Below are 72,089 nucleotides of genomic sequence, written 5' to 3'. Positions count from 1 at the left end.
AACTTTTCCTTGGTATTAGCTTTATCAGCTACATCGAGCAATAATCGTAAAAAAAAGAGTAGAAATTTGAAGAATAGCTTTTGAAAAATAGATTTTAGTTATTTATTTTTTTATACCTTCGGATTTCACTGTACACATTTTGCATTTTCATTTTTTTTATTGGAAGCAGATTTATTTGTTAATATTAACTCAATAAGTTCTAGTATGTGTTCTGGCTTATTTCTTCGTGTAAATATTTTTGCCTTTTAGTAGGTATCAGATTCACAATTGATTTAGGTACTTACTTCTGAGAAACCTAGCAGATATAATCCGGCTTTAAAATTTAATGAACTCCCGTCCACCGTGTTTCCCGCGCGAAATGACCTGTCCTTCTTCAAACGGGCTTTGTGGAGCAAAAAGCTAGCGATCCACTTGCAGTCCCTCGGGGATTTCGTAAGCTGGTAGCTTCGACAGAAGTGCTCTGTGCGAGACCCTGTCGAAAGCAAGAACCTCGCCCTTGCTCTCCAAGGCTTCAGCCCACCTGTGAGTAAGTTTTACAAGAAGATCGGCAGCTGAGCGACCATGACGGAAAACGTACTGTCGGTCACTGATCAGCTGGTGATGTTCAAGATACTTCAGGAGATGTGTATTTATTATTCGCTCCATCACCTTGGAAAGCAAGGAAGTTATAGCGATAGGCCTTGTCACCCTTCTTGGGGATAGGGTGGACATAGGCAGTCTTCCATGAAGACGGAACCCAGTTAGTACTATACGAGAGGCGATACAAACTCGTTAGCGTAGGTATCCACTCAGGGGCGCACGTTTTCAAAACCACGGCAGGAATGCCATCTGGCCCACTCGACTTAGAAGGGCAACAAATAAATAAATATATGAATTTATAAACACTATAAAATACGACACAAAGATACTAGAAGCCAAGAGACTGTTAAATAAATAAATACTAAATCTACTTCCGTCACATCCATAGATGTTACACTTGATATCATAAAAGACTAGGGTAGGGCACGAACGTAATGACTCGTTAACATAAACCCACCGGTGTTAAAAGGCCGGAATCGATCTCGCCGAATCATTTCGTATTACCCTATTTCCTCCTAAAAGTAAAGTCTATCGACTGTAGATGATCAGGCATTTATTTATTTATTTTTTGCTTAGGTGGTTGCACGATCTCATCTTGAGGTGTATGTAAGTTCTAAGGTTTCAGTAGTCACAACGGCTGCCCCACCCTTTAAACCGAAACGCATTACTGCTTCACGGTCGAAATAGACAGGGTGATGGTACCTAAGTACCTACCTACCCGTGCGTACTCACAAGACGTCCTACCACCGGTAATTACGTAATTTATAATTTTGCGGGTTTGACTTCTACACGATGTTATTTCTTCACCTTCCGACATGAGATTTTAACTCAATCATATTTCACAATTACTACTGTCACATTTTTCCCTACCGATTCCCTGGTAGCCAAGAGGGCTATTCCAGTTACGACCGGAGAGGTGAGCTCGCGTGTTCAACATAGGAAATTTTGCGAACAATTTACCACTGAATCGGAAACGCGACCCACTGAGAAGATCCGGCGAGAAGCTCAGTGGGCTGTGTCTATGGGTTAGTTCGCTCGTCGAACTACTCTCACAACCAACCGGAAGCCATATGGGCTTCGCAGCAGAAATATCTAGGTGGGATGGTGGAAACTACCAGACTTGAAGTACCTATGTTCTACCTTTACGCATTAGTAATTACGAAAATCCGCTTTTTATTATCAATGCAACAGACTCTCCATATGAACCATCTGATGGTGGACTGGTTATCGTCGCTCATGGATGCCAGCAAGATGCACAGCCAAGCTACTGACTACCGATGATCATAAATTTAGCTGGTTTGATTTTTTTACACGATGTAATTCCATTGCCGTTGAAATTATTCTTGAATGCGTTTTAATAGTACTTATGTACTCCCAGTACTGTAGGCAATCTCAAAGAAAATGTTGTCTAGTAGTAGCAGCATCAGAATGACTTTTAATTATTATTTTTTATTGCTTAGATGGGTGGACGAGCTCACAGCCGGACGCGCGGACTCACAAGAGGTCCTACCACCAGTAATTACGCAGATTATCATTTTGCGGGTTTCATTTTTATTACACGATGTTATTCCTTCACCGTGGAAATCAATCGTGAAGATTTGTTGGGTACGTATTTCATTAGAAAAATTGGTACCCGCCTGCGGGATTCGAACACCGGTGCATAGCTCAACACGAATGCACCGGACGTCTTATCCGTTAGGCCGCGACGACTTCAAATTACTGTGGTATTATGATTTGAATAGCACAAACCAGCCACTTACATTGAAATTAGTTTGCATAGTTATAACAAAATAAGGGCAAATTTTCAACCTATCTAATTTAAGTTCGTATACCGCTAACCCGCTAATAAAACTTTTAGACGAGCTCGCGTTACGCTAGAACCACACAATCATCGCTTGTTTTGTTTATTTAGTTAGGAAAAAGCTTGACTTTGATTGAAAACACTTTTACACTTGGCTGTCGCTGATGTCACATTCTACTCAATGTAACTAGCTGCAACGTGAAGTTTGAAAAAAAGTACTCACTGGAAACATTTTTCACTGGTGGTAGGACCTCTTGTGAGTCCGCACGGGTAGGAACCACCACTCCGCCTATTTCCGCCGCGAAGCAGTAATGCGTTTCGGTTCGAAGGGTGGGGTAGTCGTTGTAACTATACTAAGACCTCAGAACTTATATCTCAAGGTGGGTGGCGCGTTTACGTTGTAGATGGCTATGGGCTCCAGTAACCACTTAACATTATGTGGGCTGTGAGCTCGTCCATCGACCTAAGCAATAAAAAAAAAAATGAATGCAAGTATAAAAAAGGCTGTGAGTATATTTAAAAAAAAAAAAACAGGATGTGCTGTGGTTGCTTTTGACAAAAGATTTGAAACATAATTTTGACGAGATGAGATTGAGACAGAGATGTGATTAATTAATTTAACAGCTTACAATATCTCTTGAATCTTTATGAAATTAATTTAACCCGTTAATTTGTAAATTTGCATTTCTACAAGTCGGGCTTGATTACAGTATAGCGATGCTGTCACTTTGTTGACTAATATTTGTTTTCTCTTACAGCTCTATTTTATCTCATTGTATACGAATACTTTCGTTTAAATGAATATTGTTTTTGAAAAAAAAAAACATCCTTTCACAATCAACAAAAAAGTAAGTGTAATTTTCAACATTAAATAACAGGCATTTTTACACATTTTTAGCGTAATTATAAAATAAGCATGAAGCTGAATGGCGTTTTTGAAAAATCAAATTTAATATTTCAAACTTTTTTTACAGCTTTGCTAACAGAACTTATGAACAAAGAAATGTCTTCGTAGACGTAGTCGTAAAATAAACATTCGTTCACTATATAGTATTTTTAAAATTTCCGCCAAAAAGTATATTTTGTCTCGAGAGAAAATCTAGAGGTAACTCTGAAAGTATTGTTCAGAACATGTTTGATTCAAGTTGCAAAAAATTTAAGGTATTTATTTATACATTAACAGAATAGACAGGTCCATTATGTAGTTAGAGTTAGGGTTATTTAGAGTAAAATATTTTCTGTTTCAAAGAATAGGAAAGATTTTTGCTAGCAGCAACACAGCCACAAACTGTCAAGTTCCGTGCACAGTGTAATGATTTTAGCGTCTCAGCATTTCATAATTTTCTTGTTTCCACTGAAATAACTGAATAAGATACACTAGTATTTAGATAACCTGTATTTACTGATATGCCTGAACTAAAAGTATGCCGGGTATGCCTCAACAAAGATGTTACAATGTATAAATACGATCGATTCCAGTTAAAGTGTTTTTATGAAGAAATTATGGCTGAAAAGGTACACAAATTCTGTGCTTGTGAAAAAAGAAAACATTAGCTTTGTTTTAACGAAATTGATACTGTTACGATCAAAACCCATATTTTTATCTTTACGATTGTAGCCAGTGTTTTTATTTTTTATTTTTAATACATATGTAAATAATATTAAAAATGTAAAAAAATGTAAATTAATATTAAGTCATAGTAAAACAACAACAACAATCAATCATTTTCTAATCAAGATTATTGTGTAAACACAAATATGTACATAAACACGAATATGTAATGGTTAGATTAACTGAGATATAACTCTATCTAGACATCATACAAGACATGGTCCAACAAAAAAAGCAGTTAAACTGTAAATTTATAGTTCATATCCAACTGCAAAAATTTCATGTCGTTATTTAAAAGAGTGTGGTCAAGAATTCGAAAGCTGCCCAAAATAAAATAAAAAAACCTAATAAAATAATAAAAGTAAAATAATAAAAATAAAAACAGTGTTTTGTTTCTGCCTATTTAAATATAAACTCACTAAAAAAGTTAGTGCACCTCTATACTTAAAGTTTTTCTTAAAGTTAAAAGTATAGTTATTTCTTTACCCAATCTACAGATTGACCATCGGGACGGACTACCTCAGTGCTTCTGTTATGAATGTGCCACAATGCTGTACAAATTCCACAAATTTAAGGAGAAATGCAAAATTGGACAGAAAGCCCTCAAAGAGATCCTTATCAAAGGAAATGTTAGTAAATAAACTGAAATTCAATCAATAATGTCATTTTTTCGTACAAAATAGAAATAAGTGACAAAGCCTGAAACTGTTGTATACTCAGATACAATAAATCAATTCTAAAACATACAGTGTACAGACTGTGTGATACAAATAAGACACAAAGTAACAAAATTAAATCCATAAGGTAGTTACTAAGCACATAAACATGTAGCTATCACACATTTACACATTACCTCAAATATTTGTAAAAATCAAACCCAAGATAGGTATGTCCAATTTGTATAGTTCCCAGTGTAAGCTTCAGAAACATAACACTCTCGGTGATGAAGCATTTGTGCATAGATACACCACAATTGAGATTTAAGGTGGTGTGTAAGCTCAACTCTCTGTTGAGAGCAATAAAAATTACTGATTATTAGTAACTATATTTATTTACGAATGATATTATATCAAAAGAACTCTTAAACAGAATATAATAGAATAATTGAAGTAGTCAATAATTCAGTTAGCTCTTGTGCATATATTGAATTTATGTTGTATCCTGATTAGATAATCCTATTTGCTTCCACCACCTGGTAACCATGATTCTATAAAAGTGGCTTAGTATCAAATCAAATGAAATCAAAAAAAATTTATTCAACTTTAATGAAAGTACATACTTATTGAACGTCAAAAGAACTACTAACATTAATTACAAATTCATTTTCAATATAATTTTTTATTTTCAACAGCTTACTTACACAGCTGTAAATAGAATAGACAGAGAGAAAAAGAATCTAAAATCTAATCTAGGTATAGTCATCGCTAATGAAAGGGTAAAAACACAGATAATAAGACACCGAAGTTCAAATTATGAAACAAGGGTTCCGGAAATCGAAAAAATTGAAATTGATTCTCAGAGTGACTATTCAGATGTCCAAGAACGTAACAACTCCGATTATGATATAGATGAAACTGCTGTAGAAGAAGTAGTTGTTGAGGACAAAAAGAATTTAGAGCTTGTGTTCACAGATAATGTAATACCATTACTGAATGAGCAGGAAGACAAGGTTTTCACTGAACCTTTACTAGTTGATGAGAAGCTAGATGATGAACCTATTCAACCTATTGAAGACCCGTCCCTTAAGATAGAAGAAGATAAATTCTCATCTGACGATGAAGTATTAATTAAAATAAAAAAACCTGTCATAGAAAAGAGAGTTACTAGAAAAAAGAAATCAGATTGCATAAAAAATGGGAAAGAAATTAAAAAGAAATTATTTAAGAAGCCAAAGAAGGTAGAAGATATGGAAACGGAGAAATTTAAAGCTGAAACAAAGAGAGCTAATTATTTGAACCCTAAAAACTGGTTAACTGTTTACCTTTCAGAAGAAGAGGCTGAGAAGAGTTTTAAGGCCAAAGCAGAAGATCCCAAGTTCTTGAAGTCTCCTTTTAGATGTTATCAGTGTTATAAAGGGTTTTCGAAACAGGATATGCTGGACAGACACACTAAATTACGTCATTCTGAGGTGAGATTTAGTAATGATAATTAGGTCGTCTGGCCTAACGGATAAGACGTCCAGCGCATTCGTGTTGAACGATGCACCGGTGTTGGAATCTCAGGCGGGTACCAATTTATCTAATGAAATAAATACTCGACATGTTCACGATTGACTTCCACGGTGAAGGAATAACATCGTGTAATAAAAATTAAACCCGCAAAATTTGGTGGTAGGACCTCTTGTGAGTCCGCGTGGGTGGGTACCACCACCCTGCCATTTCTACCGTGAAGCAGTAATGCGTTACTGTTTGAAGGGTGTGGAACCGTTGTAACTATACTTAAGACCTTAGAACTTATATCTCAAGGTGAGTGGCGTATTTACGCTGTGGATGTCTATGGGTAGTAACCACTTAACACCAGGTGGGTTGTTAGCTCGTCCACCTATCTAAGCAATAAAAAAAATTGGTAATTTTTACCATTTAACTAATAGAGCTACACAAAATATAGTCTTACTGTAATGGGAAAGTAGTAAAGTGTAATATTTTTTCAGACTCTCGGACCAATCGAATGTAAGTTCTGTCACATGCGTTTCAAATGGAAGTGCTTTCTGAACAGACACATGCCCCGACACTACACTATATACAAATGTTTGAGATGTAATTTAACTTGTACGATTGAGTAAGTATCTAAATCAGTATTATAAGTGTGGAAGTATGTACATATTTATGTTTGTCACTTAATAATGAAAAAATAGTTATATAAATAAATATTTACCAACAATCACGCCACGTTAACTGGTCCCGTGGTAAGTTCGTAAAGAACTTGTGTTAAAGGTACCAGATAACGGATATAAATGTAAGATTTTTATTATACACATACATATATTTAATATACATCCATAACCCTGGAAAAGACATTTTTATATTTATCATACAAATTCTTCCCTTGACGGGATACGAACCCGCGACCCCCTTGTGTAGTGACCATGTCACTTACCACTACATCAGACGGCCGTTTATGAAGCTGAATGGACTTAGGTGAAATTTTGCACTAATATAGCTTTTAAACACGTCTGCTTATCATGTTAAATGACGTGGTTGGGGCAACGCCAGTACATCATATAAAAATAAATTAGGTGACTGTGTTTGCTGATTCTTGTCCATGACAAAGGATCCACAGATTGTCTAGTTTACAAATTAAAGACTAAGACTTTATGCTGGGATGCAGCAATTACTGGTGGTAGGACCTCTTGTGAGACAAACTTTACTGGTGGTAGAACCTCTTGTGAGTCCGCACGGGTAGGTACCACCACCCGCCCGTTTGTGCCGTCGTTTGTGCCGTGTAGCGGTAATGAGTTTCAAGGGTAGGTCAGCCGTTGTAACTATACTGAGACCTTAGAACTTATATCTCAAGGTAGGTGGCGGTATTTACGTTGTAGATGTCTATGGTCTCCGGTAACCACTTAACACCAGTTGGGCCGTGAGCTCGTCCACCCACCTAGGCGATAAAAAATGCAGGGCAGTAGAGAGGACATCCTTATGAGACTTGGATGTACTGTGTGACAGATAATGTGAGAAAAGGTTGTCAGTGCAGAGCTGGCGTATGATATGCTTGAATGGAAAAAGAAGACATGCTGCGCCAACCCCACTTAGATGCATAAGAGCAAGAAGAAGCTACAGGACATGCTTAGTACTTACAGTAAAGATTTAAAACCTTACCAGTATCTGAGAGAAACGGGCAGGCCAGTTGTACTCAAACATTATCTCAAGATGCCTTACTACTGCAACTACTATTCAACAAGGAACCAGGAGGAGTAGGAAGTTGAGAGTTTCTCAGATTTTGTACTATACCAAAATTTAAACCACAGCCATGGTAGAAAAGATTACATGGCAATACTCCAGAAGCATTATTAGAAAAAATATAAAACTGGTTTACAACATGTCATACTTCTAATTCTGTATACAGTTTTGACAAAGGATAAAATTTCAGATCATCTGCAGTATTCCACGAAGATTATCACAATGGTGTAATAAGGAAATGTAAACATTGTGGGGAAGAATTTAGGTGGGTTTAATTCTAAATTGGATACTAATGATATTCAACTATTTTTAATCAGCTTGTGCTCCCTGAATCATAAATGAATATTATCTATGCTTTTTTTAATGTGCACCAATAACTAACATTACCATAAAAGCTTTGATCTAAAAATAGCCATAAAATAGTTTAGGCTTAATGTTTTCAATTTCATAATAATATATTATTGTAGCTAGTAGACCACACCACGACTTATCTTCACCCCGAAGTGTGTCTCCGATGCATTGGTGTGCTTAGTGCGAGTTTTCTAACGTTCTCGATAGCGTAAAAGTTAACTCATATTTGTATGGAATGGGATCGTTAGCCTACGTTTTCCGCTAGGGGCGCTGTTCCACCTGCATACGGGCAACTTTTACGCTAACGAGAACGTTAAAAAACTCGCACTAAGCACACAGAACAACAGTTACTTAACACCAAAGTTAATATTAAATAAAATTTTCAGTTCACTTACAAGGTCACAGATCCTCCTCTATAATTTGAAAGCAATTTATGTCAGTCCTAGACCTTTCCAAATAACGATAACGTATCGAGAGGTGAAAGGCTGTTTGGCTTAAGCGACATTTTTACAACTACACAGGAGAACTAATTAAAGTTTAAAATTTGGAAAAAATATCATAACAAAAAAATTCTTAAGTTATTAATGGGATAAACTTAATTGAAGTTCAATTAAAAACATAGAATTGTTGATACTAATACCAAATAAAACAATCTTTAATTACAAAGATAAATAGCTAAACCTAATAGCTTTTCACCTGTCGATGTACAGTTTTATTTTATTAAATTCATTTATTTAAATAAAATATTAATTATAATATAAAATATTAAAATATTATAATATAAATTATAATATATAATATAAATATATAAAATATTAAAAAAAAACTAACAAAATACGCTTTTATAGAAAAGCGTAGGTTGCTTTTTAGGATATTATCAAAATAACCCTTCTACTCATATCTGTTCATAAAATATTTATAACTACTTATAACATGCATCCCACGGTTTTTTACAATAAAATCATTTTTTCTTACATTATTTTCAATTCAAATTTATTGAAATTTATTTTCTATTTTTTAGTTGGGTTTTCTATAAAAGCGTATTTTCTTAGTTTTTTAAAACTATTATTTAATTGTAGTAAAATTTTAAAATGTATCTAATTTCTTCATTAGATTCACTAATGTCTTGACAGTATGAAAAATAAATAAAAATCACACATTTTCCTAATTTGAATTTGGAATTATCTTCTTTAAAATTTAAACTTTCAATGATAGACACAAATAGTATAGCCAAAGAGATTTTATTACAAGTTCGTACATACCATAATGCGAAAATACTTTTTCCCCAACCTATTATATAATATGATGCACATATCCCGTTCCAGGCACTCGTCGACGTACTACACGCACCTGCGCACGCACCGCAGCCAGTACCTGTGCACGCTGTGCGGCGTCTCGTTCGTAAGCGAGGCCGGCCTGCATCTGCACAAGCTGGCCAAGCACATCGACGACAAGCCGGTGCGTAACCTAAAGCTTTTTTTTCCTACCTAAGCTGATGGCCTTGCGAGGCCATTTCTGCGTAAAAAATAGGTGAGCTCAAGGGGTTCAAACCTAACGACGTTGCTATCGCTAGCCCTAGCAAGAGCAGTGCTTCGCAGAATCTACCACAAGATCGGAAACGCGACCCACTGAGAAGGTCCGACGAGAAATTCAGTGGGCTGTGTCTGTGGGTTAATTTACTCGTCGAGCCCTTCGTCCCAAAGCGACGGGTTCCACGAGAACGATGACCTAACGCTGTATCTGCGGTCTCCTATTAAGTAATCAGGGAGTGATTAACAAAAATGGGGGATGTGGGGGGGGGGGGGTGTTTAAACTGTAGAAATGTGCAGCAAGTATTTGTGATCGTCTCATGACATAGATGTTGTAACTAGTTGAAATTGATTTATTGAAGTGAATTTTGTAGCGTTTGCGGCCAAATGTTCTGCTACTATTGTATATATACTTACGAACGATTACCACGATGAAAGAATAACATTTATGTTTTTATTTAAGATGGTTATTATGATCGCTCTTTCTACGTTTGCCGTAATACAGTGATGTGTTTTGAAATATAAGTATATTTTTTTAATATTTTTTTGTGTTTTCCATCAGTCAGTCACATTTTATGTTTCCCAACAGACAGACATTTAATGTTCCATATAGATTAAGTTTGAAAACAATTTAAAACTGAACCCCATGTCTCAAGCTGATCTATGACACTTGCTGTTATCTAATGCCTGAATGCCACCAGACGGGTCTTGCACTCGTCTTGCGAAGGCATCGCGTCACCGCCAAGTGCTGTCCACAGTCCGCAGGAGGCGCGAAGCAGCAGGGCGAGGTGAACACGTACTGCGAGCGCTGCGACATCAAGTTCGAGACGAAGGAAGCTTTTGAGGAGCATCTCTTTCACTCAGACATGCACTCAGTGGAGCCAGAGTGGGTACTTGTCCAAAGCACCCACCCACCACACGACGACAACGTCTTTTTTATTATTTTATTGCTTAGATGAGTGGACGAGCTCACAGCCCACCTGGTGTTAAGTGGTTACTGGAGCCCATAGACATCTACAACGTAAATGCGCCATCGATAAAGTCTCAAGTATAGTTACAACGGCTGCCCCGCCCTCCAAACCGAAACGCGTTACTGCTTCACGGCAGAAATAGGCAGGGTGTTGGTACCTACAAGTGCGGACTCATAAGAGGTCTTAACACCAGTAAAAAATGTAGTCTTACACGGACTAATCAATAACGTCGCGTATTTAAATAAACAAGAGGGTAGATTGTTTTTGTTTATTGCCCGATGGTAAATGGTTACCGGAGACCAGCTTGAGACGCGGGGTTGAGGTCTTGTGACAGATTCGTGACGCCAGCGACGACCTGAACAACGCAGGGATCCCGATTGTAGGGGTGGGGAGGGATTAACGCGATTTGTAATTGCTTTTTAATGAGTTTCATTATCTGTCTGTAATAAAATCTTTTAGTGCGATTCTCATAAACTTCAAGGACCGAATGCTATAAAAAATTATCGTTTTGGCCTCATATCCTGTCTAGGGGCATGAGGATATAAGAAATCTCTTAGTATTGGAACGTTCGGGAATAATAAAATTTTTTTTATACAATTCGCGAAAACCGAGAAAAGCGGCGATTACAATTCGTTCATGTATCAGATATACAGCGGGGCATTCGGCCTCATCTAGGATTGTGTGCAATAATGGCGCGCAGTAATGTTGTCGTGTTGTCCTCCAGAGCGATGGCTGAAGACGTACCGGCGCCGGCCTGTCCCAAGGTGCTGAGGCGGAAAGGGACGAGGACGCCCCGGAAGCCGACCACTTGCAGCTACGTGAGTGTCAACAGTCGCCATCTTGGATTAGTCGCGCGCCATCTGTGTCTTGCTGATGGTACTAACATAATGAACTAGCCTGGAAGTATCGCTGTTGTACTGTTTAACACATGCCTCTGAATACACATTATAAATAAAAATGCAGACTAAAGCAGTTTCGGACGCGTAGTCTTTATCTATATATTAATACGTGAAGCAAACATTTTCTATCCTCTTTTACGAAAATTGCGCGGACGGAGAAGTATGAAATTTCCCACACTTATAGAGAATATAGAGAAGGAGTGCAGAATACTATAATCATATTTTTTTTTAATTATGCTTTAATAATACATTAAATCCATAAAAAAACATTACACACACTACCATGTATTTGACACACACGCATATATTTATACTCTTTTTATTGTCAAACTTTTATTATTACTTAAAGTCTGTGGTAAAATTGAGAATAAGTTAATCTTTAATATTTGTCTATGGTGTGGTTTTGTCGAAATCTATAATTAGAACCATAATAATGTTCAAATTTCAATTAATTATAGTCGAACTTCGACTACCCCGGGACCACTAGTACAAAGAAATTACTAATATAATATTACTAGAAACGCGGCAGATGTCCCAGGACAGAAACAGACTTGAGGATGAGCTCGCGACTAAGTTGCGAACTTTCTGACTTCTGGGAGGGGGGACTGTAGGACGCGTCCGACCACCGTACAATGGCCGCCCTTTACCGTACCTGTCGCCGGCTCACCCACAAGCTAACCCCCCTTTGTCCCTTGGTGGACGAGGGGGGAAGTCGGTGTTTTACGTCGTTGGCTTGCGCCGAAGTCCTGGCAAACCCGCAGGAGCGGCAGTTCACTTCGAATGACTGTACCCTTGATGGCTGCATTCCATCCAGAGGTGTCAGAGGGCGTAATCCAATTCCTTAAACCGTAATCGCCGGGAGTCGAGTTGGGAGCTGACGGTTATTCACTCCCAGCGTGTTGCGCCTCCTCATGAAAACGAATGAGCAAAGCTCCCGGGGAGGACGGTATTCCTCCCGCACCCTTCAAAACCTCCCTTCTTCAGTCGTGTCAGTAATGACGACGACCCGACAGTGAAATGCGGCAGAACAGATTTGGCTTTAATAGTGTAAACTCATATAATTTGTACCAGTTCTTTTAGATTTCTGTTACAAATCTACCCAGTGTCAATCACTTTTTTTAAAATAACTTTTGGACTCACCAAGTGCAGTCCCTTATGTCACTGCTGCACTAACCCTAAGGTACAATTTCCAGTGCGGCAAGGTGTTCCCGACGCAGGCGGCCTGCATGAAGCACCACCACTCCGAGCATCCCCGGACGCCGTTCTTCCCGAACGAGCCGCGCCACATCTGCGAGATATGCGGCGTCTCGCTGGCTGTAAGTGGAGCGCCCTTGACCGGTGTACGCACCCCCGCCCCCAACGCCCCGCGTCCCCAACGACTTCACTACATAGTATAAAACAAAGTCGCTTTCTCTGTCCCTATATCCCTATGTATGCTTAAATCTTTAAAACTGCGCAACGGATTTTGATGCGGTTTTTTTTAATAGATAGAGTGATTGAAGAGGAAGGTTTATATGTACAATAACATCCATTAAATAGTGGAGAATCCAATAATAAATTACAGTTTCCGAAGCAAAGCGAGGGCGGGTCGCTAGTATTCACTGTAATGATGTGACGTTCCTCTGGTTGCCGATACCTGGGGATGTTGGAACGTGAACGCCGCCACCCACATAGAGACATTAGGTCCTAGTTTCATTGTCTTGGTAACCCTCCCATAATACGGTACTTCTACAACACGTTAACGAGTTTTTTGTTTAAAGTTATTTAGAAAATTACATTTTGCACTATGAACCCATTTGAACCCCCCATTTTGCACTGCTTCTAGTTTCATATAACACGGTTTCGTTGTAGGAATGTATCTAGCGTCTTATAGGAGGATTAATTGTATAAAAATCATCTCACTCTTCATATCCACTCGAGTTTCTCGCCGGACCCTCACATTCAGTCGCGATTCGAATCCGGTGGTAGATTTTGCGAAGCACTGCTCTTGCTAGGGCTAGTGTTAGCTAATTCTCTCAGGTTGAGCGCGTGAGCTTACCTACCCGTCGACGTAGCTGGAATAGCCTCTTAGGCTACTAATGAATAGGTAGAAAAAAAAAACTCGGTCTTCAAACAAGAAGACAAGATGACGGCAGCTGCCACTCCCCCTGTATATACTTTTGTTTTTTTTGCTTAGATGGGTGGACGAGCTCACAGCCCACCTGGTGTTAAAAGGTTACTGGAGCCCATACACATCTACACATCTGGAGCTACTGCGGTCATCCACAGTGCGTTTCCAGAGATCTTTTTTGCCACGTACCATCCGGCTATGGAATGAGCTCCCCTCCACGGTGCTTCCCGAGCGCTATGACATGTCCTTCTTCAAACGAGGCTTGTGGAGAGTATTAAGCGGTAGGCAGCGGCTTGGCTCTGCCCCTGGCATTGCTGAAGTCCATGGGCAACGGTAACCACTCACCATCAGGTGGGCCGTATGCTCGTCTGCTTACAAGGGCAATAAAAAAAAAAAAAATGTGTAGAATATTCTCGATAATTCTAGAGATGAGGTATCGGCTACAAAAGCGTTGTAGAGATGGCACGCAGTCAGTCAGTAATCGGAACCACTCGAAGCGAAACAGCGAACGGATCACCTGAAGCGAATCGTTGGGTGTTTAAGTGTCTAATACAGTTTTTAAGTTGTACTTTGGTGAAATTTTTATTTATCCCGAACCCCAGCGCGTAACACTAGTATAGCCACGTGTTCTGTGTGTGTCAGCCGGTGAGCATCCAGTCGCACCTGAACACGCACACGCGCGAGCGCCTGTACACGTGCACCACGTGCGGCGTCGTCTTCAACTCCAAGAGCAGCTGGACGAGGCACCAGCTGGTGAGTGCCTGTACTGTAACTACATAGTTACACAGATAACCCTAATGTCGATGTATAAAACCTTTTGTGAGTCCGCGCGGGTGGGTTCCACCACTCCGCCTATTTCTGCCGTGAAGCAGTAATGCGTTTCGGTTTGAAGGGTGGGGCAGCCGTTGTAACTATACTTGAGACCTTAGAACTTATATTTCAAGGTGGGTGGCGCATTTACGTTGTACATGTCTATGGGCTCCAGTAAACACTTAACACCAGGTCTGCTGTGAGCTCGTCGACCCATCAAGGCAATAAAAAAAAACAGTCGACGCTTACGTTTTTTTTTTCTTACTCTACAAATGATAATAACCTGAATGCATTGTGTCGATATTGTTACCGCAGACGCACACTGGCGAGAAGCCGTTCGCGTGCTCCCTGTGCGACAAACGCTTCACGCAAAGCAACAGCGTCAAGCTCCACTACAAGACTTTCCACCTCAAGGAACCGTATCCCAAGAGGTAGGTCCTGGGGCGGGGGACCCACGCACCCGCGCTTCTAACGATATCCGTGCGTAATTTTATAACCGTCTACTTGAACCCTAAATACACAGCCCTCAGTCATACATTTCGATATCTATGCTTTGTCAGCAGTTTCATGAGCCTTCTTTTTCTCCACCTTATCCCACTAGGTGGGGTCGGCACAGCTATTTTTTTCTTCCATCCTCTTCTATCAGCCGTCATCTCAATACTCACTCCTCTCTCTCTCTCTCTCATATCGTCATTCACACACTCCATCCATGTCTTCTTCGGTCGACCTCTTCCCCTTCTACCTTGCACTACCATTTCCATACATCTCCTAGTCACATGCATCTTTTCTCTGCGCATCACATGTCCATACCACGCTAACCGTCCGCTCTTTAATTTGTTAATTACCGGGGCTACTTTGATATACTCATTCCTTATCTTGTCTATTCTTGTCACTCCACACATCCACCTCAACATTCGCATCTCTGCCGCATGCACTCCTCTTTCATGCTTCACTCTCGTCGCCCAACACTCAGGTCCATACAGTACGACAGGTCTGAGTAAAATCTCAAATAGCTCGCTTTTCGGGCAGTCTCTATTCTGAGCTCTCGCGTCAATTGCTAGCTTAAGGTTTCACTCCCCTTTGTAATACATAATATAAATCAATAAATTTTATTAAAATTAAATGTAATTTCTTTTTTAAAACGATCTCGGAGAGGTACTGTATAACAGTACGTGGAACCCGAGGGACTTATAGGTGGGTCTGCCCCACCCATTAATACGGTCGCAGTCAAATGCTTATGTGGACTTTTTGGCGGGAACGCGAGGAGTGAAGTTGTTTGATTTGTTTTGTCTATTTAGTGTTTCTTCGGGCTTAAATGTGTAATAACGGTGGTTTATTAAATGCTTAGTATCTGTGAAAGTGCACAAATGTGGGAAAATAAAACAAAGCCTCTGAACGTAACTTCTCGGGATCCTCCAAAAAGTCCACTGAAACGTCTCAGTAAATTACCATCTCATCTCATTTCGTTTCCATTTCATTTCATTTAATTTAATAAAATAATTTTTCATACAAAAAAGTTTTCATTAAAATTAAAATAAGACTTGACCCAAAGGTCTTAGTTACCAGGTCATAAAATCCCTTTAAAAGAATGCTTATGTTAACTAGTTTTGTTTACTGAAATGGTTAAACGAGACGACATTGTGAAGTTATCCAACCCCGTGAGGCCACCCCCGCTTTGAAACATGGATCTGATTGTTGATTGTGTAATATCAAGCATGTCCCACGACCATGCCGGCATGCATGGTCACTTCGTGACCGTAACGGGCATTATTTTACGGGCATTAGGGGATGGTGTCTTTGCGTCTTCTCATTAGTTACTAACAGTTTAGATTTGAAATCTCATCAACCATAAAACTTGTCCTGCATTTAAAATCTGGCACCTCGTAATATGGTAATGTTACGTGGTAATACGTACTTAACAAATGTTCACGATTGACTTCCACGGTGAATGAATAAGATCGTGTAATAAAAATCAAACCAATTGCAAAATTATAATTTGCGTAATTACTGGTGACAGGACATTTTGTGAGTCCGCACGGTAGGTATGTACCACCACTCTGCCTATTTCGTTCGTTTCGGTTTGAAGAGTGGGGCAGCCGTTGTAACTATACTGAGACCTTAGAACTTATATCTCAAGGTGGGTGGCGGCATTTACGTTGTATATCTCTATGGGCTCCGGTAACAAATTAACACCAGACAGGCTGTGAGCTTTTCCGCCCACCTAAGCAATAAAAAAAAACCTCATTGCATTTAAAATAAAATAAAAAGCGCAATTTCGAAGTAACTAAATTTGATTCGTTGACAGAAACCGTAGGAAGAAAGGGGAAGATGGCGCCCTCCAGGACGACTTCAGAGCGGAGGCCGAATCGGAATCACTAACGCTCGACAGATGGCGCTGACGAAAACCTGGGCCCCGGGACCGCGGCGTCTGTACCCTTGCCGTCTGAAGAGCGCACTGCTATCCCACATACACGAGCACTCGTTTACATGCCACTTAACGAGATCAACGCGTATCTATGGCAACACTGGCGAGAAAGAGACAGAGTATGCTCTCTGTCTTGCTCCATATAAAATAAACTCATCGATCTGAGAACATTATTCTATATTAACAGATTTAATTATTGTATATTCCTTATGAAGATATACTTTTTATGAACATCAAACAAAAGTTTTGTATAAAAATTCATAAGTATTATAAAAAACTTTTGCATTAAAGATTTTTAGACTTCATTGTAATCACTTATACGATCTAAGTAATTTCGCATTTATTATTTTTCTTGTACTAATTTAGCAGAGGCAACCAAATTTCCTGTTTCGTTTTTCCACGGACAACTAAGATGTTCGTCAAAAATATTAATAGGTACGTTTCTTTTCACACAGATCTTATTAACAGTGTCTTAATTTGTGGCTCTTTGATTTGAGCCTCTATCTTTAAGATAAAATAAACTAATTGCTCGTTTTAAACAATTGAGAATGTCAGTAAATAATAATTTACAATGTTAAAGCTGTTTGTCTGAACTCACAGATAAAACGCTAGGATAGTGGTTCTTGTAAAAGTCAAGGTAAACAAGTGCTTAATACATTTTATGGGTAAAGATATCTTCAAAATGCAATATTTCCAGATAAAACCTCAAAAATCCAGATGTAATTCTCAAGAAAGGCTCGAGACGTCACAACTAAACGCGAACAATCGATATTAACAAGAAAAGTCTACCTCTTAGACAAGGTTTATACTGTAGATAGCCATAGATTATAGACTAATATACAACATAGATGTTAACTGCATAGATAATACAATTTATACTAAACAGATTACAGTACATAGATATACTATACTAGACTATTTTAAATACTAACATAGAATCTATTTTGAAGTGCATAGGGTTGCTAGATACGTATAGTTATAGCTTAAAATGTAGATTATAGCTTAAGATGTACAAAAGTTGCAGTACTGAGAAAAGTTGACGATCTGTTTGTTTGTAGCGTTTTAACGATTTGTTGATGGTTTGTTAATAATTGTGATAGTACTTACGTAGAACTTACTATGTGTTGCAAGTAAATAAATAGTTCTGGAAATTACAGGAAATCGGAAAAAATGTGGGATTCCCCACAAATCTTCAATTTGTAGATCACACATAATGAAAAAATGTCCTAAAGTATTTCAGTACTGAGAAAGTTGACGATCTGTTTGTTTGTAGCGTTAACGATTTGTTGATGGTTTGTTAATAATGGTGATAGTACTTACGGAGAACTTACTATGTGTTGCAAGTTAATAAATAGTTCTGGAAATTACAGGAAATCAGAAAAAGATGTGGGATTCCCCACAAATCTTCAATTTGTAGATCACACATAATGAAAAATGCATTAAAGTATTAACACTTAAATAATGTTTATGTGACGACCAAATTATTATCGTTTAGATAAATTAATGTTATTGAAGTTAATTTAGCATTCATAGTACTCGTTGTTTGTATCAAATTATCGTTTCAGTGTGACAGCTTAGATACATAACTCGTATGTATTAGATCATTGATTTAAATATATTAGATGAGTAGTTACCGCGTCAACGCGTAACCACTCAATGTAAGCCCACAGGCGTATGCCCGGCTTATTTCATTCGGTTACTTGCGTGCCGTTGTCCGAGTAATAAGTCCTGAAAAATGGGTAAATTTGTGGCGAAATAGTGCCTTTCGAGGTCGGAAATACACAAAAAGGCAAGCGGAATTACATTTCACACATAATTTTATCAATTCTGTATTCATTTTCATTGTCAATAAAACAAAAACTGATTTTAAAGATCATCCAGAAAAGGCTATGAAATTAAGGTTCAGTATTGCAAGTAAAACATCTTTTGGTTTTAGAATGATTATAGGAAATTTTTATATTAATGAAATCCAGAAATTCTCGAAGCAGATCATCAAGTTGATTCTGGCTACCACAATGGTTTCTGAATATGCGTCTGAATAAAAAAAACCACACAAATACAATTATTACACAATTATGAATAATTTGTATTAGTATTATTGAGCTCGTCCACCCATCTAAGCAATAAAAAAAACTTCATTTAAGTTTATTCAAAATTATTTTAGTTAAATTATTTTATTTATTAATTTTCGCTTAAATAATAAATATTCTGGCGAAATATTTTTTATAGCAGGCAACATAAATCGTTCTGCTTCAAGTAATATTACCATCTTTATCCAACTAACGATACGCCGCGTAACTAGTGAACTAGAGTAAGAGAGATAGATATATGTTTAATTTAAAATGTTTATTAGGTTCAAAGCTACATCGTCGTCGCATAAAGCGGCTACACTTTTGTGTACGCAACGTACTGAGGTTTGCTCCTCTAGTTATATTTCAACTCTCTGTATTAGATATGTACAAGTTGTTTTGTAACAATATTCAGCAATAAATGTTAAGTAATATTACTTAAATCACATTAGCTTACGTATATATCTTAGCATTTCACCTTTTGTAAGATCTCGGCTGTGAAAAAGTCTGGTTTTATTACTGTACCAACTCACCCTCTTTACATTAATGCTTCAGATAAGATACAGATTTTTCCGGGTACAAGAGTTGCTTGTGTCACTGTTTCTTAAACTACCAGTCGCATAGCAACCGTTGCCATAGTAACGCGCTATGCGTATGCTTCCCTATTATGAATGCGATAGTCGATGTAATATCCATTTTAGATAGGTTTTACGTAATATCGAAAAATTAGTATTTATTATTTATGCAAAATTTAAAACATGTCGGAGATCTCAGAGTGGATGAGGGAATGACAACTGACTTTCAAGCTAATCTAATAATTTTGTGATGCAACGAACAAACACGCATACACTGGTATGTATGAGGTTACTACAAATCGTAAAAGGGTTATTGTGCTGTTTTTTTTTTAAACTGCATGTCCTACTGAAAGCACAGAAGTAAACATCCGGATTGAGTGTTGCAAAGTTTCGAATGGTGTTTCTTTATGGAATAAAGTTTAATAGATGCATTTATAATTCAAACTGTTTTATTTCGCCAAATATTCGACGGTGTAACGTGAAACTTATTTTTGTTTATATTTAGTACGCTGTCATTTTCAACTTACCGTCACTTCAATTATCTCTAACTTTCCCCAAATAATAGCCTGGCCACGGGACATAAACGCATAGCAATGTACTTATCAAGCCACGCGCAGTGGCGACCGGCGAAATTTACCGAGCGAATCGCGCGGGCGACTTGCGACATGGCGGGCGAGCAAAACAAATGCATGAATACGGACGGTACTAGCTACGGAGTCGAGCGGTAGTCGCGGCGAATAGTGCACTGATTAACAGCCTGGCCACGGGACATTCGCCGATACGAATATTCGCGCGGTGCGAACGGCGAAGCGTCTAGCGACTAAAATAAGCGCATAGAAATGTACCTAACAAGCCACGCGCACCGGCGACCGGCGGAATGTACCGAGCGAATCGCGCGGGCGACTTACGATGCGGCGGGCGAGCAAAACAAATGCATGAATAAGGACGGCGCAAGCCACGGAGTCGAGCGGTAGTCGCGGCGAATAGTGCAGTGATTAAATGAGTTTAGTTGTTTTCGCCGCGAAAAATGAACGCCGAAATTTTTATATTTTATATTTTTTATTAATTTTTTTTTTTATATTTTTAAACTCGTCGTGGCCGAACGGATAAGACGTCCGGTGTTGAGCGATGCACCGGTAGTCGAATATCAGGCGGGTACCAATTTTTGTAATGAAATACGTACTCAACAAATTTTAATGTTCACGATTGATTTCCACGGTGAAGGAATAACATCGTGTAATAAAAATGAAACCCTCAAAATTATAATTTGCGTAATTACTGGGGGTATGACCTCTTGTGAGTCCGCGCGGGTGGGTACCACCACCCTGCCTGTTTCTGCCGTGAAGTAGTAATGCGTTTCGGTTTGAAGGGTGAGGCAGCCATTATAACTATACTTGAGACCTTAGAACTTATATCTCAAGGTGGGTGGCGCATTTACGTTGTGGATGTCTATGAGCTCCAGTAACCACTTAACACAAGGTGGGCTGTGAGCTCGTCCACCCATCTAAGCAATAAAAAAAATATAGTTGAAATACTAGCTAGACCAGCTATTTGGAAGTCTAGCCACCCAAAGTATTTCTCGTACTTCTTGTGGAATAATAATTCTCCATCTATAGGTATATTCCGATTCTTATTCAAATCATGTACTTCACAATCTTTTCCAAATAATAGGTCCTGAACCAAAAAACTATTAATTTGTAAGCAATATCGAGATAATTTCGATATAGACATTTCGCTGTCGGACTTCCTTACTAGTCGCGGCGGCGAACGTGAGTACCCGTGGCCTGCAAACGGTGCTGCGCGAATGGTCGCCTCGCCCACCGCTTCGCTGTTCGCACCGCCGATCCCCGTGGCCAGGCCGTAAATGAGTTTAGTTGTTTTCGCCGCGAAAAATGAACACTGAATTTTTTATTGCTGAAAAACTAACTAGACCAGCTATTTGGAAGTCTAGCCACCCAAATCCAGCCAAAAAATTTCTGGATAAATTCTGTATTTCTCGTGCTTCTTGTGGAATTCTCCATCTATACTCCGATTCTTATTCAAATCGTGCACTCCACAATCTCTTCCAAGTAATAGGTCTTGAACCAAAAAATTATTACTTTCTAAGCAATATCGAGATAATTTCGATATAGACATTTCGCTGTCGGACCTCCTTGCTAGTCGCGGCCGCGAACGTAACTACCCGTGGCCTGCAAACGGTGCCGCGCGAATGGTCGCCTCATCTACCGCTTCGTCGTTCGCACCACCGATCCCCGTGGCCAGGCTGTAAGTTAAGCCAAAGTTAACTCAAACCGCTTATCGCGCGCAGTGGTGGCGCAACTTTTACTCTACAATCACTTTGTTTTGCTTTGTTTATTTAAGTCTGTGCCTTTATAATATTATGTCACTGTCAAACCAAACTGAATTGTCGATTTGATGTTGTAGCTACCTAAGGGTACCTAGTAGTACCGTAAAATGGGGCGATTAGGGACAAATTCCAACTTTATGAGCAATTTTAAGGTAGTTGTTGATGTATATAATGCTATATCAGGATCAAAATGTCTTGGGGGTATCTTTGTTGTCTAATTTAAAATTATGCAACTAGAATTCCAGTTTAAGCAAATAATGCAAAAATAGGTGTAATCCCTATTTACCCGAATATTGCGGTTAATTGGGACGAAATGAGAAATTTCCTAGGGTTGGCACTACTTTTATTTTTATATATAGTTTTAATTTATTTATTTATTTAGTTGCACCAACAAAGTGATCATCAATAAAAATAATTGAAAAACTGACAAAAGTACATGGCAGACATCACCTCAATTATAGGTGCAATCGACAGTGCTGATATTTCTATCTGGGTTAAGAGATTAGGTGTGTCGGTTATTCCATGGATTAATCAGATGAATACCCCCACTCTGAACAAATATTAAATATTTTATTATGTATTACTTAGACATTTTTGTCCACCTTGAGATTTCATTGATCTTGTTACATGTCTCTGCAAAATTGACTTACTTATATTAAATTGCTTATCTATTTCAAATAAAGACTTTTTCCCAATTTCGCTTCGAATAAACCAGATTTTTACCAACAAATTTAAAAAATATTGTTATAACTACATAGACAACCCTACAAACCTGTACCTATTTATACTTAGGTCGTTTCCATTTCACGTATTCTCATCCCAATTGACCCCTTTTTCGTTGTTATTTGTACCCAATTTGTTAATTGTTATTTGTACCCAAAGACCCAAGACGTCCCCAATATCCCCAAAAACAACAGATTTTTAGATGTATTTTTATTTAATCAAATACATTAAAACCAATAACAACTGAGACTTACCTTTAATATATATGCTGGTTCAAACACTAAATAACGTTTATAAATCATAGTCGTCTTCTATTATTATCAAATAAATAAAAGAGAGCAAAGTTTCTAGCACTAAAATAATAACCACCACAGGAAGTTAATTTGAAACGCGATTTTTTATAAGTTAGCAGCTATTATCATGCATATTCAGAGTTGTTTTGTGAACTTTCAACATTCTACTATTAAACTACAAAAAATGGAAGATTTTGCAACGAATATAAAAATTATATTGAGCGTCGAAAGATTTTCCCGGTTTTTTCCCGATTCGTCTGTCAATCCCTAATCGCCCCATTTTACCGGTACCTATACCTACTACTACCTACTTATAGCACTATAGGTCTATGACTTGAAGGCTGCTTTCCGATTTAAAAAAAATATTTATTAGTAAATATTATTAGGTGTATGTAATGTAAATTCTATAAATACATATACCGGCTTTAATAAATAAAAACATACAATACGTTTATTAAGATTTAAATTCAAAATGCATATACAACATAATATAAATATCTTGCATCGAAATTTGATTTACAATTTACAAAGATAAATTCAGATCACAAAAGTTTATTAATTTAGCATGCTAAAGAAAGAAACAATAAAATGTCTGATTTAAAAGTGTGCAGGATATGTCTTAATATAGACGTAAAAATGTACGAATGGGAAAAACATCAGTTAAAAGACTATTACGAACAGATAATGTCAACAAAGGTATGTTAATAACAAAATATTCACTTCACTTTAACTTAACACGCACTGTTTAATCAGCCTACCCGGATTAATAGACACTACAAAATCCAATAGAACATAGAAGGTGTACTAAGGTACACAAATGTTAAAAATGTTACCATAAAATTTATCTGAAACCAAATCATTATTTTATTCTTTATTGCTATTTATTTTATTATGTTACTTATCAGCTTGAATGTATCACTGGCTTGACTTAGTCAGAGAACTGCTGGCTAAATTTGCAATTGAGCTATGTTTTTGATAATTGATAATAAATAATAATATGCATAACTTCATGATGGTTAAATTAACAAAAAAAAATTCATTTGCAGCTGAAGAAAAATGATACTTTGCCTAGATTCTTCTGTTATGAATGTGCTACTTTCCTACATAAATTTTACAAATTTAAAAATAAATGTGAAAATGGTCTTAATGAACTCAAACGGCTGTTGGGAAGTGGTGGAGTAAGTAAATTAATTATTATTAATAAATTATTCATAAATAATGATTATTAATTAATTAACAACAGAGAATCAAGAAGATTTTGCATTTAAAAGTTTTGCTATTAAAATTGATCTCATATAACCTAATTGCATTTGCTTTGTATCATTTTTTATATTATATTAAAGAACCAAATGGAGCAGGAGGATCTGATAGGACATTGTTAAAGCAATAGTGGATTTGTGTTGTCCTGTCGCCTGGGTCTGAGACATAATTCAAGTAGGCCATGATAAAAAAGTTACCATACTGCTTCACTTTGCCGAATCATACTGGTTCCATTCCCTCATTACATTCTTAGATAGCTTCATTTGGACCCTAATTTCTATTGAGAGACAACATTTCTAGGTAACTCTACAGAAAGTGGCTAAAATTGATAGAGCAACTCAAAATCTAGACACAACAATAGGTGTAACAATGATAACAAACAGAGTCAAAACATACTTTGAAAGGCATCGCAGAATTCTAAAACGTAAATCAAGAGAAAATCCCTCAATCACTAGTATCAGTTTAGAAATGGTAAACATTCCTGATGACGATCAAGCAGAGTCAATTAAAAATGATGATGATCACAATGAAATTAATGAACAAAGTGATATAGTCACCTGTGAACAAGAATCTGCTCATAAAATGAACATTTTAATTGATGATGATGATAAACTGGAAAATATCACAGAAGACTGTACAGCCTCTGATAATAATGTAGAAATCAATACAACCGATATGCAATTTGAGGAAGTAATAAAAGAAATGAAGTTACCGAAATTATATAAGAAAAGTAAAAGTAAAAAGAAACGGAAAAAAATAGAGTTGAAAGCTATAGAAAGAAAGAAAAGAGAACTGAATGAAAAAAACTGGCAGAGATTTTATTTGACTGAAGAAGACGCTGTAAATGAATTTCAGTCACGAGCCCAAGACCCAAAGTACATCAGCGCTGTTTACAAGTGTACATTTTGTCTGAAAGGGTTCTCTAAAGAGGACATGATGAAGAGGCACAATAAATTAAGGCACAGTGAGGTCAGTTTCATACTATCAATATTAACTAAGTATATAACTTCCAAGTCGAAGTTTGAAGTCGTAGTGGCCTAAAGGATAAGATGTCCGGTGTATTCGTATCTAGCGATGCACCGGTGTTCGAATCCCGCAGTGGGGTACCAATTTTTCTAATGAAATACGTACTTAACAAATGTTCACGATTGACTTTCACTGTGAAGGAATAACATCGTGTAATAAAAACCGAACCCGCAAAATTATATTTGCGTAATTACCGGTGGTAGGATCTTTTGTAAATCCGCACTGGTAGGTACCACCACCCTGCATATTTCTGCCGTAAAGCAGTAATGCGTTTCGGTTTGAAGCGTGGGGCAGCCGTTGTAACTATACTGAGACCTTAGAACTCATATCTCAAGATGGGTGGCGCATTTACGTTGTAGATGTCTACGGGCCCCAGTAACCACTTCACACCTGGTGGGCTGTGAGCTCGTCCACCCATCTAAGCAATAAAACAAAAAAAGATATCAACTGCAAAAATAAACCATCCAGGGCGCCACCCAAACTCATACAAAAAATTAATTCAAATCGGTCCAGCCGTTTAGGAGGAGTTCGGTGACATACACACGTACAGTAGAATTATATATCTATATATATAGATAAACTACCTTTTTAGTCAAACGGCTCGATCGAGTGTCGCTTCTGTCGGATCCGCTTCAAGTGGAAGTCGCTCCTGAGAAGACACATTCGTGAACATTACAATAAGTACAAGTGCTTGCGATGCGACCTCATATTTTCCAGAGAGTAAGTGCCGACACGATTGTTAAACCGTTTTTACAGTTTACGATACGATTTAGCTTATGTTATAATTTCCGATCTTTACGTTTTTAATGTGTTATTCTGAAAATGAAAAGAACATTAAAATATAATAATGTTTAAGTAAAATAAACTATATCTAGCAAAAACTTCTCACTTATAAATGAATATGTAATTCGTGATATTAAGTCCTTACAGATTATACTGGGTGTTAGGAGACCGCTTCCGAAAACTAAGACGGACGATAATACTAATGACACCTTTGACGATGGAGTTATTTAGACAAATGTTATATATAAGTATGTGTGCGATCGCGCGAGTCTGCGCCGCGCCGTGCCCGGGAGTTCGTTGACCCGAGCATCAGCTGTTTTTCATTTTGTTTTTCATTGCTGGTTTTTTTAAGTAATGTATTTGTGAAACTATCGTTTCATTTAGCTGTACTAACACGATGGATAAATAATGCTGATAAAACATTTTAAAAATATGGTTTTTTTTCCGTCCCATCATCTAAGGTGTCATTATCGTCTGTATGCGTTTTTGGAAGCGGTCTCCTAACACCCAGTATATGCATATTTCTTTGATGTATAAATATACAGGGTGTTCCACAATGGGTATATCAAAACGAAACGTATCACCAACGTAAATTATCTTAAAAATGAAAAAAAAAATCTTAATTTGTAGTTTCATACAAAAAATAATTTATAAATTGTTTCAAACGGTCTATGAGAATCCTGGATAAATAGATCTGTTACGTTACATTCCAGGACGTCAGCGCAGCATCACGATCAGTTCCACAACGGTGTGACGAGAACGTGTGAATATTGTAACGAGACATTTAAGTGAGTGAAGTTGAATTTTATAATCTGTAGGTAGTCAATAATTTGTTTATTAGATCACCTGTTATGACTTAAAAAAAACATAGTTTAAAAAAAACTAACAAAATACGCTTTTATAGAAAATCCAACTAAAAAATAGAAAATGTATTTTAATAAATTTGAATTAAAAATGGTCTAAGAAAAAATGATTTTATTGTAAAAAAGCGTGGGGTGCTTGTCAGGATATTATCAAAATAACCCTTCTACTCATATCTGTTCATAAAATATTTATAACTACTGATACCATGCACCCCACGCTTTTTTTTTACAATAAAATCATTTTTAGACTATTATTTACTTTTCATTTTTTAGTTGAATTTCAATTTTACATATATTTTTTTTAATATCGAATTGTCATTGGTCTTAATAAGTATATCAAATTCCGAGTTAATCCGACGTTTTGAAGGGAGTCAAAATCATGTTGACATATTCCGTTACATACTAACATACATACGTCTGAAGCTAATAAAAGCGTATTAAAAACGTGTGCGTCTTGGGACGCCGGACAGAAGTGATAACTTAAACTAATCTAAGTTGAACTATTTAATATTGTAATTGTTTAACTTGAGAAAAGCTTAGGTTATTACTTAAATTTTATGTATGATGATGATGTAAGGAAAGTCGTAACATAAATTGAAAAATATCTATAAATAGTTAGGAGTTACATACGCTTTTAATACTGCCGTACCCGTGAGAGAAAGAGAAGCAAGACTGGCGCCGTCACGCGTTACGTAACGTAAAAATAATCATAGTGAACTTTTTATTTTTATTGCATTGATGGGTGGACGTACTCACAGCTTACGTGATGTTAAGTGGTTACCGGAACCTATAGACATCTACAACGTAAATACGCCACCCTCCTTGAGATATAAGTTCTAAGGTCTCAAGTATAGTTACAACAGCTGCCCCACCCTTCAAATCGAAACGCATTACTGCTTCACGGCAGAAATAGGCAGGGCGGTGGTACCTACCCGTGCGGACTCACAAGAAGTCCTATCACCAGTATACTCGGAAATGAACGCCGAATTCTATCGGCAGACATCTGTCGACGTACTACACGCACCTCCGGAAGCACAGGAGCAAACATCTGTGCGCTCTGTGCGGAGAGTCCTTCGTCAGCGAATTTGGACTCTACATGCACAGGAGAGTGAAGCACGTCATGGACGCCGTGAGTAGCGCCACTGCGCATTTACGCGATACTTTATCTAAACTTGGTAGAGAATAGGCCTCGTGACGTAATAAGACCCTGGACGCTTCCAGAGATAATCTAAGATTATCTTCTTTTTCTCCACCTTATCCCACTAGGTGGGGTCGGTACAGCTAATTTTTTTCTTCCATTCTCTTCTATCAGCCGTCATCTCAACATTTACTCCTCTCTCTCTCTCTCTCTCATATCGTCATTCACATACTCCATCCATGTCTTCTTCGGTCGACCTCTTCCCCCTCTACCTTGCACTACCATTTCCATACATCTCCTATTCACAAGCATCTTCTCTCTACGCATCACATGTCCATACCACGCTAACCGTCTAGATAATCTAAGATCATGAAAAAATAATATTAAAAATATATACATATACATGTCAGAGAGGGTTATTAGTTTGGTAGCTAAGCGAAACGCAGCACGATTCCCGAGAGATGGCAGGACGATTGCGATATCGTCGGAACTCGGCTAACTTCGTGCTACGACAGAGCCTAGCCGATGGAGGCGCGTAGACGCCATCACACTTACCAACCAGCCTTCTTGAAGAGCGGCGCCTCCGTCCTATGAACTGTCATTCGTTTTCGTTTGCTAACGCCAAGAGAAGATTCCAAAATTGTTCTCAGACAGCAAACGTGTTTTGTGTACTCAATATTTCTCTTAGCTCGATCACCCTATTCGCACCTACGATGTCTGACGATGGTGTTAATAATTATGGCTTCTCCGACATATATACCGATAAAGAGTATTTCAGAATGAATAAACAATCATCATTCATCATTCTCCTGCCCTTCTCCCAGTCACCCGGGCTCTACGCAACACCTTTTCTCCTTCCATACTCTTCAATCATATACCATTTCTTCGCTCACTCCCCTCTTACACATATTATTATCGTCTTTCACCCAATCCATCCAATTCTTCTTAGGTCCACCTCTTCCTCTATATCCTTCCACGTTCATAGTTAACACTCTCTTAATATCCTCATTTTCATTTAGTCTCATCACGTCATATCCGTACCATCCCAAAAATGACTGAATGAGTAAACGAAATGAAAAGTAAAGAATGAATAAACAATAAAATACTTAATTGTGTTTTCTGTGATAAAATAAGAGAACGACATTTAAAGCCCTTACATCTCTTTTAAAATTAATATTTTAAACAGTATTAATAATATATTATACAAAATTCATTTTTTTTTTACTGGTAGACACTGAATGATACTGAAGAAAAATCATTTTTAGAAACTAAAGAGTTTTAAATAATAAAGGTTTTTCATTACATATTATTATATAAAAAATATATATAAAAAATATTAATCGTTAGGTGTAAAGTACATTCGACTTTAATTAACTCACCCCATTAGCTTCGTAACGCTAACAGAATAGTTTGATTATAATAATGTAATATTAATTAAAATAAAGCTTATAGCTTAATCTGAAGATTCTTTTTGTTAATTCAACAATTCGATGCTCTAGATTTGTGCGAAAAAAAGCACACACACACACAAAATATGCTTTATAAATTTAATTGTTAATTTTATTCAAAGGAAAGACAAGAAGATGATTCGATTGAGGAAACCACGTACTGTGAGAGGTGCGATATCAAATTTGAATCGAGGCGAGCTTACGAGGAGCATCTGATACATTCCGCCATGCATTCTATGTACGTACGTATGTTAGCTATGCTAGCTAGGTAGGAACGAAATGGATAGATCAATGAAAGATATGGAGCATGACTGAGTGAGAGAGATAGGAGATGTCGTGTTTGGAGGTAAGAGAGACGGCGAATGAATGCTGGACATATGTGTGAAATATAAAACTATGGTTTTATTTATATATTTTTTATATATAAGATGCGAAGAAATGGTGTAGCGAGTAATTATATATGACATTGAACACTAGCTTCGGTGTAAAGCCAACAACTGTTAGACACGTTAAAATAACACAATACTTATTTTGTTCTCTTTGCTTCAGTGAGGTGAGATTGTGGAAAGTCTAAAAAAAAATATTGTATGTTTATTTATTCGTGCTTCATACCTATTAAGTCACTGCTATAATTTGTCGTTTGTACAGCTCGGGAGAATCACCCGCGCCTATGAACTTAAAGGGAGGGACCGTTGTAAGAAGAGCTCCAAGAAAACAAACACCCTGTACCATTGTAAGTGTGTATTGTAACAGACCTTGTGACAACTCTTTATGCCACGATTATTTTTTTTTGTTGTTCTGTTGCGTGAACGAGCTCACGGCCCACCTGATGTTAAGTGGTTACTGGAGCCCATAGACATCTGCAGCGTAAATGCCGTAAAGGTCTCGGTTTGTACAGTATTACGGCTGCCCCATCCTTCAAACCGAAACGCATTACTACTTCACGGCAGAAATAGGTAGGGTGGTGGTACCTACCCGCGCGGACTTTCAAGAGGCCCTACCACCAGTAATTACGCAAATTATAATTTTGCGGGTTTAATTTTTATTACATAACTAGTTGTGCCTGTCCACTTCGCTGGGCATTTAAAATTAACATTATTATTTCTGAGCCCCACAAAGATTATCATCATTAACGCCCCCACAACTGGTGTAGGTAGTCCAACACTCATATAAATATTAACCTATCCATTAAGTACATGTATTTTTTACTTGAATACCAAGCTTCAAGTCAATCGAATGCATGGTTCAGTAGTTATAACGGAACATCCGTAAAAACCACTGTAGATTTATATATTAGTATAGATGCTATTCCTTCACCGTGGAAGTCAATCGTGAACATCTGTTAAGTACGTATTTCATTAGCAAAAATTAGTACCCGCCTGCGGGATTCGAACACCGTTGCATCGCTACATACGAACGCACCAGACGTCTTATCGTTTAGGCCACGACGACTTCAATTCACCTGTGAGCTGCAATTGTTCGTTCACATCTGACGTGTGTATACTTATATGTTATAGCATAGCATAGTATTAGCATAGCATTTAGTATATAACATAATTGATAGATAGATAAGATGATAACTAAACACCTTTAACACCTCCCAAAGTACAACATTACATATCTAAGACTGTGAACACGACATTGATATATTTTTAATTTCCCAAAAATCACTTACAGAGAAACAGTTTATAATAAAACAAATATAGCTTTGAAATAATATTCCTAACCTAAAAGTACATGTTATTATCCACAACATGCTTCATCAGATTACAGAAATAGAGTTATCAGCAACATGCTTCGTCAAAAAGTACCTACAATACTTAAGCTACAAGCTCAGTCGTCATAAGTACCATATAACATGTATTGTGAACATGTCTGACAGTGCAACAAGAACTTCTCGACCCTGGTGGCGTACATGAAGCACCACCAGGCGGAGCACCCCGGGCAGCCGGCCCCGGCCGCCGCGCGAGCCCCGCCCTCCGCCGACCCGCACCAGCGCCACATCTGCGAGATCTGCGGGGCTCTGCTGGCGGTCAGAGCATCCTACCCACTAACCTACATATCTAATATCTGAGGAATTGTTTAAGATGATACCACCATCTCGCACCACTCGCCACCGGAGTACAGTTCATCTATACTACCTGGAGCCACTGCGGTCATCCACAGTGCGTTTCCAGAGATCTTTTTTGCCACGCACCATCCGGCTATGGAATGAGCTCTCCCCCACGGTGTTTCCCGAGCGCTATGACATGTCTTTCTTCAAACGAGGCTTGTGGAGAGTACTGAAGGGTAGGCAGTGGCTTGGCTCTGCCCATGTCACAGCGAGAGAGAGAGAGAAAGATAACGCGTCAAAAATGTATTCTAGTAACCTCGAGGGGTTATTCTAGATTCACCGAATTAGTAGGTGAGCTCGCGAGGTTCAAACCTGACGTTGTTGCTAACACGTACCCTAACGCGAACCATGCGACCCACTGAGAAGATCCGGCGATAAACTCAGTGGGCTGTGTCTATGGGTTAATTTACTCGTCGAGCCCTTCGTCACGGGTTCGACGAGAACGATGACCGGTGAATTTGTCTGTTCGTCATTATGTTAAAGCGTGTTCGTTTCCATTAACAGCCGAACAGCATGTACAGTCACGTGAACACGCATACGCGCGAGAAGCAGTACACGTGCGCGACGTGCGGCATGCAGTTCAACGCCAAGGGAACCCTCCAGCGGCACTACCTGGTAACGCAACGCGAAAGCAACCTTAACGCCTTCAACTTAAAGTCCAATCTAGACGCGCTTCAGTCTGCGCTCTACGCAACCTTAACGCCTTCAACTTAAAGTCCAATCTAGACACGCTTCAGTCTGCGCTCTACGCAACCTTAACGCCATCAACTTAAAGTCCAACTTCCGATAAACACGCTTCAGTCTGCGTTCTGTTTTCTAGACGCACACGGGCGAGAAGCCTGTGGAATGTTCGCTGTGCGATAAGCGGTTCACGCAGGTGGCCAGCATGAAGCTTCACTACAGGACCATACACTTGAAACAGCCCTATCCGAAAAGGTAAGATGAGAAAAAAAAGGACGAATAAGTAGCGACATCTGTCGGGCGTAATCTGAACTACTCAGTCGCGCTGATAACAGTTTCGAGTTATCTTCTATACGACTGTTAACACGCGTTGTTATTGTTTCTACGTATCTTAAAAATGGGCTTTCAATTTATTATTGCATCGCTTTAAGCAAAAACAAATAGTGTGCTATAAATCAAATTTAATTCCACAAGCCTTATTTTATAGATAATTTTATTAAATCAAAGTTGATATGTAAGAAAAAATTACAATAATACGAAAATCTAAAATAGATAGATACATATTCAATACTGAGCAGACAATTTCACTGTCCGATGACTTATATCAAGAATGATCTAATACTGTCGGAGTCTACTGGGGCGCGTGGCCATGAGGCGATCACCTGCCGGCCTTCCTTGGTATGCGGTTATTTCTCAGGATTAAAGAAATGGAGACTTGTTGGAGAAGCGCCCCTACATCGAAACACGGAGCAATCCATAATTTCCTATATTATGGGACTTCTTTCATCTTTTTTCTCTGTCTTTTTCCCCCTACCTATTGCTAGTTACCTCAAGGTGTTATACCAGCTTAATCAAACTAAAAAACTATCTTATTTTTTCTTACTTCGTCGACCGTCGCTACCCGTCTATACAACATGTAACATAATTAACGCACACCCTGAAAGTAATTTGTTCAGAATCGGAATCTGGATCGATTTTGATTGTTTTTTATGTACCAAATTTTTTTTCTAAAATTTAGTTAAAACTAAGTAAATTACAGTCACCCTACACAGCTAGCTAAACAGTTCATAGAAACGAAAATGGAACGTAAGTCAGGGTATTAAGACTTTTTAAAATGAAATATCTAATTAGTAAAAAAAAATATTATTTAATTAAAGAAATATGATACTTATTTCAAGGCTAATAGTCTATTACAAAATAAAATACCTACGCACACAATACCAACAGCGACCGCCGGCACACAGCAACACTACAATACATAAAAGAAAACCACGTACCTAATACAAAAATAATTACTATCCCTTTCTTTCGTCGGCTTAATATTCTTACAATAAACGGCAGGCTAATCCCGATGTTGGCGGCGACGCGGCGGTTGCGTCGGCGGTGATCAAAGAAAAATCTAAACAACGAAGTCAACAAAATATTTTTGACAAGTCAGTCACGCCGCGTCCACCTTATCGATAAGAGGTCAAGTGATAGTGTAAATAAAATATCTCCCGTATTTCGCTATGTCTTTTCGGTCAGTGGCCTCCTAGATCAGCTGATTTGACGCCTCTCGACTTTTTTTTGTGGGGGCGAATTAAATCGCTAGTTTATAACACACAGACAATAAGTGCCGAAGAACTAAAGAATAAGATAATAACCGCCTTTGATAAAGTGAAAAGTGACATTGCAGTATTATCTAAAATAAAACAACAAATACGAAAACGGTCATTAAAGTGCATTGAACAAGGGGCGCGGCGCGGCGGCGAGTGTGTACATGTGTCTGTGTGTGCGTGCGCAGCGGAGTGTGAATCGGTGACCATTTTATTTCCACGAAATGGGAATAACTAATTTCACAAATAATCAATGTTAAAGCACATATAAATAATATTTGGTGTATGCATAGCGTTTATACTATTAAAGTCTAATTGGGGTGTTTGAGGGTGTGCGTTAAATATGTTACATGTTGTATATATTTTTTAAACAATCTAATCTACTTACACTGCATCTACTCCAACTGACTACCGTCCTAATTTAAAACAGCACGATGGGTGTATCTTACCCCTGGTGGGTTGCCCAGAGCTTGCACCAGTTTACCTACCCATACCTACTCGACTGATTGGCTTGTGTTCGTAATTGTGGGTAGGAGCCGCTTAATTTTCATTGGTCGTTAATTCGGTCGTTATACAGCAGGCGGGGAGTCCCCCAATACGGGCTATCGACTAATGAGAACTGCTATCGCATGCTGGCCCTATGAACATATGGCATGCTTGAACAGAAATCTCTTGTACCCCGCATGCGGGCTCTAACGACCAGTGAAAATGACCCTAACGCAATAAATACAACTATCCGCGAGTTCGTCATTATCGCGGGTGCATCGTTTCTTTGTTCCAGGAATCGAAAGAAGAAATCCGAAGACTCCGATGAAACGGCTCTCATAGCGGAGTATTATCAGAACAAGGAAGCAGCTGACGACTTGCCTTTAGAGAGATGGAGGACCATGCGCTTGTGAACGCCACTCCGTGGTTTGGCACTTAAGCCTCTGTGGTCTAGTAAGTAAGACGTCCGTGCTCCAAGTCTTGGTGGATAAGTACACGTGCTCGCGGTCTCGGAGCCCTTGACAGGGTTGCCACTGCGCAAGACGGCAAGACCGATTAATGCCAATAAAGAATACAATACGCGTCCTCTTTGAGCAATTAAATTCTTATATTTTATATTAAATATGCAAGAATAACGTCTCGTGGACCTATTTGAGAATCTCGGTCAGTGTTGCCACATTCTCTAGAACTTGATTTGGGTGCATAATATATTGAGCAACTTGTATTTTCTTGTGTTGCGGTTACTGTGAACACACGGGACCAGAACGAGCCAATCCAGACACCTATTTTTTTTTTTTAATACCTTATATTGGCTTACGGCCCACTGATGATAAATAGTCGCCGTCGGTCACGAACGTCAGCGAAGCCGCTGACCTGCCTCCAATAAAAATACTCATTATGACTGAATATCGAACCCGGAACATACTATGGATTCCTAAACTATAATCCTAAACAACAAATTACCTATATATAAATAGAACGTACTTATAGTTTTAATGCATATTTCACGAACCCGCAATGTATAACGTGCTCCGAATTCAATGGTCATTGACCGCGAATCATCTTAATTTGACGTGCATGAAAAAACAGTACAATGTAATTTTTCAATTACTATTCATAATGTTATTATCCTCTCTAGCTACTCGTCTATAAACGAGAACAATGCATTGTAATTCCTAGTATAAATACAGATAGACACAAACACACACACACCACACAAAAAAGGAAGAAAATGTCAATGGAACGAAGCCATACAGCCAAATCTTAAGTTTTACATTTTCATATCTTAGTTTTATATTTCAAACGTTACATACAGTCAAACAAAAGAGATATAATGTCGTCTCAGTTGCAACAACGAAGTAGGTTCGGCAAATGAGAATAGTTCTAAGTGCCTAGTATAATTGTGACGGAATATTTGTAAGTATTCAATCCGGAAGTATTTTTAATCTGTGTTATTTTGTCGATAATGTCTAGATAGTGAAGGGCGAATTGATCGCGTACTAGTCACAATTTTGGGTCACTGAAAAGCAATACTGTTATGGTTGACTTGAGATAACAGTAATGATCGTCTCAGGATCCCGGTGCCCATAAATTATCTATTTTAATTTTTTTTAGGTGCTGGGTAAACAATTGACTGATTTTTACGGCTATTTGGTTTAAACGAACTTTGCACAGCTCTCGTATTTGTGAAAAACGCGTGTGTAAAATTTGAAAATATTTATTAAAGATTAAAATTAAAAAAAACATCATAGCAAAAAAATCTTAGGCCATGGAGTAAACTTAATTGAAGTTCAATTATAAACATCAAACTGTTGATGTTAATACTGAATAAAACGGACCTTGGATTGCAAAGATTAATGTCGCGTAGCGAAATCAACCCCTAAGCCCTAGGGGATTCCCTGATGTTGTATGTTTAAAAGTAAATAAAACGTAACAGAAAAGATAGCTGTAGTTGTTTCTAAATGATGGCAGTATGAATAAAAGTCTGATTTTTTCCAGACAAAGAAAAACAGACAGAAAATGATTAGAAGTTTTTTAAGAAAAACTAAAATAATAAAAATTCGATATCAGCGTTTGTCATTTTTGTACATTATACATTTTACCTTATATTAAGCTGTGTGTATGTTTTTATTTATTATTTCTAGTATTTTCCTGAATAGATATTAATAAATGTTTAGACTGAATTACTTGGTACTTTTTATTTATTTGCATGTAATATGATGTTTCTCCTTTTTTACATTCTATGGACGACAGTGATAAGCTGTTACCATGCGAGATGAGGACACTGCTACTTATTTTGCCCTTGTAGCAGACGATCATACGGCCCACCTGATGCTGAGTGGGTACCTCCTCTCATGGACTTCAGCAATGTCAGGGGCAGACTCAACCAGCTGCTTACCGCAGTTTTGTAACGAAACTATACTATGTTACAATTGTAACAAAAACAACTAAACATTTTGGCTTGTTCGAGATGATACTGGCATCTCGTTTTTACCATCGCACCGCCCGCCACCGGAGTAGAGTTCATTCATACTACCTGGAGCCACTGCGGTCATCGACAGTGCGTTTCCAGAGGTCATTTTTGCCACGTACCATCCGGCTATGGAATGAGCTCCCCTCCATGGTGTTTCCGGAGCGCTATGACATGTCCTTCTTTAAAAGAGGCTTGTGGAGAGTATTAAGCGGTAGGCAGCGGCTTGGCTCTGCCCCTGGTATTGCTGAAGTCCATGGGCGACGGTAACCACTCACCATCAGGTGGGCCGTATGCTCGTCTGCCTACAAGGGCAATAAAAAAAAAAGAAAAAGCACTTACGGGCAAATCTCTTGATGAACTTATGTAATCATAATATCAATACCTACTTTAATTCTTTGTCCTTGATCATTCCATTCGATTAACTGAACAAATACCTGACCTCTGTCTCAGCTGTATAGTGGAAATCGCAGTGTGATAACAATACATGAGTGAAAAACCTGCCTACCAAACGCAGATGGCATTGTTTCGATTTGTGTTTATTATTTTAGTATTAAACGAGCAATAATGTAGGCTTATAAGTAATTTAGCATCTGTAAAAGTTACTAGCGTGGCAAAACAAAACTATTTAAATTTATGTAGCACATCCGTTTCCTAAGATTCAATGGAACTCTCAGTAAATTCCCACTATTTTACTGAAAGCCTATTTCATCTGATGCAAGATACGCGGTGTTGTTGCATTTCGCTTTTCATAAAATACCGTTTTGTACTATAAACGTATGGACTACGTTCCCTTTGCTAAAAAAAAATACCATAAAAGACGAATGACAATAACGGAATTGTCGTTATTTGACGAACTGCTTGTATTGTTTTACCATAGCTATGTATTGATCCACCAAAAAGGAAATTAATATTTATGAATGAAAATCTTCATATCTTTTTAAAAAAATATGTCTGATCTTAAGATATGTAGAATATGTTTACGCACCGAAGCGAAAATGTACGATTACGATCTATATCAGTTAAAATATTATTATGAAGAAGTCATGGCTATAAAGGTATGTAAACAAATCATTTTTTTGCGATTTTAGTATGGAATTTAAATGAAACATTCGCGAAAACATAATGCTAATTATTAGCTTACGAAAATGAATGATTGTGATGGCTTTAAAATCTAGAATCAAGACCTACCTTCCTTTGTTTTATCGTTTGTGACATGTCGAATTTTAATACTTTCAAGTAAACTAGAGGCCCGCAGTAGTCGAAATTCGACTATAATTAATTGGAATTGTAAGTTTGTACATCATTTTGATTGTATTTTATACTTCCATAATCACAAATTTCGCCAAGGCTACAACTATAAAAAAATTTTAATAAAGACAAACAATATTTAATCTATTCTCAATATGACCACAGATGTCAAGAACAAAAGTTTGACAATAAATAGTATGCATGGGTGTGTGCGTCAAATACATGGTATATAGCGTGTGTAATGTTTTTTTTATTGATTTAATGTATCTTTTACGCATTATTTAAAAAAAAAATTACCATTGTGCACTTCTTCTCTATATTCTCTATAAGTGTGGATAATTTCATACTCCTCCGTCCGCGCAATTTTCGTAAAAAGGGATACAAAGTTTTTGCTTCACGTATTAATATATAGATTCACCATATTAACCCTAGATAGTTAAACTTGAGTATTTAAACGTTAAAAAAAGAATAACATTATGATATTGACTAAAGTGAGTACTTACATTTTGAAAACACACCACACACACACACCATAACAACTTAAAAAATACAATAAGTATGTAAGGAAATAATTTACGATCTATGAGTACAGAAAAAAAAAAACTTTAAAATGGCATAGAAAATGTTGGTAGCAAAAAGTTAAATTGAATTTCAATTGTAACAATATTAAAGTCAATTCTGAAAATACTAATGGACATTTTAATTTATTTAATCAACTTTGAATCAATTTTCCTATTAATATTTTAAAGGAAATTTTACAGGTAAATGTCAACGATGGCCTACCACATTACTTCTGCTATGAATGTGTGATGATTTTATATAAATTCCATAAATTTAAAGAAAAATGTTACAACGGACAAAAAGTATTAAGAGAGCTTCTTTGGAAAGGCGGGGTAAGTTCTTAATTATGGTACCTAGAGAATAGAACTTACTTCTCACTATAAAATGAACTGCTTATAATTTATACTCCTAATCCCCCAAACTTACACACACACACACACACACGCACGCACGCACACATACCCAGAAATAAAATAAACTATTTTATTATACTGGATTAATGTGTCTGACAGATTTTGTACAGGCAATTCAAACTTTGAACCCATGTCTTATTGAAATGGAATTTATATTGTCCAATTCATAGACTCGGACCGCTTACAGATGTATAGTGTATTTTTGTGTACTATTTCATATTCACATCATTTTCAGATAACTTATGAGTCGGTATACAAGATCGATAGGCAAAGCAAATATCTAAATTCCAATTTAAGTGTATCATCTAATGAGAGTAACAATAAAACATTTATAATTAGAATACATGAAGATTCACATAAAGAAATTAAAAAACAAAATGGAGGCTCACCTATATTATTTTTAAGACAACAAGAAATAATCAGTCATGAAGACTTTAATTCAGAAATATTGGAACATTATGGAAACCCTGAACCAAATAGTCATAAAGCTTCATTTGTCAGTATAAAAGAAGAAAAAGTAAACTCGAATAGTGACGAAATTGATGTAAAAGATGATAATAACCAAAAAATCAAGAATAGAACAGTAGTTGATCTGGTTAATTGGAGAAAATATGATTTAACAGAAGCAGAAGCTTTGAAAGAATTCAGGAAGAGAGCTGATGATATGAAATATTTGCAAGCAGAGTTCAAATGTACGGATTGTTTTAGAGGATTCTCTAAGAAGAGTATGTTGGAAGGCCATAGAACAAGAAGACACCAAGAGGTATAAGTAGTTTTTTTAAGGCTTATATAGGTGCACGAGCTCACAGTCCACCTGGTGTTAAGTGGTTACTGGAGCCCATAGACATCTAGGACGTAAACGCGCAACCCATCTTAGATAGATAAGCTCTAAGGTCTCAAGTATAGTTACAATGGCTGCCCCGCCCTTCAAACCGAAACCCATTACTGCTTCACGGCAGTAATTACGCAAGTTATAATTTTGCGGCCTTATTGTTGTCATTGATTCTTAATGTTATCCAAAATGTAGAATTCAAAACAGAATTATTTGATTACTTGATTGAAAGTGTGATAACATAATAGCTTATGGCACAGAGCAATGCGCTATTTCGAACTCAAACCTATGCATATACTTTATATCATCATAACACCTATCAAGAATGGACTGTCACATGATAAAGAATTATTTATGACCGACTAAGTGGTGCAGTTAATTTCATATCATCTCATCTCATTTCATTTCATCCCATTCCATATTATCATTTTACATAAAGATAAGAATATAAATTAAAATAAGATATGACATAAAGGTCTTAGTTACCAGGTCATAAAATCCCTTTAATAAAAACGTATATCAGTATGTTTGTCAGTCCCTGGTACCCATACACAGAGAATCCTAATTTGAGTCCGGACGACCGTGCATGATTCGTTCCCAGTCATTGTTATTATTATAATGAATTTATAATGAATTTTCAGGCACCAGGTTTATTAGAATGCCGTTTCTGTCGGATCCGTTACAAGTGGAAATGTGACTTGAGGAAGCATATGAGGCAGCACTACACCAAATACGAGTGTCTGAGATGTGACCTCGTGTGCGTGCAAGAGTAAGGGATAAATAAAACTTTCACCGAACTAAAATATGAAACTATTAAACACTCAACGAACACTTTACAAATCCCAATTCACTTTTTCCGCTTCGCTTCAGATGATTCGTTCGCCGTTTCGCTTCGAGTAGATCCGATTACTAACTGTTTTCGTGTCATCTCTGCAACTATAGTCGATGCAACAACTCTACAATTGTCTAGAACATTCGTGATAGGTCGAGTAGTTTCGATATGTGTTTCCGCTATTTGATAATAGATTGCGTTACACTTATCCCACGCTCTCAATATTACTAGTTCTTTTGACATTCGTTTCTGCTATTCGATGACAGATGGCACTATTCTTACCGGCGTAGCATTATGAACCGTTTCGCTACTATCGGTGACTATAGCCGATGTCACCTCCCACTTAACGCCGCCCGTTTGCGATGGAGGATGTGCGTACTTTCATCACAGAGACCCCTTTCCCGTTTCTATTTGTCATCGATAACTTAACTACTTTTCATTTTTTCTACCTACCTAAGCGGATGGTCTAGAGAGACCTCATCAGCGCCACCTTAACTAGTAGGTGAGCTTACGGGGCTCAAACCTGACGATTAACTACTCGTAAGGCATTCCGCCTATTTCTACCGAAAAGCAGGTAAGTACCTGCCTGTTTTACATATAAATTGTTTAATTGAGGGTAGGCTGTGATTTCGCTTGCTTATGTACAACAATAAAACTTGAATAAAATCTGTTTGTTTCAGGAGTACGATGCTGTACCACGAAGAATACCATAGTGGCGTGACAAGGAAATGCGTACGCTGCGACTTGGAGTTCAGGTCCGTTGTCAGTTACACTGTTATTGACAACAGGTTTTCTTACTTGACATGCTAGTGCAAATAAGAGTGACACTCATCGAAAAAAAAAAACCGTTTGATTGTACACAATAAGAAAATTAAAACACGTTATTGGAAATGCCGCTCCATAGTTTTTTTTTTTATTGCTTAGATGGGTGGACGATCTCACAGCTCACCTGGTGTTAAGTGGTTGCTGGAGCCCATAGACATCTATAACGTAAATACGCCATCCGCCTTGAGATATAAGTTCTAAGGTCTCAGTACAACGGCTGCCCCACCCTTCAAACCGAAACGCATTACTGCTTCACGGCAAAAATAGGCGGGATGGTGGTACCTACCCGTGCGGACTCACAAGAGGTCCTACCACCAGTAACTGAAGTTCAATTAAAAACATCGAACTCTTGAATTTCAAAGTATGTTTTCATTAGGTATTCCTTTTATTTTTATTATTGTATTCCACCTTTGGGCCGATGAATTGCCAATGCTATGTACGCCATTATTGTCACATGCATCAGGCCATAAATTAAATAGTTTAAGTTATTTTCAAGGTTGAATGTTTGTGGTGTGGCAGTACTTTTTTAAATAAATAAACTCTTGATTCTAATACATAACCAAACCGCCTTTCATTCCTCGATATCTTACATGATATTGGTGATCGATTAATCGCAGACACGCGTCTACGTACTACTCGCACATGCGCACGCACCGCAGCGCGCACGTGTGCGTGTCGTGCGGCGCCTCGTACGTGAGCCGCGCCGGCCTGCAGCAGCACAGGAAGCTCAAGCACGTGCACGACGACGCGGTGAGCTTGTGTAGACCATAAAACCATACCGAGTTACGAGAATTACAGGACAATTTATAGGTTAACGTCGGATTAGCCATGGCTTAAAGGCTATGACGCCAGTGCGTATCGAGCGATGAGACCGTGCCAGTATTCCAACGAACGACTTCCAACTCCTACTAGCTCTTGGTGTTTTTAGGCTCTGCAAGCACCGGTCACTGAACTCGTCGATTACGACGAAGAGTTCTACGTGCGAACTGGCCCACAGACACAGCCCACTGAGTTTCTCGCCGAACCTTCTGAATAGGTCACGATTCCGATCCGGTGATAAGTTCGACGAAGCACTGGTCTTGCTAGAGCTAGTTTTGACAACAGTGCGTTGCCAGAGATCTTTTTGCCACGTACCATCAGGCTTTGGAATGAGCTCCCCTCCACGGTGTTGTCCTTCAAACGAGGCCTGTGGAGAGTACTTAACGGTAGGCAGCGGCTTGGCTCTATCCCTGGCATTGCTGAAGGCCATGGGCGACGGTGATCATTCACCATCACCTACGCTCGGCTGCCTACAGGTTAGCACCCTATGAGCTCACCTACTCGCCCGGTTCTGCTGGTATAACTCTAGGCTACCAGCTTAAGTAAGAAGAAAAAGTCATGATAATTGATTTAAAGCATCCTTGCCTCAGGACAGCCTCGCCGACGAGGACCGGGTCGCTTCGTACTGCGAAACGTGCGATGTCACGTTCGAATCCCGGCGGGCCTACGACGAACATCTATTTCACTCAGCCAAGCATTGTGACGACCAGTTGTAAGTGTTAGCTTAATATTCCTATTAAAATCTAAGTTTTCTTTTCAAACCAATCCCGCAAACACTTCATTAGTTAGGCCGTGAGCACATTCAATCTTCACGGCATATTATGAGCTCAAAAGTGCCTGTGAGCATAAATTTCCGTGAATTTGCAATACAAGTCCTTAATATTCGTAGCCCATAGCTCTTATAGTTAGAAGAAATCCGACAAAAACCTTCACTGTGCTAATGGCGTTTTTAATCAATAACCACTTTGTAAATTACGCTGCTACTTGGTCTTCCTAGTCTGATACTTTTGGCAGAGTAGTGGTCATCGCCGCTGGCCTCCAAGCTAGCCGCATGTCGACCGATGCTCCTCCATTGGAGGCGGCTGATGGTATCGCGAGCACATTGTACTGCGGTGGCTTTCGTAGTGCTGATGATGAGGTCAATCCGGCGCGTGGAGGATCGACCTTGAGTTCTTCTGCCTTCGGCCCTGTACGACAAGTCTCTCCTTGGATTCTTCCTTTCTGGAGATGTGCCCAAAGAACCACTACTTGATGTATATCTAACTATCATATATAAGTTATTATATCTGTCGGCGCAACATCACTATATAAACTTAAGGTTAACTGTTTCCTTTTCATTCCCGATCCTGCGGAAAGAATGGAATGCAGTCGACGTCGCCCAAAACACGTAATTTCGGATCCTCCCGATCCACTAACGGTGCTTCTAGGTACTTCAAGCACCGGTCACCGTTCTCGTCGAACCCGTCGCTTGCGACGAAGGGCTCGACGAGTAAATTAACTCTCAGACACAGCCCACTGAGTTACTCGCCGGATCTACTCAGTGGGTCGCGTTTCCGATCCGGTGGTAGATTCTGCGAAGCACGACTCTTGCTAGGGTTCGTGTTAGCATCGTCGTCAGGTTTGAGCCCCGTGAGCTCACCTACTAGTTAAGGTTACGCTGGAATAGCCTCTCAAGGCTACCAGATTAGGTAGGAAAAAAAAAATCCTTAATGTTACGCATGTCAACAACTGCTTAAGACGGTATTCAAGAGAATTCATGACTAAGTTACCCGCACTTTCTACTATAAATGCGAGTGACTATTGTCGCAGAAAACGTTCCGGCTCGAGCAGCCGAACGGAGCGGAACTCTCTACTGTTGTCGCTGTACACTTGCAATGTAATAAATGGAATTAATTAGAAAAGCTAGTCTTAATTACTGTCACTATGGAAGGCAATGATAACGCTGAAGAGAATGGAGGCATCAACGCTGACGTCATTATTTTAAAAAACACCATGGAACCAGCGTGTCCGTCATATCGTGTAAGATAAGGCGAATGGTGACCTTGTTGAGACATTTAACCGAAAACCTAATTAGAAAATAGTACTATTAAGCGTTTACATTTTTACAGGCAAGAGAAGAACGAAGACATCGCCGTGTCAAGAAAGACTCTAAGCAAATCGTATAAGGCTAAAGTAAGTATAGTCTATTAGTGAGGGTATTTATGTATTTTTCCGTTTCATAAAAACTATTAGTATATGTGGGTAGTATTATCTAGGAGGTATCTGTTACCAGTGATTTGACATGTTACCCAATACGTATGCTTAAGTTTACGATTCATTAAATTGACACAATTTGACATATATATGTACATACATACATAGTCGTATACATTATATACTGTTGGTTTATTGTCAATATATTGTTATTGTTTAAAGTGTGATCAAATTGAGAATAGATTAATATTATTTGAGTACATTGTAGTCTTGGCGAAATCTGTGATTATAGAAGTATAATAAATAGTCTTTGACAATAGAACTAATATATAATAATGTTCAAATTTATAATTTCAATTAATTATAGTCGAATTTCCACTACTAGGCGACCACTAGTAAAGTATTATTTTATCAGATCTTAACAGATTTTTTTTTACACGTATCTATATATTTATGTAACGGAATCTTGAATGTAATTTCCACCACCTTCAAGACGTCTGATTAACTTGACAATTAGGACACGCATAAAGGACCCTTGTTAATACAAGTTCTAAGGTCTCAAGTATAGTTACAACGGCTGCCCCACCCTTCACACCAAAACGCATTACTGCTTCATGGCAGAAACAGGCAGGGTGGTGGTGGTACCCACCCGCGCGGACTCTCAAGAGGTCCTACCACCAGTAATAACAGAAAGAAAATATTTTGTCAGTATATATTTTAACTTATTCTCGAAGCGTGTTTTTGTAGTATTATTTATTTATTTCAGATGATCCCGATTCTAAAAAGACGGTGAGTTTATCTAGTATTCGTATACATAATTCTTAGTGAATTCAATTTTTTTTTTAAATAATCTCCATATGTTTGCTTAATTATAAATGCAAACTGGCTTGCAAAATCTAAGAAGCAGTGAAATAGATTGTAAATGCTTTATACGATTTTATTATTTATTAAAAAACAACTGTAAAGGCAATTAGTTTTTCGGACATCCTGTATATATTATGGATTAGTTAGTGAATGATTTGTTTTTATGACACTAGATGAGTAGACCGTTTTCTGACTTAATTGATTTTGAGTGGTTACTGTTGTTGGTAATCAGGGAAGTGTATGTTTGTATCCTCATCTTGCAAAAAGATAGATACTTTTCTTTTCATATAATGAGGTATAGTCAGAGAATATCCATAGTCCCTAAAGTGTACTATAAATAAGAATGAATGTTTGTTTATCCTGCACTAACGTCCAAACTGTTATGGACCTCCGGATAATTAGGTTTAAAAAAAACTATATTATAGTTAGGTCTATAATATAGGTAGTAACTATATTATAGATAGTTTAGGTTTGGGAGGTGGGTGGCATGATTTACTATTTATCCAGATAAAAGATCTTACTCCAGAAGGAAGCTGTTTTATTATCTACTAGATGATGACCAAGCTTTGCTCGTTTTTTTTTGATAACGCCATCTTGTTATGTCTTTAAAGCGGTTAGTTGCCCTCAATTAAGAAAAATAGTATTATTATTCGCCAATAGATGTCGGGAAGAGTTGATTATTGAAAACACGAATGAAACAACATTTTCTGAAAATAAATCGTAGCTAGATCGATTTATCGCCCCCGAAATCCCCTGTATACTAAATGAAAATCGTTGCAGCCGTTTCCGAGATTCAGATTATATAGGTATATATTAATATACAAGAATTGCTCGTCTAAAGGTATAAGATAGAAAACTTTTTTTTGAATACGCGGACGAAGACGCTGGTGAGAACTAGTGTTTTCTAATAATTACTTGATTGATTCGATAATGTTTGTTAAGCGGTTTCAATGATAGTTTAATTTATTTCTGTAAAGCAAAGAAACTGAAGATATCTTTCTACCGAACGTTAGAAGGAAGAGGAAGAAGAATTTGAAGAGGACTCACAGAAAACCTACAACTTGTTATCAGGTAACGTCTAGACATATTTTTTTTCGATTGATTAACTGTGATTTTTATAAAATATGACATAAAATTCCCGAAAAGAAATAAGTTGATATTTGAATTCAATTTGATTATAACAATTAGAACAATAAGATTAGACATTTTATTTTATTGATGGCTACGGGAGTCCATGTACATCATGGATGAAGTGCAAAACGCAATGCACGACCTAGTTCTCACGGCAGAAACGAGTAGAAATGTTTGTAACTACCCGTTCTTACTACGTTGTAGCAGTAAAACTTTCAATTATGTGGAGGGGTTTTTTTTATGATTGAAAGATTACTGGTGGCCCGGAGGCCTTTCCAGTTTCACCAGGACAGGTGGGCGAGCAAAGGCTCAGCCAGGAGGGGTGGGATTTGCTCACAGCTGCCCGAGCGCCTCCGAAGGAGACCTAACAGTTCAAGAGTAACTGCTTCGCGAATGAATCTACTAACGGATCGGAATCGCGGCCCGCTGAGAAGATCCGGCGAGAAACTCAGCGAGCTGATTCATGGGTTAGGTTGCACGGCGAACTCTTTGTCGAGTTCGATGAGTACGGTTACCGAGGTCCCTAAGCCTGCTCCTAGTGTTAGAGCTGAAGGCGTCAATGTGGAGGGTATCCTGTGTGCTTAATGCGAGTTTTTTAACGTTCTCGATAGCGTAAAAGTTAACTTATATTTGTATGGAGTTGGAAAGTTTGCTTGCGTTTGCCGCTAGGGGCGCTGTTCCATCTGCATACAAATTTGAGTTAATTTTTACGCTATCGAGAACGTTAAAGAACTCGCACTAAGCACACTGATGGACTCCATCTGATCCACTTTACTGCAGGGCAGTCGTTTAGTGCGGTAGGGCCCTATAACTTGGGCCTGCGGTCTACTCCCAACATCTACATATCGTCAAGTCCCACATACGCCGCGAGCCCTCTAAGCGCGGGGACGTCGTAGGAAGTTCGGACCCGGCCCGAGAAAAAAAAGCGCCTTTAGCGGCAAACGCATGCTAACGTTCCAAATTTAATTTTTTATTTAGGCAGACGAGCATACGGCCCACCTGATGGTGAGTGGTTACCGTTGCCTATGGACTTCAGCAATGCCAGGGGCAGAGACAAGCCGCTGCCTACCGAACCAAGCCGCTGCCTATCGAAAATTAAAGTTAACTTTTACGCTATCGAGAACGTTAAAAAACTCTCACTAAGCACACCGGAATCAAGTTCGATAGCTTAACCAAAGTCCGGTTTCCAGTGCGGGGAGCACTTCGACACGCAGGCCGCGTGTCTGAGGCACCACCTCGCCCAGCATCCCCGCACGTCCTTCTTCTCGCCCGCCGAGAGGCACATATGCGAGATATGCGGAGCTTCTCTGGCTGTAAGTGCAGAGCTTTCGATTCGGTCCCAATGATAATTAAAGAGGGCTGATTAATCTACTAATTATTTTTATTGCTTATATAAGTTGACGAGCTCACGGCCCGCTTGATGTTAAGTGGTTACTGGAGCCCATAGACATCAACAACGTAAATGCCGCCACCCACCTTGAGACATGAGTTCTAAGGTCTCAGTTTTTTTTACATTCTTCTGTTCTGTATATATATAATGTTATGGAGTATTTCAGAATGATTAAAATCATTGTAAACAATAAAAGATTGAATTGTGTTTTCTGTGGATTAATAAGAAAACAACATTTAAAGCCCATCTCTTTTATTTATAATTAACTATATAACTATACTTAGTCTGGCCACTAACTGGTACTGTTACAATTAAAAACAAACAAAATATTACATTTGAATTTGGAATCTGTCATTTTTATATGATTGCTCATTGAGTTTTCTCATTTTGGCGCCAATACATTGTACAATATTTTGCGATATTAAAATGGGGTAGGGTGATAAAGAGAACCGAATCGCTGTGATTGCATTACACAAAGTAGGTATGGAGCCAATGCAATTTTTATACGCTTGGTATTAGTAAAATGTTTGTGTACCGGGCTATTAATAGGTGTAATGAGACCTCCTCTGTTTGTGACAGAAAAATATCTGGCCGTCCACGTAGTGTTCGTACGAAAAAGGTGGTTAAAGCAGTAAGGGAAAGAATTCGAAGAAATCCTGTCCGAAAGCAAATGATTTTATCTCTGGAGATGAAGATAGCACCTAGAACCATGTCGCGTATTTTAAAAGATGAATTAGGACTTGCAGCCTATAAGAGACGTACTGGTCATTTCTTAACTGATAATTTAAAAGAGAATAGGGTGGTAAAATCGAAACAACTACTGAAGCGGTACGCAAAGGAAGGTCTTAGAAAAATTTTGTTTACGGATGAGAAAATTTTTACAATTGAGCAACATTTTAACAAACAAAATGACCGTATTTATGCTCAAAGCTCTAAGGAAATTTCCCAATTAGTCGACAGAGTGCAACGTGGGCACTATCCGACTTCAGTGATGGTTTGGTGGGGTATTAGCTATGAAGGAGTGACTGGGCCATACTTTTGTGAAAAAGGTATCAAAACATCGGCACAAGTGTATCAAGGTACCATTCTTGAGAAGGTAGTGAAGCCCCTTAACAACACCACGTTCAATAATCAAGAATGGTCCTTCCAGCAAGACTCAGCGCCAGGTCATAAAGCTTGGTCTACGCAGTCTTGGTTGGAAACCAACGTTTCGGACTTCATCAGAGCTGAAGACTGGCCGTCGTCTAGTCCCGATCTTAATCCGCTGGATTATGATTTATGGTCAGTTTTAGAGAGTACGGCTTGCTCTAAGCGCCATGATAATTTGGAGTCCCTAAAACAATCCGTACGATTGGCAGTGAAAAAATTTCTCATGGAAAGAGTGATAGTGCTTCTATTGATAACTGGCCTCAACGCTTAAAGGACTGTATTGCAGCCAATGGACACCACTTCGAATAAGCTTTTTATACTTTAAATTGTTTTATATTTATGTATTAAACTAACACACTGTAAAAGTAATAAATGTTATTTGCCACAGTTTTTTTTTGTTTTCCTTTGTAACAGTATTTACGGCCAGACTAAGTATATGTGGGATCGCTGTGCACAATGACATAAGCGAATTTGTTTAATCTTATTTATTCATCAGCTTATCAGCTCCCAAAAAATTTACCTACGTCTTTCTATATTCGTAACGACTCTGTCATAGACTTCATGCACCAACTGTCATCTGTCAAGACGGTGTGGCAAATGGCTACACCTAATTATTCCCACTTTTTTTTTTTAATTGTTGATGTAGTGAATTGTCTGTGTCGGTCGTCAGCCGGGCAGCGTGGCCATGCACGTGAATCTGCACACGCGTCAGCACGTGCACACATGCGGCACGTGCGGCAAACAGTTCCACATGCTGAACGGACTCAAGAGACATCTGGTGGTGCGTACTACACACTACCATTACTACTAACGAAACAAACAAAAAAATCTTTTGATTTCGACTTTGAGTTTTTTAGCCAGAAAACCCGCCTTGAGACATGAGGTCTGGGTCTCATTGGTATAATACAATGGCTGTCTCAAGTGTCAAATGTTCGCTGTAAAAATAAGCAGGGCGGTGGTACCTACCCGTGCGAACTCACAAGACGTCCTACCGCCAATTAATAGGTGTAACCAACATTCGCAATTTTTTATTATTTATTTATTGATGCACAGAACAAATCACAATCATTACAGTATATTACATGTTAATCATACAAATAGTACCTAAATCTGATCTGGATTTCATACTAAATTATTTATGCACTCAGCAAACCCATATTAATGTACATAGCGAGCGAGCCTCCAAATTAGTTATTGAAAACAAAATTACAAATAAAATAACGGGTTCCAATGAAACAATAAAAAAAAAAACAATAATAATATAACTACATAATATGTAGATAACTACAATACAACCAACACAAACATTCAATCCTTTCCGAGGTATTTTTTTTAATGATCACAGCGAAGCATGGAATTATGGTGGCAATACTCGAGAGGCTCATTGTGACTGGTAAGGTAGATGGGAAAAGACCTCGGGGGCGCAGCCCAATACATTGGTCCGATCAGATCCGCACCGCTCTTGATTTGATGTTTCACAACGCCCTCCACACCGCCAGAGACAAGAATGGATGGAGAAAGATCGTGCGTGCGAACGTGATACAAAAGGGTGGTCACGACCTTCAGCAATGAGGAATACGACGCAAGGATGACAGCGAAGCTATCCAACTGTTCTCATGTCCGTCATGAACATTCCAGACTCACACGGGCGAGAAGAAGTTCTCGTGCCCGCTGTGCGACAAACGGTTCACGCAGAGCAACAGCATGAAGCTGCACTACAAGACCTTTCATCTCAAGCAGCCATATCCGAAAAGGTAAATACAGGGTGTGCGAAAATGTTTTTGTCAAAAAATCATTTAATTTTTTTTTGCTTGAGAGGCTATTTCAGCCTCGCCCTAACATGTAGGTGAGCTCACGGGGCTCAAACCGGAGTGCTGTTAACACAGGCCCTAACAAGAGCCGTGCTTCGCAGAATCTACCACCGGATCAGAAACGCGACCCACTGAGAAGATCCGGCGAGAAACTCAGTGGGCTGTGTCTGTGTGTTAATTCGCTATCGAGCCCTTCGTCGCAAGCGAATATACAATATAGAATAGAAATAATAATGTTAATTTTAAATGCCCAGCGAAGCGGACGGGTAGGTAAAGCTAGTTGTTTATAAATATAACGTGGTCTTATCTTTTATTGTTTTAATATTAAATTATTATTGTCTAATTGTAATTGCATAAGTTCATAAAAAACACTACGCAATAGTTTTACCACGGCAGTTCCCAGTGCCACACGTGTTTTTTATGTAATCATTATAATTCTCCTGCTTTTCTTCTTACATGCTCCTCTATCATATATTATTTCTTCGCTCACTCCCCTCTTACAAATATCGTATTTCACGCAATCCATCCATTTTTTCATAGGTACCTCTTCCTCTTGAAGATTTATGTAAATTAACATAAAACTAATTTTAACAAGAGTTATGTATATAAGGATTATTCCCAGGAACAGAAGAAAGAATAAGGAGGAGCACGCGACAGCGAATGTTGAAGAGTCGTCCAACGACGTAGACTCTGACAGTCTCCCCGAGCCGGGAGAGGTGCATCCGCCCGGGATCCAAGCTGTGCACGGCGCGCCGCCGGTCCACGACGAGCCCATGGACTACATGCGGCTATAGATGTACCTGAACTGTCTTATTAGTTAATTTTAAATCTCCTGGCTTAGCTTAGTTTAGTGTGTGCCGAGTCGTTGCACAATAAACAGGTTGCAAAATGTTGTCTTTTTATCATTATCACCCTACATAATACACACGCTCTACGGATTTTATGAACTGGTAACTAAGACCTTTAGGTCAAGTCTTATTTTAATTTTAATGAAAACTTATGAAAAATAATAATATTAAGTTGATAAACATGGCATGAAATGAAATGTAATTAAATGAGATGAGATGATATGGGGACATGTGGTGTTTTCGCTCGGGAAACGTAGCGGTGGTTTCATATCTCCAAATAATTGATTAAGTTCGTTGAAATAAGAAATTACTGAAAGCACGAAACTAGTGTTACCAGATTTTCACGATTTTCGTTGTTCGATAAAGATTATTGTTCACAATTTAAGTGCGTAGTTTAAGTCCGCCCGGACAGACGCCCCGCCCAGCCTAATTCTGCCGCATAGCGATTATGCATACTGATTTAAAGGATGGAATGCATTCTACAATATATCTCACCTCAGCATGGCGGAGTTGACGTCGCGATGTATATAGTCCAGTAACCACTTAACACCAAAGGAGTGGCGATTTCACTCACCATATAACGTGTCTATGTCTGAGGGTGTCCCTGGTATGCTGATGTTACATGAGGCCCAGTCGCGTCACTCCCCAAAAGGTGGTCTATGGGTCGAGAGACACGGAGCCGAGTCGCACCACTTCTAGACACGTCACCACCATTAGACAACCGGTGAACAGGAGACTGGGAGGAGGATCTCAGGGCGCCACCACTTACCGCTCTGGGAGAATTACACCAATAAAAAAAAAAAAAAATTAAAATTAACAATATTTTGTTTATTGAACACTAATATAAAAACATACGAGTTAAATTTACAATAGTGATAATATAAAACTAGAGAGAGGTTATGATACAAAATTTAAATTAATAATGATGGAGTGTCGGTAGATACACCGAACACTCGAGAAAGTTAAAGAAAGAAACAATATAAATTAGTTAAAAGAAACAATACGCTTCTCCGGATCACTTCCCAGCAACTGGAGTTGCTGACTGCGAGCGAGGCTGGGAATGCGGGTGTGTTCTACGTCTACCGCAGTCAAGCAGCCTTTCTTGGACCGACTTGCTAGAGCTCCCCGCTTCTGGCAGCGTCCATATAGAAAGGTGCTATGGGATCCCGAAGGTGAACAGGTCACGCTCCGCACCCTGACTGTAGTACTTATTTTGTACCAGTTACAAGGACCTACGTGTTACGACATAATTATGTTATAAATTTCATTTAATTAAAATTGTGGACACAGTGTGGAGAATAATTCAAAAACACTTACCCTGGTTTATCACACGACACCAAGGATTAATGTAACAGACTTTGGTAAATAAAAGAATATAATCACCTCGCAGCTCAAGAGATGTTACACGAAACAGACTTGGACAAAGTGAACTTGTCCTTTTATATTATTAATGTGTCGTTTCTCGAAGATTCTGCATGCCAGTGATGTGCAAAATCTGTCGTCTGACGACATACAAAATCGCACAGTCACGACATGCAGTGTCGAGTATGTGAGGTTTAAAATTGTTTTCTCCACACTGCGCCACGTAGAAAAGCTAGATGGCGTTAATTTAAAAAAAAAAATACATTAAATTTTCTGGCGTTACAACCAATGCAAACTAAATATATCGAGACGTGAAAAAGGGTATAAGACTGAGTATAGTTTAAGCGACATTTCCCTTAATACACCACATTTATCTTTTTTTTTTATTGCTTAGATGTGTGGGCGAGCTCACAGCCCACCTGGTGTTAAGTGGTTACTGGAGCCCATAGACATCTACAACGTAAATGCGCCACACACCTTCAGATATAGTTCTAAGGTCTCAGTATAGTCACAACGGCTGCCCCACCCTTCAAACCGAAACGCATTACTGCTTCACGGCAGAAATAAGCAGGGCGGTGGTACCTACCCGTGCGGACTCACAAGAGGTCCTACCACCAGTTTACGCAAATTATAATTTTGCGGGTTTGATTTTTATTGCACGATGTTATTCCTTCACCGTGGAAGTCAATCGTGAACATTTGTTGAGTACGTATTTCATTAGAAAAATTGGTACCCGCCTGCGGGATTCGAACACCGGTGCATCGCTCGATACGAATGCACCGGACGTCTTATCCTTTAGGCCACGACGACTTCAATTCTTTATAATTATCTTTATGATTAAAAGTGCGTTTTATTCGGTATTAGCATCAACAGTTCGATGTTTTTAATTGAACTTCAATTAAGTTTACTCCATTGAAATAGCTGAAGAAGCTTTTTTGTCATATTTTACTCAATGTTGAAACTTTAAATGGCTCTCTCCAATGTCGCTAAAACCAAATAAATGCCTTTTCAACCATCGCTATGAACTCGCTAAAACAATATCGTGCTTAACATAGCAAATGTTTTTTTTTCCATCCACTTTAAATCCATTTTATGTTTAATATAAAAATTGCAATACAATGCCTTATAATAAAGCACCCAAGCGTAGAATTAGGTTATTTATAAAACTAATAAGAGAAAAACGTATGCGTTTTGGAACGCCCGACAGAAGTGATAACTTAAAAGTAATCTAAGTTGAACTATTTAATATTGTAATTGTTTAACTTGAGAAAAGCTATTAGGTTATTACTTAAATTTTATGTACTATTAATATGATAATATAAGGAAAAGCTATTTATTAATAAAATCTATTATCTATACTAATATTATAAAGAGGAAAGATTTGTTTGTTTGTTTGTTTCGAATAGGCTCCGAAACTACTGGACCGATTTGAAAAATTATTTTTCCATTAGAAGCCGACATTGTCCCTGATGAACATAGGCTACTTTTTTTAAAAAAAATTTTATTTTATTTTTTTGGTTTCATGTGTGTTTTAATGTTTCCGAAGCGAAGCGAGGGCGGGTCGCTAGTTGATTATAAAATATATTTTATTTATAGTTACAATTCTTGAATAATGTACATTAGAATTTTGTGTATGTATCTTATTAGTATCTAGATTTAAATATATGTATATGTAAATAGTTAGGAGTTACATACGTTCTCTGTACCGCTGCCGTACGCGTGAGAGAAAGGGAAGCAAGACTGGCGCCGTCACGCGTTACGTAACGGAGCCTGCCCTTAAGAAGTTATCACTTCCAGAAATAAAACAAAGAAAATCAATAAAACCTTTCATTTATTTCAATAACTTACATACTAAAATCACATCGTTCGAAAGTACGCGTAAACAGGATAAGTTTGCGGAAACATTGTTTTTTTTAAAGAAATCGTCGTATTTCATAGACAACCCTAACTTTTGGATTCGTCTTTGCGCGACTTGCCCTCCGCGTGCTCCGGCCGCCGTCCCAACAAGTCTCGCTTGCAACATTTATCGCTCTAAAAAAAACGTACTGTATATATTTTAACAATCCAATAAACAGCATGCTGTATATAAGGAGTCCTGTAGTGGACTGTAGGATTAGGATGGGCAAGGAACTTAATAAATAAACTCGCGAGGATTGCACGTATAAAATTTTTATATTTTGGAAATTTTATAAATCGCGTACAATAGCACAGATAAAAAGAGAATGACAAATCTAAGACATTCCAAAATTCAAAATTCAAATGTAATGTCAAAAACAACAACAACAACAATAAAAAAGGTTTCATACCAATTTGTTGGGTTTCCAACAGTCCTACTGGTGTTAGGAGGTCTTGAGAGGCCGCACGGGTAGGTATCATCACCCTGCCTATTTCGCCGTTGTAACTATACTGAGACTTTAGAACTCAAGGTGGGTGGCGCATTTACGTTGCAGATGTCTATAGGCTCCAGTAACCACTTAACACAAGGAGAGCTGTGAGCTCGTCCATCCATTTAAGCAATAAAAAAGGTGTATAAAATAAATATTTCTTTTATATTTAGAAACTTAGGTTTACTGTTACCTTTTAGTAGATAACTATCGAGGGATTGGTTTTAACGCTAACATTAGTTGAGATCGCAGACAAGCTCACCTGATGTTGAGCAGTTATCGCTCAGTTCACGGGCAACACAATGTGAATGCTCTACTTTGAGCCGTAAAGTTAAAAGTTCTAATTGTTTTAAACAACAAACAGCTGCCTAACCCTTCCAACTCAAATCGAAGACCACCTTGTATCAAAACTAGATAGCATAGCGGTATTCACTTCTTGTGAGCACACAAAATGGGTTTTTTGTTACTATTATTATTTTTAAACTAAGCAGATGTATTTTTTTTTAATTATTAACATACCTCGTCGTCACTAGAATCGGTTGTATCGGTAGATGAATCAGAGCGGTAATGTCCCAACCCTGGCAACACCCCGGCCACACTTAACGCGCCCACGACTATCCCGGAACCCTCTTGAATTTTACTTGTTGCAACACTGCGGAAGAGATCACACATGGTCTTAACATAGGTGTACTTTAAAAATAAAAATAGTGAAGTGAATTTGTGACTTTACCACGGGCTCATTCGCATCCAGGGCCGTAAAACATTCTAAAAAAAAAGATCACATGTCAACCTTTTAATGTAGCATTTGCTTTTTTTTATCCTACCTAGCTGAGAGCCTTAAGAGGCTATTTCAGCGTAACCTTAACTAGTAGGTGAGGTCACGGGGCTCAAACCTGACGACGGTGCTAACACGAACCCTAGCAAGAGCCGTGCTTCGCAGAATCTACCACGGGATCGGAAACGCGACCCACTGAGAAGATCCGGCGAGAAACTCAGTGGGCTGTGTCTGAGGGTTAATTTGCACGTCGAGCCCTTCGTCGCAAGCGACGGGTTCGACGAGAACGATGACCGGTGCTTGAGTTGAGGTACCTAAAAGCACCGTTAGTGGATCGGGAGGATCCGAAATGACGTGTGGATTTGAACGAATTGAAGGTACTTGTAAATTAAATTTGTTTAAAGTATTGAGATCAGAGGACTTTACCTGATCTGTATTTGTCAGATTATAAATCAGCTAATACTAGTTCCAATCGTGTACCTCAATAATTATACTACTACATTGATGATCGTGCTTTACCACTCTACCTATTTCTGCCGTGAAGCAGTAAGCTGTTCCGGCTTTTAGGGTGGGGCGGTCGTTTTACTAAAGAATTGAGGTTTATAGCTCCTGTTTCAAGTTGATGTCAGCACATACAGTCCACAGTCTGCTGCCCAGATGTAACAGCATATGAATGAGTAGAATGATAATTAATAATAGAATAATCCAGTTAATGATACATTAGATTTAATTTAATTAGATAGTAACTTACATGTGTGTGTGTGTGTGTGTGTGTGTGTGTGTGTGTGTGTGTGTGTGTGTGTGTGTGTGTGTGTGTGTGTGTGTGTGTGTGTGTGTGTATGTGTGTGTGTGTGTGTGTGTGTGTGTGTGTGTGTGTGTGTGTGTGTGTGTGTGTGTGTGTGTGTGTGTGTGTGTGTGTGTGTGTGTGAGAGAGAGAGAGAGAGAGAGAGAGAGAGAGAGAGCGTATGTGTGTGTATGTATATAATATACACATGGTATTTAGGCATCTGTTCAGTTGTTAATTTTTTTCTGTATGCACCTGTTTTGAATTGCAATCCAGATTGTTATGTTAAATATTAAAACTTATAATTTCTATGGTTGTAATTTGTTATGTGCATCAATAAATTATAAAAACAAATGTGTGGCACTGGGGAACTGCCGCGGTAAAGCTATTGCATAGCATTTTTTATCAACTTATGCAGTTATAATTAGACAATGATAATTTAATATTAAAACAATAATAAAACAAGACCACGCTATATTAAACATTAATAAAAGCAAAACATTAACTGTCCTTTTCACACTCATACGCTAGACCGCGTGAGAGAGAGATGGGCAGACTTTTCATGATGCTCATGCAGTGCGACGTCACGCCGCGCGCTTATTCACAAACACTACACAAGCGCAACGTGTGAATGTGTTGAACGCGAGCTACATGGTAGGCATAGTGGGGGTGTCAGGTTATTTTCGTTACGGAATTTCTTGATTCAGTCGCCGCGCTCAAGGCCCGCGATAGAAGCTATGCAATAGCTTAATAAATAAATAAAAAAGAAAATTAAATTACTTGTTCGAAACCACTCCGTTGGTCTTGGCGGGCGGCGCGTCTTTCTGATTTTCGTCTTCAATTTCGCTCGCCTTACGCTTTCTGACAATCAACTGATTGGAAAATTAACAAACAGATATACCAATTGAGGCAATGAAAAATTAACACTATTGTATAAATTATTTTAATGAGCTCTCGAAATCAGCTATGATCACCGATACACTTCTTTTTTTTATTGCTTAGATGGGTGACCGAGCTCACAGCCCACCTGGTGTTAAGTGGTTACTGGAGCCCATAGACATCTATAACGTTAATGCGCCAACCACCTTAAGATATAAGTTCTAAGGTCTCAGTATAGTTACAACGGCTGCCCCACCCTTCAACCCGAAACGCATTACTGCTTCACGGCAGAAATAGGCAGGGTGGTGGTACCTACCCGCGCGGACTCACAAGAGGTCCTACCACTAGTTAAAGACTGAAGACTGCTGGTGGGATTTTAGGAGCAGACAAATCTATCCCGTGTTCAATCAATCAAATCAATTCCATCCACAGGAACTCGAGGTGTAACACTTATCATGGCTCCAACAACAGAGTTGACACCTTGGGAAACCATCCAAACAAAATAGCAGTCAAGATCCTTTCTATGATAATGCATATAATTTCACATTAATTTTCATTCCTTAAACATAAGTAACTTTATTCAGGTTTTGATAGATACAGTAGAACAATTCCTGATAACTTCTCAACCAAAACTCCCTCTAGGCTTGGGAGCTTGATCATTACATACGGTCATTCATTAAAATTAATTTCCATGGTAAAATTTCCTCGGACATTATTCACTTAACTTGATCATATCGCATAGCTGTTGGTGGGACCCGGTGAACACGTGACACCAGGAAGGTTCTTAATTAATCTTGTAACGCAAAGCAAATTTTATAATATTTACTTCATTAGGTAAATTTAGTGTAGTTTCCTACCACCAGTAAAACCTCTACTGGTGGTAAGACCCCTTGTGAGTTCGCCCTGCCTATTTCTGCCGTGAAGCGTTTCGGTTTGAAGGGTGTGGCAGCCGTTGTAACTATACTGAGACCTTAGAACTTATATCTCAAGGTGAGTGGCGCATTTATGTTGTAGATGTCCATGGGCTCCAGTAACCACTTAACTGTGAGCTCGCCCACCCGTCTAAGCAAATACATCGGTTGTTTGTAAAGTCGGTTTACTGACGATAGTTGAACGTGACAACGTCATAAGAAAATACTGATGGAATGGTTTCATTATTCAATTTTATTGCAATTATCGTTGCTATAAGCAATTGACACCACATTCACTTTTCACTGAACTGCATAGTTGACGAAAACATGTAAATGTATTATTGTATAGCAGCTGTTCACGCGGATGCATCGCTCACTCAAGTAGGAGAGAGACAGATGTCGAACGCTGCCGAACGCGGAGGCAGATTGTGCCTCTTTGTCGCTCGTTGTGCGCTCTCGCTTGCACTTCAAGCCTTAAATGGAACGCCTCAGAGCGAGGTAACGCCGCATGAGTCATGTTTTTTCGTGCGTGCAGCCGGCTCCATCGAATTATAAGACGTTGTCACGTCAAAAAAAAAGTTTTTTTTATTTTCACACATACCCCTTGCAGTTTATTTTTCTGTGTCGGTGTTGTTGTGGTTTGAGTTTTACCCAGAGCCAATTGAGCTCGGAGACGAGTCATTTCTTCACTTTCAGCTAGATTGGACACTCGCTCTCTGAAAGTAACAAAGATATTAGAACTGGTAGTATGTATATCCATCATTATCTATTATATAGATAAAACTAGAAAACCCTTCAAGTCAAACATGATTCCCATATATAATCCAAAAAAGCAATTTTCGTTAGATAAATTAACAGGACATAGTATAAATTACCTGTATCTATATATTAACACGAGAAGCAAAAACTTTGTACCCCTTTTTACGAAAATTGCGCGGACGGAGGAGTATAAAATTTGTCACACTTATAGAGAATATAGAGAAGAAGTACACAATGCTAATAATTTTTTTAAAATAATGCATAAAAGACACTTTAAATCAATAAAGAAAACATAACAAATATATAGCTGAAATCTGTTGGTTGTAGTAATCACTGTGTTTATCGATCTGGCCATAGGAGCCCCTAGAATTGGTTGGTATTATGAAGAAGGCTACTTACAAAATTAGCACTGGGTTATAATTTTTCAATCTAATTACATTATTCATCAACCGGTAGCCTATTAAAATCAGCTTTTTAGTTGCCAATGCTCATTGATGCCTATAAATCAGCTTTCAACTATTCAATTTGCTTTCAACAATTTTTTTGTTAATAGCTGTATATTCCTCCTCCACATATCCATATAAATTATAACAATATTCGCCAGCAACTGAGCCGTGAGTGGCGGCTTCAGCGATGACCAGTTAATAAAGTCTTAAGTATACAATTTTGGAATCGTTATCACGTAAAGGATAAGAAGCCTGGTGCATTCATACCAAGCTACGCAGCTGTGCCGCTACTCAAATCTATCTGGTAGGTATGTAATATTTGTAATGTAATACAAACTTAACTAATGTTTGTGATGACTTCCAAAATGAAGGAATAACATCACACATGTAGTAAAATTGAAATTTGCAAAATGTACCTATTTGGTACCATGGTACCTATTTCTGCCCTGAAACAGTAATGTGTTTCAGTTAGATGGGCGACGCCGTTGTACTGTAAAACAGAATAAAACTTGAGATAATATGAGCTAATGGTCTATGGAATAATTTATGTTGTTGTTGACTATGGGCTCCAGTAACCACTTCATAGCAGGTGGGCAGCAACACAGAGCGGTGAAAGTTAAGAAAAAGTTACAATATTGTACCTGAATTCTTGCATTTCCTTCTGTTCTTCAATGGAAATTTGCTGAGCTGCTTTAGCTTTTGTTCTCTCAACGAGATCCAGGAACCCCACCTCATCATCATCCAAACCGCGGATCATGTTTTCTATATAATATAATTAGCAGATTAGTACTACAATCAGGTTTTGTGACATTGATTTACAGACTGTCTATAATCTGACTATGCCTATTATCATGGTCTTTATTTTGTTTTAGGTTGACATGGTCCATATGGTGCTAAGTGGTTTCCAGAGCTCAGGGTACCTCAATGAGCCTTGCCACCAAGATGGTGTGTAGGTCTATTATACTTATATTGGAACAGGCCAGAGCATAAACCACTTTTATTATGAGGATAATCAAAATCCAGATCTTGATTATAAATGGTCTTGAAATAGACAAACTTACAAATGTCAAATTTCTAATCTATGTATATTTTGCTAGTTAGTCAACTGTCGCATCATAATATGTAAATAAGGGTGAAGATATTAACAAGAACATTCTTAACCCTTCAACTGTCAACTGCCATGTAGGTCAGGTAGGTTTACTGATGGTAAGACCTCTTATGAGTCCACATGGGTAGGTTCCACCACCCTGCCTATTTCTGCCATTGAAGCAGTAATGCGTTTCGGTTTCAAGGGTGGGGCAGCCGTTGTAACTATACTTAAGACTTTAGAACTTATATCTCAAGTTGGGTGGTGCGTTTGCATTGTAGATGTCTATGGGCTCCAGTAACCACTTAACACAAGGTGGGCTGTGAGCTCGTCCACAAATCTGAACAATAAAACAAAAAAGGTCACTAATGCCCTGTGTGGCGCATGAAAGTAATTATGTCGATTTCTAAGCATTGCAGCATTTCTAAGCACCCGGATAGCCTAACTTTGCCTTTGTAGTCAATGCGTTAATCTCAGTGTCTCTTACTAAGTTTATGCGCTTCCTCATATTCAGCATCTTTCTTCATTCTTTGCTCTTCAAGCCGTTGAAACAGTGGCCTTGAATCATACTCTTCTTCGGGTGCCTCTAGAAATGAAATCTTTATTTTTAGTTATTCTGCAAACATTGCTGAACACCTCATATGTTTAATATAAAACTTGAATTGTAAAATCACTGTTTTTTTTTATAAAAACAAATAAATAATAGTATTAATTCATTTATTGCTTCTTACACAGACTTAGATAATTATAGGTAAATAAAGAAGAAATGAAATAGAAAAAGGCAAAAGGAGGTGGCTCAGCTAATGCTGTTCAAAATAGATGCATCAAATAGTAAATAGCTGATTTTCAGTTGCACCTATTTTCTTTTGGTTTATTGGGGGATTTAAGACTAGGTACATATGTGCACAGACTTCAATCGTGGTACAAATATACAGTACAGTGGTACAGTAAAAATAATAAAAAATAAAATAAATCATAATTCAACGTTTTTGTCAAAGGTTTCAATATTTACATAATATTATTCTTCTCTTTTCACTACATACTTCTTTCTAATAAAAAATTAAATTTGTACTTTTGTACATTTTGACAATGTTCCGATAAGTTTAATCGAATAGATATTTAATAAGTATCTAACCTCTCGGTTGGTCTTCTGTACGTACTTTATCCCATTCCTCTTGCCGACGGCGTCTGGATTCCAATATTTCAGACTCTGAGATAAATCCTGAACTCATTATTATATTTTATGATACAAAAACCACTCGAACTAATGTTGATAAATAAATATCAAATATCAGCATTTAGGACAGGAAACATCAATACCTTTGTTTTTTTTTTAGTTTTCACGTTTTGTTATGTCAATTAAATGAACTGTCACAGTCAAAATCACTAATGTCAAATCTAATGTATAGTGTCGCCAGCTGTTTGAAAACTTTCCCCCTAAAGCAATTTCAAAAACCACTAAATTCAAAACAAAACTCCCCAAAAAAACCACAAAATTCAAAACAAAACTCCCCTTCATCACATTATGAAATTGTTTTTTTTTGTTGATGTACGTAAATTTTTTTTAAAAAATACAAATAAAATTTTATCCCTAAAAATATACCCAAAAAATTTCACCCTCTAAAAAAATCCCTGTATAGATTTTTCCCCCCTAAATTTGGGGGGAAAACGCCGGAGCTGGCATCACTGCTAATGTATAATCTATGATGGCAACAGGAACATAGATTATTAGATCATAGATCACTTAATATATTCGAGATATTAGATTATTATTAATATTTGAGTCCAAGACCCAGGTCTTTTGAAAATCGAAACAATTTTCTTTTATCGAATATTCTTGACAAGAAATTAACTAATATTTTTCATGTTCTTTCTATACTTATATCAGAAAAAAACTTATAATTTAAGGCACGTAAAGAGTAATTTTGACATTTTTTGGCACAAAATTACTCATTAAAACGTCAATGTCGTTACATATTGGTCACGTCACTATTGTCAGCTGTCATTCCAATACGTCATACGATTCACCGTACAAACAATTCCCCAAGAGATTCATTAGAATAGAAGTTTATTAATTTTTTCCATTACAAATGAACTCGCTTTTAGGTTATAAGGATAGAAGTAATTAATTAACAGTACATAATGGCTGAAATGGAAAATGATGTATCGCCAATCGAAACGGAGCAAAGGGAATATGTGGAAGACGGAAAAAACAAACTCGTAGTGCAATGCAAATTTTGCGGTTCGAAAATTTTGGATAAGAAATCATCTAATTATATCGCTCAAGAGGTAAACAAGTTATTAAATAAGTTATTGACACATTTACTTAGTTTTATATTACAGTATATTTTAATTCATATGAATTAAAGATATATATATATATTTTTTATTCTTAAACAATTAATAGACTCAAAGCAAAGTTAATGTAGCTTTATGGTTGAATTTTGTTATTGCTTCGATATGTGGAGGAGCCCATAGACATTTACAACGTAAATGCCCCCACCTACCTCGAGGCATGAGTTCTAAGGTCTCCGTTTTTACAGTATAACGGCTGCTCCACCCTTCTAATCGAAAAGCATTACTGCTTCACGGCACACTGGTGGTATCTACTGTGCATACTCACACGCGCAAAGAAAATATCAGTGACATTGCATTCTTTTGTTTCCAGAAAGATCTGCCACTTATGCAGCAAGCCAGTAACAACGATAGAGAAGTACAGAACGAGACTATAAAGGAATTTTATCATGTCGAGAACATGTATACATTTGAAAATATAGGTTTTACGCACACCGTTGACAATCATAAATATTTGAGTTGTGCAGATTGTGATGCGGGTCCAGTCGGGTACCATGATACAAACACAAGACACAGCTATGTAGCTATATCTAGGATTGTACATTCCAAATAAATTTGTACAAAAAATTGAGTTAATTGATTAATTTTTGTTATTAATCCAAGATGTTTTTTTCATGAAAGTACTACATGGCTTGAAACATGTTATTATTTTCAATATACATGTTAGTCTTATAAAAGAATGTAATTAGAAAAACCTTTTGATGTATCTACAAAATAAAGCTTGCTCTCTGAAACGTAATCATAAAAAGCTTAATTATAATTAAATTTATAAAAAAGAACAACTTAATTCTTTTTAGATAATAAACACAACTAAACAATTAAATTTTTTATTAATTATTATTCAGCCAAAAAAATAATTGTTGTACCATTTTATACTTTTTACGAAAGCTTTCATAAAAAATATGAGATTTATAAACATGAGCAATTATTTAATGTTATAATGAAGTCTAAATTATTTGAAAAAATATTGTAAAATACATTTAATTTCATTAGATAATGATTCATAATTTAGGCCACATGAATATCGGTTTCCGTGGTGTAGCGGTTATCACATCTGCCTAACACGCAGAAGGCCCCCGGTTCGATCCCGGGCGGAAACAATAGTTTTTAGTTTTTTTGCGCAATTTAAACATCTTTGTGTGCTTATTTTTGTAGGTAATACGAAAATGAAGGGTTTTTTTTTTATAATTCGTTTTAATAATCCTCCTATTCGGTACAAAATAATTACTTAATCTTTTATTTTAAAAACAATACTTTTTTTGGTTCGATTTTAATTCAAAAAAAAATTATTTTGCAAGTCTTATCTACAATAAATGAAGAAGAAACGTGCGCCTTAACTCATCGGATCTTTTCAGTGGGTCACGATTCGGATCCTGTGGTATATTCAGCGTATCACTACTCTTGCTCGGGTAGATGTTAACAAAATCTCTCAGGCTTAGCCCCGTGAACGTTCGCTCACCGGTCTAGGTAAAGTCACACATATTTAGGCAAAAAAAACCTATTATGAAGTATCGCTTTAAGGCTACCATCAGGTAGGCTCGTCTGCCTACAAAGGCAAAAAAAAAATCTTCAGGATATCTTAAACGTCATGGACTCACTAGAAAATTTCAGTCCACTATCAAACTAAGCTCCTGTACTGCTGAAATACCTGATAAGATAAAAATGAATTTTGTCTTTGCTATTGGAACTGCACACTTACTGAAGCGAGTCCAAATGTTTTCGATTGGAACTTGAAGCTTTCAGGTTTATATCGAAAATGTTCTATGATGTTTCTGATGTGTTTCTGTTCTATGATGTTTCTGACGTGTTCTGTTCTATGATGTTTTTTATTTAAATTATTTTTGACATGAGAAGATATTTGTGTTGTGTTTGTGTATTGAAAAAAGTTTCTCTCCTCCTTGCATCGATAATCCTCAATGCTGAGGGTCGTGGCCTCGTGAGGCTTTCTTGGGTAAATACAAATGGTGGGGTCCCGCGTCTTTCCACGGCAGTGCTTCTGGAAGAGGTTTATTTCTTCAAGGCCGCTAAAGCCTTATTTGGATCCGGTTAATTAGTCGCCACCAGATATTTGACGTTGACTGTTTTACGGTGGAAAGGTTTTTTTATTTTTGTTTTTTTTTTCTATCTATGCTGATAGCCTTGAGAGGCTATTTCAGATTCACCTTAACCTCAGGGGGCTCAAACCGGAGTGTTGCTAACACTGGCCCTAGCAAGAGCAGTGCTTCGCAGAATCTACCACCGGATCGGAAACGCGACCTATTCAGAAGATCCGGCGAGAAACTCAATGGGCTGTGTCTATGGGTTAATTCGCTCGTCGAGCCCTTCGTCGCAAGCGACAAGTTCGACGAGGACGGTGACCAGTGCTTGTGGTACCTAAAACCACTGTAGGTGGATCGGGAGGATGACCTGTTTTGGGCGACGTCGACTATTTACCATTCGGTCTACAGGATCGGGTATGTAATTCCCAGCGGCCACGACAATGTTCTCAGGTTCTCATGTCGTGTCGCCTTCTCAAAGTGGCGCAATGATGCCGACTGTAGATACTTACTGACTGAGTGAAGCTCCAGGTCATCATGGAGATCCACGTTCCTTAGGAACCATATGGAAAGGTCGAAACTCCAACTCAACCCTCCCCTTTTCTACTTAATTTAAAACCATAGGCTGGCCTCACGTATTAGAAGAAGACCTTGGGATAAATGTATTTAATTCAATTATACGCGATTTAATAAGTTTTCATCTTAAATCTAACAATGGAACCATAAAAATTACCGTATCACAATCTCATTTAGATATCCGGTGATTTTAGTACGATTTTTTTTTTCCCACAAAAAAGTGCACGTACCTATTTGAAAACTTCCTATTTAGGATACCACGGTTTTTATTACTGATGTGTTAAACTTTATTTCTTAGATCGTAAGGTTTAGAATTTCATATATTATTTTCCAGTTTTAATGTTGTATTTCACAGTATCGATGACAATAACGCGTTTATAATTACGAAATTAGCATAACAAAATGGTTGTTTTTTTATATCCAACGTTAAGTTGCAAGTGGCTTGTAATTTTAATTGCGATCAGATTAATTAGTTACTTTAAATTGCGTTTTAATAATACACAAAATGGCGTCTCAAGTTATATTCTTTTAATGTGTGAAAACATTTCAAAGTCGAAAAATGCTTTTGTCGTACTAATTTCGAAAAATAATAATTATTAACACTTTGACTGACATGTAGGTCACCGGTGCCCTAGGCGGCGCACTGAAGTAATTGTGTATGTAGATTTCTCTTACTAACGCGTCTATATTGCCTAACTTTGTTAACTTCTTTTGAATATATTTTATTGCCCTTGTATGCAGACGAGCATATGGCCCACCTGATGGTAAGTGGTTACCATCACCCATGGACTTTAGCAATTCCAGGGGCAGAGCCAAGCCGCTGCCTACCGTGGGTATGTTTTAGTCTTTTAGGTCTATTAGAAATAGATTCATTCTCAGTATCTTCGGATTAGTCTTTTCCAGAGTCTACTAGATAGTCTAAGTAAGCGTAGCGCCTTAATAACAGAAATCGACAAGGCCCGTCATGACTTACGCGAGTGTGGTGTTCGCTCACGCGGCCCGCACACACATAGACCCCCTCCAATCCCTACAATCCCGCTTTTGCAGGTTAGCCGTCGGGGCTCCGTGGTTCGTGAGGAACGTCGACCTTCACGACGACCTGGGCCTCGAATCGATCCGCAAACACATGAAGTTAGTGTCGGAACGTTACTTCGATAAGGCTATGCGTCATGATAATCGCCTTATCGTTGCCGCCGCTGATTACTCCCCGAATCCTGATCACGCAGGAGCAAGTCACCGTCGTCGCCCTAGACACGTCCTTACGGATCCATCAGATCCAATAACTCTTGCATTAGATACCTTCAGCTCTAACACTAGGAGCAGGCTGAGGAACCCCGGTAACCGTACTCGTCGAACTTGACAAAGAGGTCGACGTGCAACCTAACCCATGCATCAGCCCGCTGAGTTTCTCGCCGGATCTTCTCAGTGGGTCGCGATTCCAATCCGGTAGTAGATTCATTCGCGAAGCAATTGCTCTTGAGTTGTTAGGTCTCCTTCGGAGGCGCTCGGGCAGTTGTTAGCAAATCCCCCCCCTCCTGGCTGAGCCTTTGCTCGCCCACCTGTCCTGGTGAAGCTGGAAAGGCCTCCGGGCCACCAGTAATCTTTCAATAATAAAAAAAAAAAAAAAAGAAATCGACATAATTACTTCAGTGCGCTGCGGAGGGCACCGGTGACCTACACGGCAGACAAAGAGTTAAGCGGTAAAAGAGAGATTTACTTGTCGAAAAGGTTTTTGTAGAAGATTTCATGATTATTATTTTTTTATTTTTTTATTGCTTAGATGGGTGGACGAGCTCACAGCCCACCTGGTGCTAAGTGGTTACTGGAGCCCATAGACATCCACAGCGTAAATGCGCCACCCACCTTGAGATACAAGTTCTAAGGTCTCAAGTATAGTTATAACGGCTGCCCCACCCTTCAAACCGAAACGCATTACTGCTTCACGGCAGAAATAGGCAGGGTGGTGGTGGTACCCACCCGCGCGGACTCACAAGAGGTCCTACCACCAGTAATTACGCAAATTATAATTTTGCGGGTTTCATTTTTATTACACGATGTTATTCCTTCACCGTAGAAGTCAATCGTGAACATTTGTTGAGTACGTATTTCATTAGAAAAATTGGTACCCGCCTGCGGGATTCGAACACCGGTGCATCGCTTCAATACGAATGCACCGGACGTCTTATCCTTTAGGCCACGACGACTACAAAACATTAACAGTTGAGTTGAGTTTTTTACTGGTGGTAGGACCACTTGAGAGTCCGCGTGGGTAGGTACCACCACTCTGCCTATCTCTGCCGTGAAGCAGTAATGCGTTTCGGTTTGAAGGGTAGGGCAGCCGTTGTAACCTTAGAACTTATAACTCAAGGTGGCTGGCGCATTTACGTTGTAGATGTCTATGGGCTCCAGTAACCACTTACCACCAGGTGAGCTGTGAGCTCGTCCACCCATCTAAGCAATAAAAAAAAAAAGTTGCGAATTTCAACTTGAACTCACCATAAAGTCGATAATTGATTGTACTTACTATATGCATGCCTTGTGATGGTACGATAAGGCTTGAGTCGTTTAGTAGCAGATGCCCTTAACAACCGCTTTAGTTAGTGGCGAAAAACGATGAAGCTATTGTGAAATATCTGACGTTTACCCTCCCTGAGCTCTGCGCCAGAATAATACCTAGGGTAATTATTGTTCTCACTCATGCTCAGCAGAAGGTAGATTGGCCGTCTAAAACCCAGTCTTTAAGGTAAGTTCGCCACTAAATTTCACACAGGTAAGCAGTGTCAACCCAGCGTTAAAAAAAAATTTTAACGCTGGGGAATCAATTTACGGATACCCGGTCGAGGGGGTAACGGACCGAGTTATGTCGGACTCCGGCGCCTCCCGAGAGGAAGAAGGGGCGTAGAGAAGGACCGAGGTCCTCCACCTCCGCAATTTCTCACAGCAGACTACGCCTTAATAAAGGCACGTGCTCTGCAGAACCGACTACCGCCTAAACCCCATCGAGCTCCACCACACTGACTACACAAAACCTACGGTAGCGTAGTGCGCGCCGAAAAAGCAGCGTCAACCTGCCTGTTTTTGCTACAAACGACATGATGTCTAAGATAATCATTGTACCAATGCAATTATGACATCAAACTTCAGACCGCATTTCACATGCACGAGTGGTCATTTAATATCAAGTGCACTCTCTAAATTTGGTGGTGTAGTAACACTATTGATGTCCATAAGCGACCCTCAGCGTCAGTGGATCGTGTGTTTGTCTTCGAGGCAACAAAATCCGAAACGTCAATTAATTAAAATAAAAAAATAAAAAGTAAATTATTAATTTGGTCAAATACGTGATTTCGCAAGCCCGCCATGTGTTGCTGATTCACGATCACGCTCACTTTTCCACTTCGATAAAGCGGCACGACACGAGAACCCTCTCATCGTGGCCGCCGGTAACTACATTCCCGATCTTGCGGACAGAATGGAAAGCAGTCGACGTCGCCCAAAACACGTCATTTCGGATCCTACCCATCCACTAACGGTGCTGTTAGGTACTTCCAGCACCGGTCATCGTTCTCGTCGAACCCGTCGCTTGCGACGAAGGGCTCGACAAGTAAATTAACCCTCAGACACAACCCACTCAGTTTCTCGCCGGATCTTCTCAGTAAGTCGCGTTTCCGATCCGGTGGTAGATTCTGCGAAGCACGGCTCTTGCTAGGGTTCGTGTTAGCAACGTCGTCAGGTTGGAGCGCCGTGAACTCACCTACTAGTTAAGGCTTCGCTGATAAAACCCCCCAAGGCTCTTAGCTTAGGTAGGACAAAAAAAAAGCTCACTTTTAAATGCATTACATTACGCGCGCCTTGCAAATTTTTTTTTAAGCTAGCAATAAATTTCCAATTCAGGGGAAACCCCTCGAATCGTAGACGTTACTCAACCCACCAAGTAGTCCAACACAATTAATGAACCTCAAAATTATTAAAAAAACACTTAAATGTGACACTTAAGATGTCACGAGGTCGCGACCTAAACTGACCTCGCTTTTCAATTTGCGTGTTTTTGTACACACGCCTCTCTAACGACTGCGTAACTCCTCAATACGATTGTACTTGTGAACACTCTGTTGACTTATTAGAACGTGTGTTACGATATACCGGTAGTTTATTTGCTGTCTTCGTTACGATTTTCACTGGTACATTAAAATTGTCGTGGTTCCCAACCGCCCGTCCGACTGATTAGTGTCTGCGGAAGTACATCGTCCGCATTAAGTTTCCGCGTGCCATTTTTGAACAAGTTTTTTGAAGTCGTCGTGGCCTAAAGGATAACACGTCCGGTGCATTCGTATGTAGCGATGCATCGGTGTTCGAATTCCGCCGGCAAGTACAAAATTTTCCAATATAATACGTACTCGACAAATGTTCACGATTGTCTTCCACGGTGAAGGAATAACACCGTGTAATACAGATGCATGTACAGAGTAAGCATATAAAACAAATAATAGACGGTGACATAAATTGGCGGCCTTATAGATCAAACCCGCAAAGTTATAGTTTGCTTAATTACTGCCAAATTACTGGTTTTTAGGACGTCTTGTGAGTCCGCACGGGTAGGTACCACCACCCTGCCTATTTCTGGTAGGGTGGCGGCATTTACGTTGTAGATGTCTATGGGCTCCGGTAACCACTCAACACCAGGTAGGCCGTGAGCTCGTCCACTCATCTAAGCAATAAAAAAACAAAATATAATAATCTGCTTCTAGAAAGAACGACCCTTGATTCTTCTTGCGACACATTCTCGTGACTAATCTTGTAAATAAGTGTCAATTGTTACGGCTTGTCTGTGGTCTGGTATTACTAAAGTCGACTAGGTACCACGAGATAAGTCTTAATCGCCTTAAGCATCATTCGAAGGCAAATGAATAATACTAAAAATTGATCAAAACAGAATATCCGACTGAAAAAAGTAAAGGAGATTTTTTTTTTAAGAGATTTTATGACCTGGTAACTAAGACCTTTAAGTCATGTCTTATTTTACTTTATATTCTTAATTTTATGAAAAATGATAATATGGAGTGAAATGAAATGAAGATGATTAATTTGAAACATTAATCAACTGGGATGAAATTTAATGAAATGAGATGATATGGGATGAAATATAATCGCAGTAAAATGGTGGTCATTTACTGAGATTTTTTCAGTGGACTTTTTGGAGGATCCCGAGAAGTTACGTCCAGCGCCTTTGTTTCATTTTCCCACATTTATGCACTTTCACAGATATTAAACGGTTAATAAACCACGATTATTACACATTTAAACCCGAAGAAACACTAAATAGACAAAATAAAACAAATCACACAACTTCACTCCACGCGTTCCCGCCAAAAAGTCCAGTAAAATGAGAATAACAACAATGCTTAGTAGATTAAGTTAAATTAAAAAAAAAAAGAAAATATTATTAAGGATAACTCAAAAACCGCTGGTCATGTCTATACGCAATTTAAATGTAAGCACACGAGAAGCATACGCAAAAAAAATCATCAAAATTCGTTCAAATACAGTTTTTATTTTATTTAATTTGATAAACTTATTTTTTGGAGTTTGTTAAAAACACCTTATTTTCCTTTGACAGTCTTTCAAAATTTTACCGCGGTAAATTATTACTGGTTATTACTGGTGATAGGACCTCTTGTGAGTCCGCACGGGTAGGTACCACCGCCCTGCCTATTTCTGCCGTGAAAAAGTAATGCGTTTCGGTTTGAAGGGTGGGGCAGCCGTTGTAACTATACTCAGACCTTAGAACTTATATCTCAAGGTGGGTGGCGCATTTACGTTGTATATGTCTATGGGCTCCAGTAACCACTTTACACCAGGTGGGCTGTGAGTGCGTCGACCCATCTAAGCTATAAAAAAAAAAGATGTTCGATGGCGCATAAAATTTCATAGCTTCCTAAGAAGCTATTTATTTTATTGCT

The 72,089-nt window shown here is 38.4% G+C and overlaps 5 protein-coding genes and 1 non-coding gene across 13 annotated transcripts; 5 read left to right on the top strand and 1 right to left on the bottom strand.

Annotated features, from left to right (window-relative positions):
* The first annotated feature begins 3,652 nt into the window (after nt 1–3,652).
* On the top strand, nt 3,653–20,068 carry LOC114242481 (uncharacterized). Its single transcript, XM_028173651.2, has 12 exons — nt 3,653–3,895; nt 4,490–4,621; nt 5,344–6,120; nt 6,643–6,770; nt 8,082–8,156; nt 9,568–9,700; nt 10,530–10,657; nt 11,467–11,560; nt 12,835–12,957; nt 14,394–14,504; nt 14,877–14,992; nt 16,867–20,068. The coding sequence occupies exons 1-12, from the start codon at nt 3,788–3,790 to the stop codon at nt 16,958–16,960; spliced, it is 2,019 nt and encodes a 672-aa protein (XP_028029452.2). The 5' UTR covers nt 3,653–3,787; the 3' UTR covers nt 16,961–20,068.
* Nucleotides 20,069–23,330: 3,262 nt separating this feature from the next.
* On the top strand, nt 23,331–36,569 carry LOC114242476 (uncharacterized). The gene is made up of 12 exons (XM_028173644.2): nt 23,331–23,689; nt 24,040–24,171; nt 24,554–25,222; nt 25,872–25,999; nt 26,776–26,850; nt 27,925–28,054; nt 29,634–29,749; nt 30,160–30,244; nt 31,394–31,543; nt 32,129–32,239; nt 32,445–32,560; nt 34,682–36,569. Exons 1-12 carry the CDS (start codon nt 23,582–23,584, stop codon nt 34,797–34,799), a joined length of 1,938 nt encoding a protein of 645 aa, XP_028029445.2. The 5' UTR covers nt 23,331–23,581; the 3' UTR covers nt 34,800–36,569.
* Nucleotides 36,570–37,691: 1,122 nt separating this feature from the next.
* On the top strand, nt 37,692–51,816 carry LOC114242492 (uncharacterized). 8 transcript variants are annotated; one of them, XM_089735779.1, is made up of 14 exons: nt 37,694–37,914; nt 38,857–39,000; nt 39,317–39,844; nt 40,555–40,682; nt 41,426–41,500; nt 42,188–42,320; nt 42,980–43,101; nt 44,498–44,561; nt 45,349–45,371; nt 46,424–46,517; nt 47,768–47,890; nt 49,787–49,897; nt 50,755–50,870; nt 51,556–51,816. In XM_089735779.1, the coding sequence occupies exons 1-14, from the start codon at nt 37,807–37,809 to the stop codon at nt 51,719–51,721; spliced, it is 1,935 nt and encodes a 644-aa protein (XP_089591905.1). In that variant the 5' UTR covers nt 37,694–37,806; the 3' UTR covers nt 51,722–51,816. The 8 variants fall into 8 exon arrangements, with proteins under 8 accessions (XP_089591911.1, XP_089591910.1, XP_089591905.1 ...); XM_089735778.1 differs by having other exon boundaries at nt 37,695–37,914; nt 51,550–51,816; XM_089735780.1 differs by having other exon boundaries at nt 37,696–37,914; nt 38,869–39,000; nt 51,550–51,816.
* A 3,134-nt stretch (nt 51,817–54,950) lies between these two features.
* Nucleotides 54,951–62,562, bottom strand: LOC114242486 (PSME3-interacting protein). Its single transcript, XM_089736156.1, has 7 exons — nt 62,298–62,562; nt 61,650–61,748; nt 60,717–60,837; nt 59,472–59,586; nt 57,861–57,952; nt 56,041–56,173; nt 54,951–55,168 (listed from the first exon to the last, which is right to left on the bottom strand). Exons 1-7 carry the CDS (start codon nt 62,392–62,394, stop codon nt 55,082–55,084), a joined length of 744 nt encoding a protein of 247 aa, XP_089592282.1. The 5' UTR covers nt 62,395–62,562; the 3' UTR covers nt 54,951–55,081.
* A 603-nt stretch (nt 62,563–63,165) lies between these two features.
* On the top strand, nt 63,166–64,299 carry strat (RAB interacting factor STRAT). The gene is made up of 2 exons (XM_028173670.2): nt 63,166–63,451; nt 63,831–64,299. Exons 1-2 carry the CDS (start codon nt 63,305–63,307, stop codon nt 64,068–64,070), a joined length of 387 nt encoding a protein of 128 aa, XP_028029471.2. The 5' UTR covers nt 63,166–63,304; the 3' UTR covers nt 64,071–64,299.
* A 245-nt stretch (nt 64,300–64,544) lies between these two features.
* Nucleotides 64,545–64,617, top strand: TRNAV-AAC (transfer RNA valine (anticodon AAC)). The gene has a single exon. It is a non-coding gene; the product is annotated as a tRNA-Val (tRNA).
* Nucleotides 64,618–72,089: the final 7,472 nt, after the last annotated feature.

The sequence above is a fragment of the Bombyx mandarina genome, chromosome 20 (assembly GCF_030267445.1).
Source record: "Bombyx mandarina strain Sakado chromosome 20, ASM3026744v2".
Lineage (NCBI taxonomy): Eukaryota > Metazoa > Arthropoda > Insecta > Lepidoptera > Bombycidae > Bombyx > Bombyx mandarina.
The sequence above is the reverse complement of the archived record's forward strand: the minus strand, read 5'-3'. Positions and strand labels throughout refer to the sequence as shown.

Bases quoted from the DNA above. Each gene is read 5' to 3' on its own strand.
- LOC114242492 (XM_089735778.1), top strand. From the start codon at position 37,807: ATGTCTGATCTTAAGATATGTAGAATATGTTTACGCACCGAAGCGAAA. The intron at 41,501-42,187 runs GTCCGTTGTCAG...GATTAATCGCAG, and splicing joins CGCTGCGACTTGGAGTTCAG to ACACGCGTCTACGTACTACT. The intron at 47,891-49,786 runs GTAAGTGCAGAG...GTCGGTCGTCAG, and splicing joins TATGCGGAGCTTCTCTGGCT to CCGGGCAGCGTGGCCATGCA.
- LOC114242476 (XM_028173644.2), top strand. From the start codon at position 23,582: ATGTCTGATTTAAAAGTGTGCAGGATATGTCTTAATATAGACGTAAAA. The intron at 24,172-24,553 runs GTAAGTAAATTA...CAACATTTCTAG, and splicing joins GGCTGTTGGGAAGTGGTGGA to GTAACTCTACAGAAAGTGGC. The intron at 28,055-29,633 runs GTGAGTAGCGCC...TTTTATTCAAAG, and splicing joins TGAAGCACGTCATGGACGCC to GAAAGACAAGAAGATGATTC.
- LOC114242481 (XM_028173651.2), top strand. From the start codon at position 3,788: ATGCCTGAACTAAAAGTATGCCGGGTATGCCTCAACAAAGATGTTACA. The intron at 3,896-4,489 runs GTACACAAATTC...CCCAATCTACAG, and splicing joins AAGAAATTATGGCTGAAAAG to ATTGACCATCGGGACGGACT. The intron at 6,121-6,642 runs GTGAGATTTAGT...ATATTTTTTCAG, and splicing joins CTAAATTACGTCATTCTGAG to ACTCTCGGACCAATCGAATG.
- LOC114242486 (XM_089736156.1), bottom strand. From the start codon at position 62,394: ATGAGTTCAGGATTTATCTCAGAGTCTGAAATATTGGAATCCAGACGC. The intron at 59,587-60,716 runs GTACAATATTGT...TGTTACTTTCAG, and splicing joins AAGGAAATGCAAGAATTCAG to AGAGCGAGTGTCCAATCTAG. The intron at 55,169-56,040 runs GTATGTTAATAA...CGTTTTTTTTAG, and splicing joins CCGATTCTAGTGACGACGAG to AGCGATAAATGTTGCAAGCG.
- strat (XM_028173670.2), top strand. From the start codon at position 63,305: ATGGCTGAAATGGAAAATGATGTATCGCCAATCGAAACGGAGCAAAGG. The intron at 63,452-63,830 runs GTAAACAAGTTA...TTTTGTTTCCAG, and splicing joins CTAATTATATCGCTCAAGAG to AAAGATCTGCCACTTATGCA.